The sequence below is a fragment of the Cryptotermes secundus genome, unplaced genomic scaffold, assembly GCF_002891405.2.
Source record: "Cryptotermes secundus unplaced genomic scaffold, Csec_1.0 scaffold306, whole genome shotgun sequence".
NCBI classification, from domain to species: Eukaryota; Metazoa; Arthropoda; class Insecta; order Blattodea; family Kalotermitidae; genus Cryptotermes; species Cryptotermes secundus.
The window spans coordinates 20,588-92,303 of record NW_019739216.1 but is presented as its reverse complement, the minus strand read 5'-3'; the positions used below and the strand labels follow the sequence as shown (position 1 = coordinate 92,303).

Sequence of the window (71,716 nt, the reverse complement as noted above, 5' to 3'; positions counted from 1 at the left end):
ATATATATATAGGCCGGTCACGGTAGCTTAGCGGTCTAAGGCATGCACTGTCTTCGATCGCTCGGAAGCCGGGATCGTGGGTTCGAATCCCACTCAGGGCATGGATGTTTGTGTGCGTTTTTCTGTGTTTGTCTACAGGTAGAGGCCTTGCGACGAGCTGATCACCCGCCCAAGGAGTCCTACCGTATGTGTAAGATTAGTAAACTGAAGTGAAACGGAGTGTTTCATGGAGATAGACCTAGGCCCAAATTGGGGCTGTAGCGTCACAGGAAAAAAAATATATATATATGATTTTCTGTATACGTCAGATACCGGGTAAAAAAATGGAAGTTTCATGAGAGAGCCAATCAGACTATAGTAACGCCTATGATTAAGTAAAAAGCGAAGTATTGTAGATTATTTTAACAGAGGTTCTTTTCACTGTGAAACTAGTTCGGCAAACGACAACCTGTTTCAATGAAACCTTTTTTAAAGTCCTTATGGAATGAAAAGTTTTGTGTCATAAATACCCGTTGCTAGGCAACGACAGCGAAACAAACAATGAGACAACGACCATTACTAGGAAGCAGCTTCGTAAATACGTACAGTACTGGAGCCGTTTCTAGGCATAGGCCCGCACGCAACAATAGAAGTACTGTTGTAGGCGGTATTTTCTATAGGTCCGTTCTAGGGCTCTGTCACTCTACCTACCGAGTTGAGTGTGGTTAGTACAGGGCAGTGTAGTGTACTGGAGCTAGTGAGATGGAGTGAAGTTGGTTGTTGAGCAACTTGGTTGAGAGTTCTGATGTTGGATGTCAGTTCAGCTCCGTAGCTGCAGAGACAACCAGCGATGTGATGAAGCCGTGAACACGTTGGAGCCGTTACCAGACAATGACCGGTGAGGTGACAGAATACTGAGAAGACTTAGTACGTGCTGTAGTGAACTGCTGAGTATTTGAATTTGCATTAGCGTTATAGTTATTTGACGTTATGAAATGTAAGTGTTCAATAAATCCAATTACCAATGAAAATCCTGTCTATATTCACTCTATCACGTGACAGTATCTTCGTTCCCTCCTGAGAATAGACGCTAGTCCACCATTGTTAAGACGCAGGAAAGCGAGGAGTGTTCGCAGTTGAATGGGAAGCATCAGTTTATGACCTGTTCTGCTGACGTTAAGGAGGAAACGTAAGTACCACAAAATAACACAGGATATACTACACGCTAATAATGAAGGGAAGGGCAAAGAAAACTAAGTATATGATGATGTCTCATCACCACATTGCAGCATGAAATCACAATATGAACATTTCTGATAGGCCTTTTGAAATTGCTACAAAGTTCGAATTTCTTTGAACGGCAATAACTGATCAAAACTGTATTTAAAGATAATGTTCAGAAACATCTGTCTTCGTATGTGCTGTATGCAGTAATGTAATTCAATAATACGGAACTACGCTACTCTTTCGGAACTTGGTGTCTCTCATCAAAGGGAGAATGGAGTCTGTGTTTGGAAACACGATGATAAACTTCATAATTTATACTCGTCAAATATTACTGGAAGGACACGATCAAGGAGAGCGAGGTATGAAGAGCATGTAGCACGCACGGGGGGAGGAATAGGAATTGGTACATAGTTCTGAGAAGTAAACCAGAAGGAAGGAGACCACTTTGAGGGCCTAGTCTTATGTGGAAGGATAACATTAAAATGGATCTTCACGATATACGATGGACGATGTGGAGTAAACAGCTGATTGGCAGCAGAGACCAGCGGCAGGCTGTTTTGAACATGACAGGCAATAATTTTGTTTCGCTAGCTGAGCAACCTTCAGCTTCTTAATGGGATGTACGCCAATTATTTATGGTTATTAATTATGGGAAATTGAGGTGGCTAGAGATCTTGTTCAGTAACGTTCTTCAGTGTTAGAGGTGAACTAGTTAGTTAATTAGTTAACTAGGACGCTCCTCTGAAACTACCAACTCATCCTGAACAAATGCTCTTATATCTATCCAGATTTCATAAATAAGATTTGAAAATTTGTGACGATGGTATATTAATACAGTTATTGTGTTTCTGGACATTTTGCAAATTTAGCTTCACACGTAATTTTCTGCTTCGAAGGGATTAGGAACATAGGTGAAGATGCCAGACAGGGTCATGAAGTGGAACTCTCGCGAATCTACCAATCGCGTGGTATTGCTTCACAAACTCTCTTCAGAATCGCAGAGTTGGAGTGGATGCTGTGCAGTGTGTGGAATAATGCACAGGAGTAGCTGTAATCCCGTGTTGTGTTAAAGCGCAAGTCGGATTACGATTAGATTGTGAAGTGCACTAAAGGCATCAGTGACGCTGTTTCCGTAAGGTCTGCCAGAAGCTTTTTTTTTCTCTAATCTTGTTTCTTTCGAATTTACTTTTAATCACTGTAAGCCAGTATATTTACCCAGGCAACAGATGTCCTAATTAAATTGGACAGTAATATACACAAGTCCATTGTAACCATGGCCCATCGGTGTTACAGAGTCCATGCCAGCACATTGCGTTACGGAAGAGGTTGTGAGGGTCACCCAACCCCTCTGTTGGCTGACATTATCACAACATTCCAACAGATTTCTTCTAACATAAGTTTCTCTTTTTCCTCTCTTTTACTGACAATCAGACTGTACAATCTGTAAGTCAATGAGCTGACTGGTGTACAATTTAGTAACTATTTATTGTACACTCTTCATGGTGTGTGCGGAATAAACATCCACTGATGTTTTCCTCAGTTCGTTAGATCTGATGGCCAACTTCTTTTGAGTCTTCGATTTTCATGAGGTTGAACTACTGGGTTGAAGTGACTTTCTAGTTTGTTGAAGTAGTTGGTGCTGTTTTCCCGGATGACTTCTGTTACGTATTTTTTTTTTTCATATTTTGGTAGTTCATAATGTTCGATTTTTTCTTTGATTAGGATTGCAGTGCCTCCGTGGGCTGTGTCGTCGGGGTGGTTTGTGTGGTAAAGCTTGTATCTCGGGGTATTGAAGTAGCTTCTGCTGGTGAAGCGCGCGTCTAACATAAATAAACAAGAATTACGTTTTGGCCAGTAGTGTTTCGCTTGCACCAAACTTCTCTTCGAGTAAACTCTTTGGATTTATTCCTACGGAAAACAGCATAAAATCACTGAAGAAGCAATATCAGCATCGCAGTATGGCGCACTATCAGCTACTCCTAATCCTCGTGCGTAATTTCTTCTTTCCGAGTTTATCTGCGTCGTGTACTGAAATTCTTCCGTCTTTTCGTCGTACATTGCAGTCGGCATATTCATGGTCAGAGGGTACAGATTCCAGGCACCAGGCGACATATCGCTTTACAAACAAGCGGTAATGAGGCGAAAAGGAAGGGATTAAACTATGTGTATATCCATTGTGTTCAAGGAACGACAGACCTCATTGTCGGGCTATTGAAGGCAGAAATTGATCCACACCATTCATAGAAATTGAACAAAATGGAGACTGGTCTCAGACTGACAAAGGACAAGCAACTTCTGACACAAATCCCGAGTGCTTAGAGGAGAGTATATCGACAAAACCAGCAGCCACAACTGCACTTAAGCATCGGAACACAGACACAGCAGGCTAGGAAATCAACGGTCTGCATTACTCGAACTCTCCACCGAGGCCAACTATAAAATCGATTGTGATAAAATGGAAGCACTAGCAAACATCAACACCTGCCGTTTCCGCATCATCAGGAATTCAATTGAAACAGTCAGACGCCCCCAAAATTTCGACCGTGACACGGAGTAATTTCTGGTCTCACCTCCTCCTTCCCCCCAAACTCCTTAGCAGGAGCATCACTTTCCGTTAGATAGCACAACTAACCACACCTTCGCCCTTAAACGTCCCTGCGAGCCTATTGCAGCGGGCCATGGTCTCTACCCTGTAGACAGCACCAAATTCCGCTTCTACACATCCGTTAATATCAGTCCGCATATTCTTTCCGCCTCTCTCACATCGAAGATGGCGATGAGAATGTGTACCGAAACACTGGAACGACTTCAACACACGATGAAGCTAAATGATGAAAGCACAAGTTAATATTAAATACAGGCCAGCATCCTGTTTCCTTCACCAAAGTGTGAAGGCGTTCTAGCCTCAAGTCTCCACAGCAGGAAGTTCCTGCACTCTAAAACAAGTCATCGTATTAAAGCAGTCGAAAATTTGCTACATTTCAACTTCTAAGAAGAGTGATTTATAGAATAAGTGCATCTGAACTGCGGTAGAAGCCGTGCCGAATTTCTCCATATGTTCTCATGGCTGAGTGCCTGATGGACTTAATCGTCTGGCTACAAAACAAGAGATTACCCACTTCTACTGACCATGTGTGATGCAGCAATAGTACAGTATCAGGACCAAACTTCTAAATATCTCCGGCTAACATTCTGAATTACTAGCAGAGATCTTAGAGATCCGTCTCTACTCATATTGAAAAATTATGAATAGGAATTACACCAGCCGCAGAAAATATAAACAGGATCTGCACCGGACTGTAGCTCGCTCGTCACAATTACAATGGTAGTTAAAAATGGACCGCTCTAAACTCTGTCTCAGATGTCATTAAATTGGAACATAACTGCAGTTCCTCTGTTGTAATTTTCAGTGAGAATAACTCAAGATTTAATTTAGTGTTTTAAACACAGGCGGGGTGAAAATTTTAGTTAATTTAGAAGAATTTATCCAGTGGCCTGTCATTAATTACTAAGGAGATAAAAGAGTTCACAGTGATCCTTATGTAACTTCTGCTAAAATTTCTCTTGATAAAGTAAGTTCAGATTTTGCGTCATGCTTAATACCTTTACTACTGTTTAAGCTTTCCTTTATTACCTTATGTAAAGAGGTCCTCAAAGTAAATTAAAGTAATTAAAATTTGCACGTCATAGTGACCATAGTAAAAGAGAAGTGTTGTTTATCGAGTTACATCGAGATCAAAGCGGCCACGGTAGTCTAGGAGTAACGTTCCCACCTTATGACTCAAGGTACGCGGGTTCAAACCCGGCGGAGGTCGTCGAATTTTTAAGGGCGGAAAAATTCAGGCAACAAGTCCTCCGGGAGGGACTTTAAGCCGTGGGTCCCGTGTCGTAAAAGATCCTCATGTCTCTAGGAGAACTCTGAGCAAAATTAGGCAACACATTTCCCGCCCAAGTAGTTTCCAATGCCTCTGATAGATGGGGGAACGGGGCTGATAGCACGCACCAGTACCGGTAGGGTATGGCGACAGTATAAATTAAAGGGGGACGCACAGTGGACCAATAACTGGTCTAAGTGCATGGGGAAACCCACTCCCTCTAATAATAATAATAATAATAATAATAATAATACATCGAGATCGTTAATATTGTAATGAATTTGATCAACGATTTGCCAAGCAACATCTTTGTAAACACGGTCCAACAAGCAACAATAGATGATGCTGTGTTTTCTGTGCCGTTCTCGCCACACCCAGCGCTGCTAACGGACAAATGAACAAGCAGTCCGGCATGTTACACGTGTTGTCTGTGTGGTCTGCTCCATGCAATAACGGAAGGATTGTGTTTTCTGTTCATGGTCCGTGCCGAGAGGATGTAAGAGAATACGGGAATGAATACAACTCCCGTTGTAGCGGAAGCTACTAGAAATAGGGAAAAATCTGCTGTACTGAGCCTGGGCTGACAGAGGCTCTGTATATATTGCATATACATTTTTAACACGTTTAACCTGTAAAATGTAAACATCTTTTACTTGTACATTATGACAAATTACTCACTACTGTAGACAATGACTCACAAAATCAGACCAACACCAAGATTGACTGACTGACCGTCAGTCGCAATGTGACTTTGGCTTTGGAATTGATTGGACTTGAGTTCCGAGGTTCAAAGAGAACATCAGTGTGGTCAGAAAAAGGACTAGAAGACTCAGTGTGTGAAGTTATATGTGCTGTAGTGTATCGATACTGGAAGTGTGTAATTTAGTTAGTCTTTCACAGTTTCTGTGCTATAACCCCGTTGCCGTTAAACCTACTGGAAATAGACTGAGAATATTAGTGTGGAGTGATTTGGAATGTGTAAATCAACGATAATTTAATAATTATTTGTAGTTACGACCTGTAGGTGGTTAATAAATCCAGTTACCAATCAGAGTCCCGTCTTGAGTCACTGTGACATGTGACAGTATGAACCAAATTTTAAAACAGTTTGAAAAAATGCGTTGTAATGCCGGGTTAGATCTAAGTCTGTGAAGCAGTTTAGTCCTATTACTTGCTAACCCACGGACTGTGTTCACTGAAAGTTGGTGACGGTAGGCCACTGGTTATCCTTGTTATGTCTTGCGTTATCCAGTGTCTGAGATATACTTAATACAACGGATGATATGCCATGTAATATACAGCGAAACTTCTCTAAAACGTCATTCCTTTAAAAAGACTGTACAGCACGAATTGCGAATTAGGCCATTTTTGTGAAATCATCCCTTATTCATTGAACGCCCCTACCTACCCCCAGCCCGTCGCAGTGCTTGGTCAATACCAAACTCCCTTAAAAATGCTTCAACCGATTTGTTAAGTAACGTTTTTTAATGACTTGCGGGATAAGATGAGAACATAATTGTACAAAATTATATTTTTGAAACCGTAACTCAAATTGCGTTAATATTATTTTAAAGCCAATAGACCAGCAAAATAATGTTTGTACTATATGTTTACTTATGTACATATCCATATATGATTTGATCTATTTACTTGACTAATGTACCTATTGAATTTGTTATTCATGTAAAGTAATATTAAGAAAAATAAATTCGTACAATACAGTCGTTACGTAATACATGCATGTATATGGTGCTTACTGTACTATACCACCCGAATTCAAACCCACCCCCTCTATTTAGAGAGCGCCCCTCAAAGGACTACTTATGGGCTGAACGCTCGGTGGTCCTCTTGAAGAAGTTTCATTGCAGCTACAATGAAACTAAAAATGCCGCTAGAATTTTTTTACAGTGATACGAAATATAATTTTATGCTCTTCATGACATGTTTACTTTAGTAGCTTGATCCATGCGCCATGCATATTTCCCCATTTCACGACAGTTCCAGTATTGAGACCACGAGTAAACAGCGTCGGCGCCGGACATTGGCCTAGTTGTAGTTATAATATCAGTTGTCTCATGCAACGTCCGCTCTGATAAGTCTGCACATTCATTCTCCTTCCTCAGTTGTGCACTGGAACCCAACTGTGAGGCGGGGGGGGGAGGTTATTGCATTGCAAACAGGGGCCTGTCTGCTGACTGTAAAGTAATGACGTGTGTGAACCACATCGCAGGGGTGCCTCTCGGAGGTCCTCCAATATCCACTTCATATCGCTTTGAAGGGCAGAACTCAATTCAGTTTAGTTGCATTAGTGCTCTACACAATCTCGTATTCTCTCCCTCTGACTTAACTGAATCTGGTGTTCTGAGTTCAAACCAAAAGTAATTTTAGTGCAAATTGGATTGCCACTTCTCGTGAGAATGTTTCCCATCTCTACGTAAACGCTAATATTGCCTATGGCATACAGATGTATGAGGGAGTGGAGGTAAATCTAGGCATTAAATGGTAGTGAACGATCAGCTTCACTCTTCACTCGCTTTATCCCAAGAGAAAGAACCACCAGCACGCATGGTGTAGGAAGCCGGGAGGACCCAGATCCCGTATGCGCAAGGTGGGGAAGAGAGGGAAAGAGGTAGAAAGGATAATAGAAGAAAATGTGAAAACGAAAAGTTCCGGGAAAAGTGAGAGACGACTTATTGTGGGGAGAGAGAAGGAGCATTCCAGATACCCAGAATTCTCCCGCTCGTCTCTCTGATAAGAATAGAGCGAAAGTTAGCGACAGTGACCACGGCGTTTTGATTTTCTGAGTTAATGAAAAACAATTTTAGTGGTTTTGGGAAAAATAGACCTTCATAATCATGAATTTAAGTGAAAGGGCTTAGCATAGGATGTACGCAGTAGCAAATCTGAACTCGGAATTTGAGTAAAGACAGAGGAAAACCAGTAAAACCTGTGTCGAAAGGCTGGTCGCAGGATCGCCCGATGCAGCCGGACTTCTAGCCAGCAGCCCGGCAAACACAAAACCACGGAATATTCCCTAACATTTCATTAACATACGTGCTCTTGACTTACGGATAACATGAATTACAAGTCATGTACAGAAACATACTGAAGGAGGCGAAGCGGTTGCTTCCTCAGATATGTTGCACAAATTCAGATTGCATCGAAAACCATATAGGACGTCACTAATGGGCATGATACCACACCATGTCACGTCTGTCCCTGTGATTAAGTGGGCATATGGGCTATTCAACGATACTGTATCAAATTGAGGTACAGTTGAATAGGCTCTCAGTTCTTTGCAGGATTCCGGAATTACGTATATCCTGAAAAGTCTTTGGAAAGCTCGAGGAATCTTCACTTGGTACCCCGACCGACATTCAAAGCAGGTGGTTTCCGAATACCCGTACATGCTTCGAGCGTTGCCACTACACGGGCCTGCTGAGTCAAGTTGATTATGTTGGTAAGAGTAACAGATGAATATGGCTAGAAACAGCACTGTCATGATCATGTTTATTGCAGATTGAGACAGGAGATGAAATAGGCAATAGCAGAGCTATAGGATATATGCTATATACAACAAAATAGGCAATAACGCGTCAACATTTTTTTTAGGATTAGTGTCTATTTTGTTGTTCTTTCAGAAATAATGTTATGTATACTGTCCTTACTCTGTATATCATATATCCTATATATGACATACAACAGGATGCATCTTGATGGAAAAGATGTGGGTAGAGTCTCATTTGTTCAACAAATTTTAATACGCATATGTGCCAAATTTCGTCAAATTTCAAATCGCAGTTGTTTCTTGCGGACAGACAGATAGATATGCTGAATATAAGTGGTTCCACACATTTTAGAAAAGGATTCTACAAATGCACGCACAAATTAATGCAAAATAAGTATTTTTTTCCTTGGCACTACAGCCCCAGTGGGCCTAGGCCTACCTCCATGAACTTCTCCGTTCACTTCGGTTTTTCTAGATCTTACACATTCGGTAGGACTCCTTGGGCGGGTGATCAGTTCGTCGCAAGGCCTCTACCTGTACACAAACACAGAAAAACGCACACACACAAACTAAACATCCATGCCCTCAGTGGGATTCGAACCCACGATCCCGGTTTCCAAGCGAGCGAAGACAGTACATGCCTTAGACCGCTCGGCTACCTTGACCTAAGTATTGAGCTACCGATATTCATTTTTTCGATGATCGTGAAACACTAAACTGGAGATCATGAGAGAACGAACACGAGCTGAGCTGATACACCTTTATTTGCTAGGGCTACATCACGGAACGTAGGATAGGGACGGTTCCATCGGTACATGATGGGTTTTCTTTTTCAGGTTAGGTTTGGAGTTTTACAGAAGGTTTATGCGCAGTTTCACAGCAGTGGACATGCTTCTACCATACCGGTAGGGGAAAATAATGATTTAAGTGCTGTCAGGTTGACTTGACTCCCCTCCGCATGAAGCTTCCCTTTCCGGAACACATTCTTTTTATTACATCCACTTTGCATGGCGCCCGTGATGGCGTCTCGTTGCTCAAGAAGCCGGCAATTGTATCCGTTTTTGACGATCTCTTCGCAGGGGCATTCATTTACAGCCACATTTTCGTCTGTTCATACCACACGTTCAATATATCCTTGTTTTGTATGGAATTTTGTGTGCTGTGATTACGTAATACGGAACACAGTGGCCGCTAGGCCTAAGGCATGAACCGTTTTCTCCCGCTCGAACACTAGGGTCGAGGATTCGAACCCAACTCGAGGTACGGATGTCTGTGTGCATGTATTCTGTGTTTGTGTTGTCCTCTGTGTAGGTAGCGGCCTTTCGGCGGGCTGATCCCCGTCCAAGGAGTTCTGCCGACTGTGTGTAGGATTAAGAAACAGCGGCCATTGTGTGAAGTGCTGTACAGCTATAGTGGTGATCATTTGAGATTCTAGTTTCCAGCAGCTGTCACTATGAAGAGCATATTTTGGAATTTGACATTTGTGATCAGGTAAATATTAAGTAAATATTTACCACACTACAGAGCATCGCGTCCTAGAGAACACTTATTATTTGTTATTATTTATTATAATTTATATTTTGGTGTATTCGCCGCGGATAAAGGTAAATATATCCCTGTAACATGCCGTGGAGGCTCGTAGGGTTGTGAGAAGTCGAGGATCCAACATTTTCTCTTGAAGATTGGCTCATAGATGGCGGTAAGGTTGTTTGCCTTACGCGCCGGCCGCCCTTTATCCCACAGGAAGATTCCTGGTACTCATTTCTGTTAGAGGCTGAGTCGACCTCAGGGCCATAGTGCGGCTTGAAGGGTTATGTAAATCGAAAAAAAAAATCCACTGACCTCATCAGGAACAAAACCCGCACCTTCCGGCTTGTAGCGTAGTGCCTCAACCAGCTGCGCTACTGAGTGCCCCACCTTCGCCGCGGTTAACTTTGCTATAATACTTCGTAGATTGATAGATTACATTTTCGGGGCGGGGGGTTGATGACCTGGATTTTAAGAAAACTAAAAGGTTTGCTCTCAGAATAACGATCTCATGTTAAATGCTTGTGCTTTCCATCCCTGATTTTAGCAGTATAAGTGCAATTTCATGAGAAAACACTTAGTAAATTGATGTCGCTGTAAAACTAGGCTTTTGTTCCTGTAGTATTCGAATCTCTGTCCGTATACCGGCTATATTCAGTTATATTTTCCGCAGTCACTCCAATAAAATGACAAAATATCCCTCGAAATAGACAAGTCATTACCCACTTAGAGTTCGTGAAGTGGTCATTCTGTTCATCTCGCTGACAGCCTTTGTGTAGTCCTGTGGATTTGGCAATACGATGTCGCCTGTATTAAAAGGTCGGTGTCGAGTGAACTTTCAAATTTTGATCACAAATCCATCATAAAATTCGAATTCTTTAATGTTCAGTTGTTGAACTTGGCACAAGTTGAAGTATCCAAGTTATTTGTGGATATACACACAAGGTGTCAGCACCAACCAGTGCGTCCCGCCGCCCGTCTGCCGCCAGTCTCGTAAGTTTCGCTGTTCGCAGTGGTTCAAGACAAGGATGGAGCCACATAAAGAGGCAGCTAATTGCTCACCGTGGTTTACAGGTACTGATGAATCATGGATATTAATTGCGGTTTCTCAACGAGTGACGTGACTCTTTAAACTGCTAGTTAAGAAGTAGGTACAACAAGGCATTTAGCGCTGTTTAATCGAAGGTAAATTCAAGGGAATTTGATTCCCTAGACTTAACTAATTAGGCACTACGCCATGAGGGTGTAGGGGAGTGGATGTATAGATTTATATTTTCTTGAACTCGGCACTAGCTGGAGGTGAGTGGCAAGCTTCACGTCTCGGCCGCTTTACCTCGGGAAAAAGAGACCCTGGTACCCATTAGATAGAAGGCTGGGTGGACCCCAGAACCGGTCTGGACGACGTGGAAAACAGAAAATTCTTGATCCTACCGGGACTGGAACGCCGACCCCTCTGTCCTCCAGCCCGTAACTAGTTGGTATCCCGGCTCCTACTATCAATACTAAAATCTGTTTATTTTAATCACAATCATTGGAGTCGTTTTGGGGGCATAATATCTTGTGATTGATCTCCGTTCACGGACCCGTTTCTGGAATCCCATTGTGTTGCGGATGCTTGCTTCAGTTCATCATCTCTGTAGATGATTAAAGTGTAATCAGATTGTTGTAGAATATTGAAGTCTCGCGTTTGGGCCGCTAGAGGTGACAACTATGAAGCTCTATTTAGTGAGATCAGCTACGGGAAATTTAAACAAAATTGTAACAGCTCTTTGCGTTAGAATGGCAATTATGCCTCTAAAAGCCCATGCGGAGGGACCCTATTGGATCTAGAATATTCATATTCACTAATTACCGACCTACGACGAAGAAAGTCATGAATACCGAATGTGAATAAGACCCGTCCAACCACACATACATACTTACATACACACTTTCATACATGCATATGTATATATACACATACAAACATACATGCATATATACTGTAACGTGTTTTGCTACTGAAGACGCCGTTCAGATTGTTAATTGGTTTGTTTAACAACCTACAAGTCGTAGCTACAATTGATTATAACACAGTTGCGGGTTTACACAATTTATAAACCCTGCACAATAATCTGTTCACTCTATTTTCAATAGTCTTCACTTATTCAGAGTACAACACGGGAGCTATACAAGTGTCACTGTATTACACACTCCCAATATACGTGTATGTTATTTTTCATAAACTGGAAAACACAGGTCTGTTGTAGTGAACACTGTGTACAGAAGTTGGACGCTCCCATCCCTGGGCACACGTCTTGAAGTTCTTATCATATTTCTTACCGTGGTTGTCACCGGAGTAGCGCTGTAATTACAGTGATGCCAATCAACATGAGAAGCGACAGGGGTGTCAGCTGGATAGCAGTGTCCTCATGTTGGGGTGATATTTCCTGAAAGCTGTATGCTGCATGCCATGGAATGTCGTGATAATTAACTGCAAGAGGTGAACTTGTTATCTCTTTCCGTCCTGAAACATGAAGCTACTTTGAAGGTCATGAGTAACTCCTTTCAACTTGAACAGGTTATCAGCGTGTTCCAAAATCCCCATCTTGGAAAACCAGGGGTTTTATTTTGGGTTACCTTCACAAGGCAGCAGGGGCATCAAGCTGACCACTTACCTACAACCAGTGCCGAGATCAAGAAAATTTGGATCTACACAACCACTCCTCCATACGCCTTCATGGGGTAGCGTTTAATTAATTAAGCACAGGGACACTTTTACCTTCACTTAGATTACCTATCGTGACTAAGGAGTCGTGTCTGCTACCCACGTAACCCTGGGAGGGAACCCCTACTAGGGGACATTGGGACCTGGAGCTCGCGCAAGGCAGGGTCGCCGCCGCCTATAGTTGGGCTGTTCTGTTACGAGATTTCCAACTTACTGCATTTCTTGTGGAAAATAAGGATCATAATGTTCATTGTTTTATAAAATGACACTTGTAGCACTACATTCTCAAACAGAATTCCTTTCTTTCACTGTGCTTCCTTTTGTTATAGGTTCCTTTCTTTCCTTGTGTTTAGGGTGCTCGCTTGCCTGAGTTCAGGCGTAACTTTTCATAAACCCACTACGTGATTCACAAATTATTACCTGAACAAGTGAGGTTCCTGTCGTGGCATTTAATATATTCCATTTTTTCTTCTTCTTTAAGCACAATGGATAGCTGTCTGTCGCAGTATGCTGGAATTAATTCCTTTCCCCACAGTTTACAAATATCGTGTTTAAGTGTCACATGAAAGCATATAAATCACTTGTTTTGTAAACCAATGCTGTCATTTCCCGTTAAAGGTGGAGTGATATATATAAATATAGTATGTACACTTGTAGAACCGAACATCGTTACAAATATAAATAAAAGAAAAGTGTGCTCTACGATATGTCTTATTAGTTATTATTATTATTATTATTATTATTAAGAAACAAAATCCTTAGCCTGTAGTCCGCCAGCGAACTATATCGATCGAGCAACCGCCGTTTATCGGTGAAGTTACGGATAGAGGGTGCCACGTGATAAGCGCAACGGATCCCCACGGGCGTTAACCTCGGTTTTCTAGACCGAAATTATTTTTTTTATTGTTTTTATTAATATTGATTTTTTCTTGCCGATCCTGTGTGACGCAAATTTTACATAGAACTCAAATCCAACTTAGCAGTTTAAAAAAACATCTAATCGTCCAGAATTAATAGGCAAAGGGAGCACATTTACAAATTTATGTAAAATATTGTTCGCTGCAAAATATAATTGAGGGGATATAAAAATTGTAAGTTTACATTTTCGTTCGAATTACTGGGTTTTATACTTTGTCTATCGTCAAGGGGGTTTAAAATGTCCGAAGTAAAAATACTAAGTAATTCCGAATGCCGTCTGCTTATAAAAAACAAACTCCGTGTCTTTAATCCGCACGCGAACTATACCGACCGGGTGACCGCCGCTTGTCAGCGAAGTTAATGCCAGCTTTAGCGGGTAGAGGGTGTCGCGTGGTCAGCGCAACGGATCCCCACGGCCATTAATTTCGATTTTATAGACCGGAACCGCTGCTTTTCTATTCAAGTAGCTCCTCAATCATTCTCACGAGAATGAGTGGACCCCGTTCCAGACTGACTGCTTCTCAGAAAATCTGATAGCGTCTGAAATCGAACCCGGAACCTCTGGATCTGTAGCCAGGAACTCTGACCGCTAGACCACAAAGACAGTCCTGCCAGATACTTACTCATTTTCATATTAGACCCTACTGCTATGCACTGTCATTGCAACTATCGACTTTATCTGAAATAAATGAAGACGAAGTCCAATTAGGTCCACACATATTTGAGCGAAATATTTATTTCCTTGGGTATACTTTTAGTCTCTTGCTTATCGGTAGACACGCGGGTATCGCACTTCGTCAATTTACAGAACCCTTCTTTGAGAAATCGAAAAAAATTACTCACATTTAAAGCTGTGTATTTCCCTAGAGAATGTCTCTACTAAGTTTGCTTTTTACTCATTCCATAAAGGCCTATTCAAATCACCTGTGTCGCCACCAAGAGGATAAATATTTCTGCAGTTTTCAGTAAGTAAGCTATTGCAAGAAATCGTCTCACATATGTGCAGTTGCGAACAGAAAACGACTTTGTATATAAAACCATATATCTAGTTGTATGTACTATTACTGACTTTCGTGAACTAACCTTAAAATAATATTGATGAAGAGAAAGTCCTTCATTACGCGTTCTTCTCCAGTGACTCTTCTAAAACGAATAAATATTCTCAGGGAAATCGGAAAATGCAGTTCGCATTTACTGCAGTAGTATGCCGTGACAGGGAAATGTATTTCCAGGCGGCATGTAGTTACGTCTTCAGGTTCGAAACAACATAACAACTATTGAGTTGGGCCATCGTGCAAAATGTGCGTAGGTAACTGTGCTTCTTTGTTGTTGTTCTATTTTTGTTTTGTTCTCAATTCACGTCACAGGTTGTCACATTACAGTAGCATAAATCATATCTGTGAACGAGATTTCAGAAAGATGTTTGCATATATTAATCACTTTTCTATTCGTTATTTCCCAAAATTATATGTATGTGTGTGTTAGTGAATGAAGTTGTACCATTTTTGCACCAAATCCTTCTTTACTTTACAACATGGAAGATTAATGGGGTTGCTGAAATTACAGCATTCGATAACGGATTTAAGTAACAGCCACTTTGTGTCAGTCAGCTGCAACGACGTACGGGGAGATTAATGACTCAAAATTGCACAAATTGCTTTTAATACATAACTCTCTATTTACTGACAAACATGAAAGAGGTATTGATTTGTACCAGGTGCAACAACTCTTAAGGTCTTAAACTTTGGCAACACTGGTACATTGTTTCCTTAGCAACAAAGGACATCATCAGCTCCAGGATAACTTGTAGTGAGGATGCAGATTGGATTCAGCTCTCTTGCACAGGCTAAACTTTCGGTGTTGAGTCTTCGGTTTCCATGATTTTTAGGCTTTACCTTGTTCTTGCCTATGCAATATATAAAATGAGGTACTAAGCGTAGTGGTTAGTGGACCAATATTGCTTCCTTCTGGGTAGTATTCGGTTCAAATCTCAGCCATACCACCTATTTTCTTGTAGTTTTGAAATTTCTCTCAAATTTGTGAGGAAAGTTCCGGGATATCTTTAAACTTTTCCACGAGAAGAGCATAAGGAAAGATGAAGTCAAGTGCTCATTTTCCCAGTTCAGATTCATCTAGTCTAACTTTTATCTAATTATTCATATACTTAAGTCAAATTAGGCCTTTTGGTCGGCTTGAATTCAGAATCCACTCTGAGGCAGTATTTTGTTTAGACACTGCAGGACTCCATCAACTATGAATCTGCCACTTGAAAAATTACACCAAGAAACATCCTTAAACCTAAGGAAATCTGAATCCACGAACCCAGTGTTTGGACAATCCATAAACGTGTCACGCTGCTATCCGGTTCGTTCCGCGGTCTATTGTTCAACTAGTCTTATGCCCAGACTTTCAGTTCTTCTCTTTAGCAATGTGATGCGCACCACATGGAGGCTATCAGTAACAACAAATTTAGTTTATGACAATTTTTTCTTTGTTCTCTTCATATTTCTTATAATAAATGCAAATAAAAACTAACTCTTCGTGAAGAATGCCGTCTTCTGTGATGTGGCGCTGTGAAAACCTCAAATCTTACATAACTTTTCGTGATTTTATAGAGTCAGATGTCTCAGTAAACCTTGTGAGTTTTATTATGCCTCGTAGAGGCCCCTGGGGACCGTCCTAGTTTCTATCCCTCAAATCCGACTCTGAGCTATTGCAATATTCCGCACAGTGTGTGTGTGTGCGTGCGTATGTATAGCAGCCTTCGCTAATGACCCGCTGCCCACTTGAATACACAGCAAATACGAGTCTATCTGTAATATGCTTGCGTGGTTCAATATTTTGTTATCACCCTGTACTGAAATTGAAATGTCATGAGGTTACAAGCCCAGGGGTTCGACATGTGGTCGAGGACATGCCTCCGGCTTCTCAGGCCAGTTGCAATATTGGTATGGGTATATAGCGTGTTTGATATTCTGCTTCAGCTGCACGAATATACATATACATATATTTCAAAGTAACGGAGCAATTCTCTTGCCTTGAAATTTCTGAAGTAACATTTCAATTTGCAATTCAAATTGATATTCACACAGATTTACATGAATATCGAAAAATATATTACCGAGATGTGGTTAGGCAGTCAATTTAAATCGTAAAATCAAATTAATTCCTCATTCTTTTGGATGTTGATTTAAATTTATTATTGATTAGATCTCAGTTTATTTAATTTATGTGTGTTCACTCGTCGAGACCGCCTCTGTGGTCTAATAGTCAAGAGTTCCTGGCTACAGATCCAAAAGTTCCGGTTTCGATTCCCGGCGCTACCAGATTTTCTGAATAGTTGGTCTGGTACGGAGTACACTCAGCCTCGTGGGGATAATTGAGGAGCTATTTGAAGGAAACGGGGGCTCCGGTCTAGAAAACTTAGATTAACGGCCGTAGGGATTCGTTGGGCTGACCACTCGACGCCCTCTATCCACTACAATTGGCACTAACTTCGACGACAAGCGGCGGTCGTTCGGTCGGTATAGTTCGCTTGCGGACTACAGGCCACGGAGGGTTTTTTGTGTGTGTCCACTCGCCGGGGACGGGTCAGGTTGCCGTAATTTGATAATTCAGACAATTGGAGATATTAACACTCTAACCGTCTAGTGCGTTAAGGCCCTTTGCGATGGGTGCCACTCCTTCTTACCGTCCTTCTCCGGCAGTCCTCTGAAGAGCCCTTTTGTTGCTGGTTGCATCTGCTCCTCTAGCCGTTCCCTCTCACCTGTGGTTACTTCGAGTTGGCAGGTTGCTGCTGCGTCCTTCCTATCCAGTTCTGTTTCCCTTTTTGTTGTTCTGGTGGATAATAGTTTGCGGGGTATGGGTTATCGGAGTGCTGGGCGCCAGTAAGCTTACTGTAACGGCTTACATTTCGGGGAAAAGGGGGGGTGAACTGGAAACTACAGGTGCTAGGTACCGCGTTCTCACTGGAGCGATGAGATTCGGTCTCAGGGTGAATACGGGCCTCGCGTCAGCGGGAAAGAGAAGAGTGTTTTAGGTAGGCACTAACACACACTGTTTAATTAGCCAATCTTGCTATACACGTACATGTAACAGCACTTGTGGCACTTCCTTAAAACACCTGGAAATCTCTCCAACGTTGGCGACCGGATCCCTGGCTAGTTAGTTAGCGGCTGTTTCTTTTAGCACAAACCCTAGAATTGCACTTTCACTTATACTTTTAGCACAAAGAAAATTTCACGTTAAATTTAGAAGAGTTATCCAGAGATTGTTCCTGCAAACACTTAAACATAATTTCGGCTGTACACTTGGAGGGTTGTTCAGAGACTCCTCTCGCAGACTGACCCTGCTTCGAAGCAAGAAATCTTCGCGGCTTCAGCTCCGCCTCCAAGTTACTACCCTAATTTCTGCTGATTGGAACAATTCGAATTTAGGGAGTTCACCACAATTCTCACTGCTCCAATCACATAACTTTAATTTGGGACTTTGGACCTTAAAGTCCTAACGTCGTTTTAGACAGCTGCCTGAAAAATTATACCAGTAGCGTGGGTTGCTGGCCTTCCCACTTTTGACTTATGGGGTTCAAAACTTGTCAAGTATAACTTTACCAAAGGATCCCGCCGGTCAACTTTCTAACTGAATTTCCAGGGAAACTCTGCGGGGTGCTTCCTGTCTGGTCTTTGTAGCAGTGAAGCAGGCCCTATTCTTGAAACCAAGAATCGGGCTAAGTCACCCTTGAGTGTTCCTTGCTACCCCTTGTGTATAATTACTCTAAAAAGAAATATTGATTACAAATAAAGATGGCGGTGTCAGTGGTACGGCTACAACACGTCAAGGAGCCACCAGATTGAGCTTCATGTTACTTGTCTCATGCCGTAACGAATTTACATGTCACCGCATCTGCATTTCCGAACTATAAATAAGGGCCAGTGCCCTGGTCCCAAGAACGCACATAGAATGAGCGTGGCAGGGAGGTGGAACTTACATTTCTCTGATCTTTGTCGCCTCTTCGGTTCCGGTCTAACCGCAAATTCGTAGAATCCAACTTGCAGCCTTTCCTGCGCCTACTGAGGTTAACAGAAACACAAAGTGCGAAGTCTGTGAACTACACTGACCACATGGAGTCAAGGAAGACGAGGCTTCTTGTGACACTGGCCGAACAAGAAGAGATAAAAAGAGATTTTAGTAGCAAGTGGTGTCAATTCAGTTCTTGGGTGTTGGCAGTACTTTCCATAGGTATATAATTTTCATATTGACACAAAAAGAGGTTTTAAAATTAAAATTCATTTCTGAACACTATATGAATAATGAAACCAATTAATATTTTAGCAGAAGTGCAAGCAGTGTTAACGTAAAGCGCAGTTTCATCAATGCAATTTCTGCATTCACCACGTCTCAAAGTTTAAAAATACGTAGTCATGTCAGTCCTGTCCCAAGACCTAGGCACTTTGCTACGTAACGTCGAAGGAGTACGATTTTCTTCAGATGAGAGATAATACGCCCATGGCCCGTAATACACGTAGATCTGTTATGTTGCCGTTCTTCTGGAAGTGCCGTAGAATGCGTGTGGAACGTCATCCAGTTCAGCCACTTCGCCGTCACTTTAAAAGATTATCATGCAAATGACGGGATACTGAACTTTTTACGCAGCCTGTAGTGTCTCTTATGAATTCAGAATGTCAGACATGCTGGACATTGATCTTGTCTGTAATCGGAGCCTCACTTGAAGCTTCCAGAGCGAAAATGAAATTCCAGTCATATAGCATCCTCGGAGAGACAGATGAAAGCAGTTGGTATGAGCAAAGTTATTGGCACTGTGCAGGAAATTAAAAGCCGATCTTTTCTTCCCACCTTCGCTGATCGCTCTTCTAGTCGTCTTAGTTTTCAGTTTCTCTGTATCTACCCTGAACAGTTGAGACGCTTCTAATACTCGTATACAGAATGATACATATATCGGGCAAAGGTTCAGATATGCAGGTATAACACTGTTTCTTTAATTAGTTATTTAAAGGCGCGTCAATATCGGGACCATAGAGCGTAGGGACATAGAAGTACAATATAGATATTCATAAAATATCCTAGTATTTATTTCATATTTCCTAGCAGCACAAACATACTCCGTACCGCGTCCATCCGTCTGTAACTTCTGACGGCATAGAAAAATCGAATAGCCTGCAAACTCCTATGTGTAAGGTCAGTGTTGAGCAGTAACCACGAGGGCTTGCCCCTGACTCACATTGCTGGTGGCAAGCCCAGGATCATGCGATTATCATTTTCCATGCTAGAATTTTCAGTTTTCCATATCTGTAAATACATTGTCACGTATCCGGGGCTTGCATGAGTAATAAGACGGGATTTGGTTTTGATGGTCGGATTTGTTGGACCTTTGCACAACTGGTTACAACAGTTCACAGATCACTGACCCACTGTCATCTTCTTCCGACTGGACACTCCACTGGAACTGTTCTGACTTCCAACTGAACTCCGTTGTGCTCCTTTAATTCTGATCTGAAATACGCCTGACTTTGCCCTCTTATAACTCCTCGGCACAGACCACACGCAAAACATATCTTCTGTTGTCAAGAATGCCTGTTTATCGATCCGTTGCCTTCTATTTTTGTGAGCGTATGCTTCGAGAATATGTTTAGCGAGCCGTTACCTAGCTATGTGCATATGAGTCACAATGTACTTTGTCTTCACTGCGCCTTGTTCTTCGGCAGTTTTATGCTCGCTCAGTGTTAGGAATGAGAGACAGTAGTCTTAAGACTATTGCGTGTTTTACCTACAAGTGGAGACATGTCTTGGCTCCAAAATTTGGGGGGGAGGTTATGCCGAAGATTATGAAGAACAAGTCAAGCATATAATCTGTAGGGGAGTTTCGCGCAAGCCGTCATTAGAACCGTTTTGCGTGAATCATTCTGTATTTTTAGACTCTCTTTTATAAGGAAATACATGATATGCCTGTCTCCATACGGTACATGAACATCACGTTAGTGGGGGTAATGTCGCCATTGTGGCTTCACATTTCTCATAAAACGTCTGTCATGTGAAGTTCTGAGGCGGTAGCGACTACAGCAAATAGGAGTTCAAATGTTGTGTGATAATGCACATAAAAATGTGTTTGTTTTTAAAATCAAATTTTGCGTAATATAAAAGGAATTGCCTTGAGCATGGTAAAATCATCCCAAAGTATGCGGTTGTGTGGATTACGTGATTTTTCAATCATCCTGTACATTGAAACGGACCGATCTGTGTAATTCGTCTCACGTCAGTTACTGCAACCAGCCATTCTTGAATAAACAGTCCGCTTCCATTACTTGAGCAGAACCCAGAACTTCTTCTTTGCCTTGCCATTAGGACTGCAGGATTATAGCTCTTTCAGTTCTTCGCTCTGTTTTCCTTTGTTGAATCATTGATCAGTTGGTAGGAACCTTTATTTAACTCCCAGCGTCAGTTCTCTGCATCCCTTCGTTACTTCTTGAAAAGGACGGGCCTAAAGCAGGCCGCTTATCGCAGCGGTGCACGTGTAATGCCGCCATATCAATGCTACAACAGTGAAGTGTGAGTTGGCGAGTGGGTGACAGGATTCCTGTGTTGAGCTTAGCCCCTTCTACGAAGATATCCTCTTGCCTTGTCTTCGTTGCAATTTCAGATAACATTTTTGTTGTTCCTGGCGGCTACTTGCATTTCATTTTGTAGGTACTTGGGCTCCCACAATATCATCTGTGTGGACTTCAGAACATAATTCTTGTGGGGCAGCCTGCATTAAGAAAAGTGTTTACTCTCATTGGGGCACTATGCTACAAGCCGGAAGGTCGCGGATTGGAGTCCCGATGAGGTAGATTTATTCAATTGACCTCATCCTTCCAGCCACACTATGGCCTTGGGGGCGTAAAGGACGGCCGGCGGGTAAGGTTGACCTTACCGCCACCTGTGAGCCGATTGTCTATAGAGAATGTGGGAGCCTCGACGTCTCACAGCCCTATGGGCCTTCACGGCCTGTTACAGAGGTAGCTTTACCTTTTTCTCGCACTAAGGCAGCAGAAATCTTGTTGGCATTTAGTACACATAAATTTGTAGCACACTGTTTATACTAACAGGACATGCAATTGAGCTATCCTAAAACAGATAAAATTGAAATGTGTTCTTTGCAATAAAATATACAGAATTGCCAACGATTTGCTTTTAAGTTTATGATACACAGATAATAAAATACAAATCATTGTAAGTCTGTCTAATTGAATTTCAACATCCGTGGGAGGGTTCATGGGATACATGGAAAATTAAAATTATAGCCTTATGTAAACTAGGCTTTGCTACGGATAAATATGGCTGCAAATCAGAAATGACCCAAGCCTTTTGATGGACAACTCCCGTTACGAATGTTAACAAAACATGAGAAATGATTTATGAGATACGTGGAAAATCACATTTATGACCTTAAATAAAACAGGATTTGTCGTAGATCGATATGGCTGCAAATTGGAATTTCCTGACAACTTTAAATTAAAGTCTCTCACATCGCTTTTCCACAGAATTGCTGAAACGGTATAAAGTATACATGGAAAATTCCATTTGTGGCCATACGCAAATTATGCTTCATTATGAATTAGTGTGGATGAAAATAGGAGTTACAGAACAGAAGTTAGAAAAGTGTCCCAAGTCGGATTTCAACGAGATCTGTCAAACGAATTATTAAGTACCCAGAAAATACTATTTATAAGTTCACATAAACCGGGCTTAACTGACAGTCATTATGGTTCACAGTTTGAATTTACCAGCAACGTTTGATGGCAATCTCTCATATCGAATTTCAGCTAAGTCTGTAAAACTACTTATAGAATACTCAGAAAATTCCATTTATGATTTTTTATTTTAACTATGTTTAATTATGGATCTCTATGACATGGATGGAATCACGCAGTAACTTTTGGTGAATGGCTCTCATATTGAAATACAACAGCATCTGCGAAATTGTTTATTGAATACATAGAGATATCCATTTATTGTTTTACGTAATCAGGTTCATATGTGTCGGTACGGCCGGAAAACCGATTTGTTCTGCAACTTTTCGTGAATGTTTAATACAGAGAATTTTCAGCAAATCTGCGCGTTGGTTTAGCCTCTGATATTAGAGACAGGCAGAAGCAAGTCTTCCTTTTCTATGTGTATGTAAAGCACACGTAAAACAGCAATGCACCAAGCATTAATCGTGTGTGTCTCGTTGCCATGCCTACTACGGGCTATGTGACTGTTACGTATTTTTTGTCCTCATGATCCCAGAGATTCCCTTACATATGACAAGACGGGGAAAGCAACTGACTTGAATTTGAACCTATGCATGTGAGACTATTAAACTACACATATCCTCGAATCGTCTCTCCAAGAGGAACAGTTGGTCGTTCGGCCGCTGTATGTGTGTGTTTGTGTGTGTGTGTGTGTGTGTGTGTGGAACTACCTTTGGGAGAAACAGTGTGAAATGGACGGACGTTTCGCTGTGCCAAGTAATGCTGTAACTTCTTTTTATGCTTGCGTCGTAAATTAAAATTGCTGTTGTTAAAAAGCCAAAATAATTTATTTTAAAATTCATAAACTGGCGTGTAATTGTGCACTGTCACACAAATACGAGTACTTATACTTGTATTATCCCTAGCACACAAAGTCTGTAACCATGATATTATTTTTTATCGTGCAAAATGTTACGAGTATGTGCAGTCTGTTATCTGTGCCCTAGTCTTCCGTGTCCGAACAACGCAGTCCGTATTTCGTAACTCATGCCAGGTAGACGGAATTTTGTTTGTGACTGCCAAATTAACGCACTGTTAGTGCGTAGCCGCTACGCAGCAATAGAAGCGTTCGTTGTGTCGTGCCAAGCGTCATATAATGACCTTAAAATCTCCTCTCTACCAAAATTATCAGGATCGCTACCGTAGCAATCTAATGTACATATTCTCTGACGCCATTACATAAAGCTTGAGACTCCGTAAATAGATTAATGACCTCTTGGTGTCCACTTCGGAGCTCTCGAGCCTGCAAGGCCGTGCACTGATCCAGTAGTGTCCATGAGGCCTCGCCTGTCCTGGTGCTTATCTGTTTGCATGCTTTCTGTCTCCGTCTCTACGTAGTCACGCAGCCACCCCTCTGTATTCCTGGCCTGCTTCGTTTCGTCCTTATGTCTCGCGGTTTCTCCCTACCCTCTGGCAGTCCTGTGTGCTGCGTAAATCATCTTGGTCTCTCAGGGTACGGAGTTCAGTACGTGACTGAGCTTGTCATCACTGTTCCCCTGCCCGCTTTCCTAGCATCTGGGGGTTACCAGGAACTGTTCACAATCTTCCCGCTTAATCAATTGTACGAAAATACGCGGCAATCTAATGCTACACGGATGTGTCCACGATCTAATTCTTGAGCCTTAAAATTTCATAATTTGTAGGTACTTTTATTAGGGTGTTCAAATCAAGGTTGATGAGATAATATAGTCATAGTAAAAGACAAAAGTAAAGTTGTCCGTGTGCTTAACAAATTAAGCACTGCGCCATGAAGGCGTATGGGGGAGTGGATGTATAGATCCATATTTTCTTGACCTCGCGCACCAACTGGAGGAACTGAGTGGTCAGCTTCACTCTCCTGCCGCTTTACCCCCGGGGAAAGACACCCCGGTGCCCATTGGATAGGAGGTTGGGTGGGCTCCGGAGCCGATCTGGACGACATGGCGAAAAGAAAGTTCTTGACCCTATTGGGACTCGAACTCTGACCCCTCGCTAGCTAGTAGCTGGTCATTATACCGACTGAGCTATCCCGGCTCCTAATCTAGTAATAACATGCATGAAGGACATGAGACATGTATTTGAAGTATCTGGGGAAAAGTACTGAGGAGGATCATAAAGAAATAGAATTGAAAGATTATGGAGTGGATTATTCTGGCACAGGAAATAATTCCTTGGAAGTCTCTTGTAAACATGTCAATCACCTTCAGGTTCCAAAAGAGGGTCAGAATTTCGTGGCTCACTGAATGACTGTTTTTCTAGCCCACAAGTTTATATTAATACGACGACGGAAGTGTGGACATTGTCGAAATGAGACCGCGTAAATCTGCAGGGAGCCATCGCTCGTTTTCGAGTCCGGGATCGCTTGATGCTGTACTTCTACTTCATACAATTAACAACACTTGGCGATGCTCCCTGAGGCTTGGCGGAAGCATCACTTTATGCCCGCCATGCTTCGAAGACAACTTTTTCAGGTCTGTACTACGTCTTGTCAGAAGTCAACATTGCAGGCGCAATGAAAATAATTCATTGTTTTAGTTTGCTCGTAGCGGAATGTTTTGACTATTCCCCTTGTTGCAGAAGGACAGGTGAGATTAAGTTAGGTGCATTTGCGCTTGACATAGCGCGATTTTGTTGCTAGGGTAACGGTTGCTCATAGACTGAGAATTGCTGTGTTAGCACGTTTCATTCTTCTGCTATGCAACATTATCTGCAGTGTGTAACCGTCCCACTGCTATTCAACCTATTTAAAGGTAATTAATTTTATTAGTTTGAAATTTTTAATTGTTCACAACGATATGCAATGAACAAGTGTAGTGAGACATAGGTCCATTCTTGTATGTAAGAGTTAGCGTCTTCCCACGCTTAGAGCAGGAACAGGAAGACACCCCGTCGAGGGTTTCTTAGAAAAGTTACGTAAAAGAGTAACTAAGGAGTCTTTTGTGAATTCAGTATTTGGCAGCTAGTGCATGCCACAACTTAAAAAGAGTGAAGTTGTTATATCCCAAGCCAGCTTCACATATGTCAAAATTCTGACAGAAGTTCGTTGGAACTCAGAATGCCAAAATCCCTTTTATTGAGTAAAAAGATTGAAGGAATAGATAATTAAGATACTCCTATATTTTCAATTGACCAATCACTACAATTTAAGAGTGTGAAAGAGCAGAGACGCTGGTGGAAACAAGGACTTGATGGTTAGAAGAGAAATCAGTTGTCGAAGGGAGTGACACACCGGCACTCGTAAGAACCAGACGTAAAAGTCTCACACTCCGGTCCTTGAGGAAATCAGATTTAAAAGTTACACGCCGGATCTCGGTTAAAAAGTGGTGTGAATCCTGTAGAAACAAGAGGTAAATTATACTGGTGTTAGTTGTACGGTGTTAAGCAGCGACTAAACAAGTGTCTGATAATAATAATACATCTGAACTTGAAATGTACTTTTGTAGTTGCGTTTAGTTCCTCGCTTCTTTAAGTTGTGGCCCGTTTAAGGCTCTGAGATAAGAGAACTCAGCTCTACCGAATCAACCACCTCACCTCTTCACAAACCAATTAACCCTGAGATAAATTTAGTACAAGAAAGAAATAAATAAACGAAGTCAACGAGAAGGTAGGAAGGTGAGAGTCCAGATACAATTAGGCAGAACTTGTCGAAAATTGTATACAATCTATAGGAAAACTTACTGGGCACATGCATATTGTGACGCACATGTCCATTGCTAGGCAACAGCTCGGTAAACACATTCCCGAAGTTACTTTCTCAACAATAGAATAACTTCCTTTCCTGGATAACGGATCAATAAACATAAATTCTTGAATATAGAAGACGGTGTTTTCAGTGGGTCCGTGCTGAGGAATTATATGAGGACACAGTCAGAAGGACTGAAAAGTACAACCGAGTAGAAAGCATTATGAAGGAGTACAAAGGAGTACAACGTAGTAGTTCAGTTCAGTTTAGTTGGAAGTCAGAATAGTTCCAATGGAGTGTCCAGTCGGAAGAAGATGACCGCGTCAGATAGCGATTTGTGAACTGTTGTAACAAGTTGCATAAAGGTCAAATTAATTCGATCATCAAATCCAAAAATACGTCTTTTAGTCACGCAAATCCCGGTACGTGACACTATCAAAATGGAAACATATGCATGTAGGTCCATCACAATTAAAATGTCGCCTATTTTGAACTCTTGAAACATTTGCACCATTCTGGTGAAATTCAATGTAAATAAAGTTTACTGGATTTCAGAGTGAATTCTTCTCGGGCAATCAGCCGAGACCATGTGGAGCTGGTGTTCGACGTTCCAGAGTCAGTCTCCACTCCATCATTAGGGTTTGATTTGAAGAGTGTTAGACGCCAAAGTCACGTTATGACTGACGGTCAGTCAGTCCGTCTGTCCGTCCTGGTATGGAGCCCCATCTGGGTCTGATGACCTCTCAACAAAATGGCGGTTTTATCGCTCTGGGGTGAAGCACCCTCTCTGCGAGGGGATGGGTATGAATTGTCAGGTTCATGGTCACTGTATTTACAGTTTTACATGTATACTGCATGGCAAATGTTCGTTATATCGTATACAGTACAAAAAAGGCCTATGTGAGTCTGGGCTTCGTAAGCAGATTATGCCTTATCTACTGTAGCTCGCGTTACAACGGCAGATTAGTCATTTGAATGGCCGTTAGCTGGATCTCCACCAAGTTTAAACCTGTGATGAGCTTCGGCTTGCGAAGAGTTATAAACACTTGCATTTTAATTAGTATTTAGAACTTCAGTTTGCTGCCTGAATAATTTTGTTGTATAATCATAAATATAATCGGTCACGGTAGCCGAGCGGTCTAAGGCATGCACTGTCTTCGCTCACTCGGAAGCCGGTATCGTGGGTTCGATTTCCACTCAAGGCATGGATGTTTAGCGTGTGTGTGTGTGTGTGTGTGTGCGTGCGCGCGCGCGTTTTTCTGTGTTTATGTACAGGTAGAGGCCTTGCGAAGAGCTGATCACCCGCCCAAGGAGTCTTACCGAATATCTAAGATCTAGTAAACTGAAGTGAAACGGAGATTTTCATGCAGGTAGGCCAAGGCCCAAATCGTAAATATATGACACTGAAAGCCTTATGAACTTCACAAGCCGGTGTGAACCTTGAAAAATTACCAGTGATATGGAAAACGTTGGATTTCTGGCGCAGCGATTTCGGGAGATGTGCAGACACTATTTGTTGCAGGCGTCCAGGTGGTAGACTTAGTAGACATTGTAGACTTAGTGAGCGCCTTATGGAGGGTTAATTTAATGCTAGCGCTAATCTCTTACTTTCAAGGTAGGGAATAGACTCTAATAAAATTTCTAAGGTATTGATTTAATAAATACACGTGCAGACTTCATGCAATTTTCTATTGAAGATATTTTTCTTGTTTTACCAAGGGATGTTGGTCCGTTCAGTCGGTCTAATTGTCTAATTCTGTGAGGAAAATAGATGGTTTGAATCATATCTTCACCGATGTTTATGTTCCAGCTCTCACATCACGTCTTCATTGAATTAGCCCTCTGACATATTTCTGAGAACATTTATTTATTTACTGTTTGCTACATACACACATGAGACATCAGCAAATAGGACTAGATAAACAGGTGAGGTGAAGGAGGTATTGTTTTTTAATATATTTTACATTGTAAAAATCTGTGGCAGCCTTACGTAAGTTTTCTTGGCGTAGATATTTCACCTTCTATTAAGATCTTGCATTTTCTCTCGCATAGAGAGGAGCCGACTTCCTCTGTGGTCTAGTGGTTAGAGTTCCTGGCTACAAATCCAGAAGCCCGGGTTCGATTCCCAGCGTTACCAGAGAAGTAGTGAGTCTGGAACGGGTTCCACTCAGCCTCGTGAGGATAACTGAGGAGGTACTTGAATGAAAAAGTAGCGGCTCCGGTCTAGAAAACCGAAATTAACAGCCGTGGGGATTCGTTGTGCTGACCACCGACACCCTCTATCCGCTAAACTTGGCACTAACTTCGCCGACAAGCGGCTGTTGCTCGGGCGGTATAGTTCGCTTGCAGACTAAAGCCACGGAGTTTGTTTTGTTTGTTTCGTTGGTTGTTTATAGAAAGGAACTAATAAGCCTGATTATACCAGTCGCAAATTTTAATTTCTATAATCTATATAACAAGTCATGGTGTCATGTTTTGTCATTTCTGTATACAGGAACACCTCTGCATGAAATATGTTAGTGTTGAAATGTAAGGCCACGTCGTCCGTAAGCTAATATATTTCAGTGTCCTCCTACGGCATGGCAAGGAAGCCAGGTTAACTTACATTGTCCAGTTCTGTCTTTCAGCGTGCCTTTAGACGTTTTAGAAAAGCTTTCTCGAGTACTTTGACCGTCGAATACGAGAGGCTTATCGGACGTATATTTTGATGAAATTTGAGTACTGACGATTCGACGATATTTTAGCGTGGGTGGCCAGAGTGTTGCTAGGTAACGGACCGGTAAACACCCCGAGACCGAATACACAGCAGCAATGGAAGATGTATCTCAGTGGAGGAATTGTCTTGGGCGTTGCTAAGCAACAGCGTACTAATGACGGCCATGGCTATGAATCACGTGACTTGTGTTCTGTGTGGTCTTCCTTATGCAACAATATAAATGGCTTTTCTGTGCATGGTCCGTGCGGAGGCGATATAACGAGAGTAACACCAGCAGTTCAGTTGAGAAGTCAAAAACCCATGTGGAGTTGGGGTCGAATACCTCCACCGTGACACTTGACGCCTCAACAAGCGAATCGGTCTTGTCCAATCACTAAGACTGAAAAGTCGGAGATCAAGGAATTCCACTAAAAATTGAAGATCCGAATGGTATGCTTCAAAGCTCTGGTTAAGAACGACGTGGTTTATATTTTTCCACACGACTAGGCCTAGAAAACTTTTCGAAAACGTTCACAAACTCCATTTTGGACCTAACGCAATCAGCATCACTCACGGCCCATGAGTGAGCGCACGAGGTTTGAAAACCCGGAACACTGTTTTGTGAACGCCGCTGCTTTTAGAGCGCATCAGCAGTTGCTTCCTATGCGGTTAAGCAAAAGCCAGACTCTTTCACTTGGCGTTAACAATAAAGCGCCCTTGTTTCGCTTTGAAGCGGTTCGCTCTTTGTGAAAGCATTTAGTGGGCGGTTTAAGTGCTCCTGGTCGCGGTTTCAAATCCTATTCGAGGTATCTGTTGCAGCAGAAACAACATAGGTTTGATGCTGTGTCCTTCCCTGAGAGTTATGGTTTACATATTCTCAGAGTCGCGTTCTCATCGTATTTATCTTAAGTTCGCGATAGCTACAGAGTGTTACAGACACGTGTACGCACTCGGAACCGACGACTGAACAGTCGAGTTTTCAATGAACTGGAAGTGTAACACCCATATATTTTAATTAAGAACCAGTCTCCGCCATATTTGCCTTAATCCCATAAATCTGTACGCGTACCTCTTATATTATTTTATTCATGTAAACTGCTAGTTTATTCTGCGGTAACAAACAGACAAATAGACAACGCGAATAGCACTGAGGGGAATTTCGCCGATGTTGTATCGGGTACCTTCACGAAGATAAGTTAAAAATAAAAGTGAAGCTATCCCTCAAAGAGTCCCTGGAGGCGCATAGAGTGGTGAGACGTCGAGGCTCCCACATTTTCTAGACAATCGGCTCACAGCGGTGAGATTGTCAGCTTTATACACTGGCCGCCCTTTACCCCCAGGAAGATTCTTGGCACTCATTTCTGTTAGAGACTGAGTCGACCCCAAATCCATAGCGCGACTGCAAGGATTATGACAATTTAAAAATCCAATAGCCTCATCTGGTATCGAACCTGGTACTTTCCGGCTTGTAGCGCAGTGTCTCAATCAACTACGTTACCGTGTACCCCGCATGAACCGAGTGTACACTCACAAATTTATGTCAGTAGCTCATTTTGCATAGTGTCTAGGGGTAGGATGATTAGTAAATGGTCAGTTTAAAAGAATGTGCAAGAAAGCTGAGCGACCTATTTCGAGGCATTATCCCAGGATTCGCCTGGAGCAGCTAGGGAAAATCAAGAAACACCTCATTCACAATAATCAGTGTCATGAGATTCGAACAGGGAACCTCCCGAATATATCTGAAGCTTTATGGCCTAAGAAAACTTCCTGTATGCATAGTTGTGTTTGAACCCCTGGCACTCCTGTTTCGACTACTGCAGGTCCTAAGCTGGAATTTCGAACAGGCGACGTGCTATTCTGACTCAAGTTGTTAGTAGAGCCCTTCAGCTGCATCAGACTGAGATTATGCGTCCTATTTAAATAGGCTGCAAACCCGGGTAGATCCTGTGTGAACCGACGTTTCGGAAGTAATTATCGTAGAGAGTCTGCGGCCACCTGCTTACTCTGGCCCCTCGCTCGTTGATTTTTCAACCCTGAAGGTGGAGGTGATACGTTCTTCCGAAACGTCGGTTCACACAATATCTACACGGCGCCACATCCCAGAAGACGGCATTCTTCACAGTTACCGCCGTGAAACGTCATCTCTTACGAAGAAGAATCTAGCAATGACTCTATAAACTTTGTGTAGCCATCTCTGTCACTTTGAGTAGAGGTCACACAGGAATTTGGGCAGTCAGATGACACTCCTGTGTTTCCATCATCACATACTGATTACGGTACTTCAGTTTAGGCCACCGATATGCTGGGATCACGGGTTCCAATTCAACTCAGGTCAGAGAGACGCTTCCGCCCCTTGCCATTTTCTTCTTACGGCAGGAGCCTCTCCGCCACGAAATGTTCATGTTATGAGTGGAAGAAAATCGTGTCCATCCAGTGTCATGGAGGCTGCAAATGAAATGTGACAACATCCTGTCGTTTGTTTCTTTCAGCTGCATATCCAGCAACACTCTGTTTTGATTAAAGGTCTAAGTTTACACTGTATGAACCCGGAAATCATTTTTTTAAATCGAGGGGTCGACTTCTCTTCGTCCTTTTGAAGTCATCCGCCCATGAGCCGTTTTCGTGGATGGGTGCAGATCCGTCAGGCTTCGCTAACGTCGTGATGTGAAGAGCTGTTTAGTGCCTACACATTAGCAGCAAAAGTGGCACAAGTGATCTCGTAATATTTTCTAGCATTTCTATCACAGTGTACTTTGGTAAGGTAGTGTGAACTCTTTCTCAGTCTGCTTTGATACGCAGTAATGCAACATTTTATAAATACAAATTACTTATAGTCTTTGTTTCATCTTTTAAACATTAACCGACAGGCAATCGTAACAGAGCTGTGGTGTGTTTCTTCGCATGTAAGAATTCAGCTTTTAAGCATAATTTTACAGGAGCGTTTTAAGATTCAAAGTTAACAGTTTTTGAATCCTTACGTGAATTAAAATCTTCTAGGGCGATAAGCCGCATCACTGGTGGGCTAAACACCAATTTTCGAAAAACTTATATCGCGGTAGCGTAGTTGGTTGAGGCACTATGCTACAAACAGGAAGGTGGCGGGTTCAAGTCGCGATGAGGTCATTGGATTGCTTTCAATTGAACTGATCCTTCCAGTCACACTATGACCCTGGGGTTGACTCAGCCTCTAACAGAAATGAGTGCCAGGAATATTATTGGAATATTCTTTGTGGTAAAGGGCGGCCGGCGCGTAAGGCTGAGAATCCTGCCGCCATCTATGAGTCGACTGTCTAGATAATGTGAGAACCTCAACTTCTCACAACCCTATGGGCCTCCACGGCCTGTTACAGGGATAGCTTTGCTTTTTACTTTTACTTTATTCTTTCAATTGGCTGAACTCTCTCTCCTGTATATACTTTTCCACATTTTCGTGTATGTTGTACATCCCTGAGTTCCTAAGCCGTAAGACACCACTCACTGATCTCAGCGTATGCGAGTTCTTCTTAGCCGACATTTAGACCTTCTTTATGTAAAACTGTTCTACCTCCTGCAGATCTTGCATGACATATTTCGTTGAAAGCTAGAATAACCATCCAAGTCGTTCTACACTTGTTTGTTGTTCTCTTCCGTTTCTCGCGGACAACTGCGTTGGAATCTGCGGCCTTGTACCAGTTCGGTCTGTATGTTCTACTGATGTAGGATTTCTTCATTCAGACCTCTGTACCACGTGCAGTTTGGCACGAACGCTCAAATTCTTTCATACTTATTCGAAATGTAATCCGTATTAGTGTCTATTTGTCTACATTAATGTGCCACATATTTTGAGCAAGACTGTCAGGTGTTGTAAAGGCCAAAACGAAGTTCGTCATTACGTGGGCACCTGCGGTCGCCGCGCGTCACGAAGAAAGTGATATCAAAACGTCGGCTTTTCAGAATATGACGGACTCTAATGGCTATAACTTTGTAAGGAAGGTATAGCTCGCAGTAAGGAGACAGCTGTGTATCTTCGACATATGGTGTTGCCCACTGGACCGGTTAAGGCTCATCTTACACTGAAAGAATGGAAATCCAGTTCTGCAAATAATGTAAGATATCGCGGTGTAATTTCTGATAAACGGATTATATGGAGATTGCACATAGAGCTGATCAAAGCGGAAGCCACCATAACATTTAAGTGAGCGATTAGGTGCTCGTATGAATTTAACCCGCGTTAAGGACCAATTAGACAGATGAGTTATTCTTGCCCTGTCTGAGAATTTGCTGCGGAGATCTATGTATTGAAATTTTAACGCCTGTAGTGCAAGGCTCGACGTACCACTTACAGTTGTCTAAGCTCCACACTAGTTCGCCATTTACATGTCACTGTCAGAGCACCGTAACATTATGTTTACATAAATATTATTCAGGCAACAATTAGAAGCCATTCGAAATCACAAATGTGTAAATGTTCGCAATATGGCAGAAGGCGAGGCTCGACATGGAAAACACAAAAGGCTTAAACTTGACGACGGGTAAGCTTACAGATTTTCAAGGGACTGGGCTCCAGTTAAGAGGCATTATATGCTGTACAAGGCCTGGACTCCCAGAGCCCTGATACATGCCACGTATATTGTAATATACACATGCATTTAAATAATATGGTACATGTATGTACACTCTATGCATGACAAAGGCGAAGAACGAAGAGCCATAGCCATATCTTGTGGGATATAACGCCAGGTAACCCACTGAAAGTGAACCGATATTCCGGAAAAACGCGACACTTCCATCTTCGGGGTCGAAGAATAAACCAAGCAGGAATCCAGCCCACTGTGTTATTACGACTGTCACCGCGACTAGCCAGTCATGTGGAATTCAACGTACAGTTTTGTATCTGTGTTTTTTTATTTTCCCTCTAAATTTTTAATAATGTCATCGATAATTGCAGAGTATGTGTTATGGTAGACGTTCTGCAACTAGCATTTCATAATTAAAGCATTATAGTTCTGCAATTTTTATAAATTTTAAGTGAAATGCATTTAGCCTATACACGTAATGGATATTTGTGTATTCTTGTTAAAGCAGCTTTAATATTTACGGGTTTTGATGGACATACAGTTTATCAGAAGATATTTCAAAAGCCGAATTAATGATTATAGGTTTTTTTCACATTTTGGTTAATCCATATATGACTGATTATAAATTAACATTAATTTTCGAACTTTTTCCATGTGTGATAATGTAAATATACTCTTCTTTTTTAGAAGCCTCATGAATGTCAGCTGAAGTGCACCCAGAAATCCTTTTACTCGAACATGTCAGAGAGAGTGGAATTTTTATAGAAATACAAAGCAGGGATGGACAGAAATTGATATAACATTTTCAAGTTTTGGTATGAAAATTGTAAAATCCCAAGGCAGTTATTGTCATAAGAATCAAGTACAGAATCTGAACAAACAAACAAACTCCGTGGCCTCTAGTCCGCAAGCTGATTATACCGACCGAGGGACTCCCGCTTGTCAGCGAAGTTAGTGCGAACTTTAGCGGATAGCGCGTGGTCAGCGCAACGGATCCCCACGGCCTTTAATCTAGGTTTTCTAGACCGGATGGAATCTTAATAAGGAGAAAAAATATGTGGTTCACATTATCCAAATTTTCTCTAATATAGCTTATCATCTCCGTTTGAAATGAGAAAATTTACATACTTCTGATATGCGACGTAATGTAGTGAGGCGTGGTAATCATGACGTAACAGATAGGAAAGGAAAGGGAACGTGAAAAAGACATAGCAAGAGTAGAAAACAGTACTAGATTATAGAGAGAGTGAAGAGGGGCACTTGTTGTTATCACTACGCCCGATGTGAAAGAGGGGACATGGAGAATATCCACATAAATATTGTTTCCATTTTATGAATAAGGGCATATTAGAATCTCTCCCGTAAAACAACCACAAGTTCCAAAGCAACTAATTTCAGAGTCCACTACTGCACCCAATCCTGAAGTAGTTTCATCCATTTCCTGTCCTTACAACTTATGTCCAGAAGTCCTTAATGAAACCGATCTTTCTTCGTGGCCTTTTGCCTAAATTTATCGAAAGAATTTCTACAGAATATTCTGTCATTTTGTTACTTCACCACTTCAAAGTGCACACGGCAGCTTTCTCGATCCCAGCACTGTAGCAATGTTCTGTAATTTCCTTCCGCTTTACATCTTCCATTGCCATGTTCTTCAGGAACCAATATTTTCTTTAACATTTTGTTTAATATTTTCAAATGTATGCTATGAATTTACAGTTTATATTGATAAAAGCAACTTTACCACAAGAAAGAAACCCTGTGGCTGTTGGCTACAAAACGAGGCTTATATTTCTGTCTCTCTTAACAGGTTTGTAGCTGTCGATATTTTCTTCCAGGTTTTTTGGGCTGCCCCCAGCGGTCAACAGCAACACCACTGAAACTTAGATGAGCTGAGCTTCCTAGCAGCCTCTCAGCCTGTTGCTAGTGCAGAATGTTCGCATAATTATTTTGCAGGTACGTAACTTTCTTTCGGTTCCTATTATAAAGGCCTGCGCTATATATTATTCTTGCATTAAAATGCAAGTTTCTGCAAAATTCACGAGATCCCGTTTTATGAATTACAGAGCCAATAATACAATAAGCGTTGCAAAAAGCCATACGCTCGTCACAATTTCTACGTGAACCGAAAGAGGATAACTCACAGGGCTTGTAGTCTGGAAAAGAGATAAAAAAACTGGACCCAGACTCAGTCCGTTGATGGATGGTGAAATGATGCGCTGACGTGTACCTGGAGAGGAACTTGTCCGCTACATCTCCAGTGTCGGAGAGAGAGCCGAGCCGGCTGAATTAGTCAGCAAACTGCGACAAGCTGAGCTCACCTTCCTGCTTGCTTCTGCTTAGTTTCTGACTTGGTTTACTCTTAGACATTGAAGCTGGGGGCGGTGTGTTTCTCTGGAACGTCGCGTTTTCTCCCCACTACACGGAATTACAACCCAGAAAACCATACTCTTCACAGGCATCACCATGAGAACCTCAAATCCAGCCTCGTGAGTGCCTGCTGAAATTTCGTAGTAATGCATTTTTATCCGATTAGTATTATCTGTATAATAATGGACTAAATATTGTCGTATATCATGCCAATTTTTGTATTCTTCTGAACTCCTTTGAAGAGTACAGACCAATTGGTGCAGATAGCTTTTGAGTAAAATAGACTAGTACGGAAGTAGCTTCACTCTCGCGAAAACAAGAGGCTTCTCATACAGTGATTTCACCAAGATATGTCAGGTCAGGTCATGTGACATCTGTGGACGAAATGCCTCTGTAACGAGTTTTATCTGGGTGCTTCGGTTTCCCCTACCAATTCTCTTTCCACCGACTCCTCCACTATCATTAATCATTCTATCATCGACATTTTGTGGTTAGGGACAGGCAGCATCGTTAAAACGAATTGAAATGATTAAAAGAGGAGGGCAGATACACACAACAGTCGCCACTATTCAACTTCACTGGAACCCCAGGTCTAGCAACATCTTCTGCTCTGTGCCGTTGTGGTAAATGTGAAAGCAGGCAATTCCTTGCAGATGTCTTGGAAGGCGCTGTCGTCTCTTCTGTTCGCTCCGTTACAGCAATGCTACCGGCATGTGAAGTGACCACTCCCTTCCTTCTAATGCCGAGGTTAAGAATGTGTGGAACTGTACCTCTATGCCACAAGTCTTCGTGGCATGGTGCATAATTAAATATAGGGACAACTTTGCCTCCTTACGCTAACAACATTAGATGACCTCTATAAGTAACAAAGTTCCTAATTATGTAGTTTTATGTATTATCCTAGTTCTGCTGATTTAGCCCCTCTTGTGGGTTGTGTTTTTAAACGTACGAGCATAAGCTTGCCTAATTGTTTTCTCCTTTATTTCTCGTATCCACTCACCGTAAGGTTGTAAGCCCTGCTTGAGATCCCATTTTGATGGACACTGTCTGTAGTCCAACAGGTTGATTTTCAGTTGGCTGAACATGTCACTACACTCGGTGATGAGGTTCACACAAATTACGCTACGCAACACACTGAGCACAAATTTCATGCTCAGGAGATTTTAGGAGTCCTGTTCTGTGTCGTTGCTATCTTCCCGTTGAATTTGTATGCCACTTAACGACGTACAAGTTCCATATGTTATGTATATTCAAACAAGGCATGAGGAAGATACGGATTGTCAAGAAGGCAAAAAGAAATACCGCAAGGAACTCTTGGTCTACATCAAACCATTAACATTTAGTAATTGAAGGAAACCACAAAAAGTACATGCATATTCCAAATAGATTAGTTGCTAATTTGTATAGTTCTCTGGCCTTGGTTTTTATTAATTTCAGATTGAAACGTATTATTACAAAGGTAACCACACTTAATATATAGCACTGCAAAGAGACAAACAATATAGTATTAGATAGTAAGCAGATCATTTTGTGTCCCTGAATGATCTCCAGGGGTAGTGGTACGTCATTTTAATGTTCGTAAAAAAATAAAATAAAATAATTGAAGCTAAGATGGAGGTAAAGAAAGAGCTACATGAAAGATTAATTCCTGGAGATGGGAGCTTGATAACTTAAGAGTATTCTGGTAAAGAAATGCTGTATACTTGCATCTGGAGCCTTCTAGGCCCAACTTCATCTTAAACTTTGGTTGATTAATCCTTCCATTTTCCTAACCTTTCATATATTTATACTGATATAATTTAAGAACCACTTATCCAATGTGTATGAAATTTTTACTCGCTTCACTGAAGATCTTCAAAGAGAGAAGTTGCAATTTAGGCCATACGCGATCACAGCAAATAAATAGAATTAAATTAAGATAAATAAATCAAATTATTGAACTAATTTGTAGGCGACATGTTACATATGAACAATTTCTTTTTGGAGAAAATTATTTTTTCCTTTAGGAGTATTTTGATAAAAAATAATTTGTCTTGCTGTACGACTGTCCAAGGCATATAACAGTATTTGAAATATTATATCTTGGGTCAGTAGGCCCAAAAATGATCCCTTTAAAATATTTCATGAGATGAATTTGATTTGTTTCATTCAGGTCCGTCACACTAACAATATTATAAAAGTGTGAGTGGTGAAGTTTTTCTTATTTCAATTCTTCATGCCCTTACATGTTTCGGTCCTTAGAGACCATCATCAGAGGGACATCGATACAGTTTGGAAACCAATATTACAGTGGGTGTTCTGAATGTTAAAATATATACATATACAATGCTGACAATACACAAAAAGATACAAAATCCAAAGTTTTCACAACTACAGTGACTGTCTTGATATATTAACACTTTTTAAACTTTTATTATTTAAGTTAGAATTTATAAACCAAGTGGGTTCGTGTCCTTTCTCTTATCACCTCTTCTGGCGGGGGCCGAACTTGTGCTGCCTGTCTTTCTTGAGAAGGAGGTTCTTTGATGTCCTGTGGTTTTTCGTGGCGCGCTGTGTGTCCCTCTGATGATGGTCTCTAAGGACCGAAACACATAAGGGCATGAAGAATTGAAATAAGGAAAACTTCACCAGTCGCACTGGACGGAATTGTTTTATCTTTTATAATTTCATGATATACTTACAAACATCATGCTCTCCTATAATGTCAATAAAATTGCAGAAGGTTTCTCACAGGTGAGAAGAACGGACTAGTTTTGTTGTTTTTTCTGTCATTCCCAAGTTCATTATCCTCGTTTCTTAAACATACACCGTACGAAGAATAATTTAAAAAAGAGCTGTGTACCTTAATCAGATCTATGTTTTATCCAAAATGTATATTATTATTATTATTATTTTGGCTGCAAATGTGTTTTTGACCGGTGGTAGATACTACAATAAGACTCAACACACAAATAACACACACCACACTCAAACAGAACACAGCACACAAAACTATACAAACAACAAAGGACACGCTAGCACACAGTAAATACAATGAAAATACAATTACAACAACAAATACAATTACAGCTACAATTATATAAATTAATATTAATAAAAAAATAAGTATACTGTACACTAAACAGTAATACCATGTAGTACTGGAATGTGTATTGTCATGTTCTGATGCACCCACATTTCACCATGACTTTCCCATTATCCAATTTCCCTTAACTACATGAGCTGTTTTCGTTAAAATTATATTCTATTGAACCTATAGAGAACTCGCTGACCGCAGTTAACATAGCATGGACTCCGGGTCCATGGATCCTATATATCGAAGTTCTCTAACTGAAACACGCTAACGGACGAGGGAGCAGACATCCCTGGGAATGTATGTGAAAGGCGCAGGCGTGAACTGAATATGTACGTAACCGTGCTGATAAACAATTATAGGTGAAGCATGATATTTGTTATGCTGAAAAATATTTAATAATTTCTAGACTTTTAGTTACCGAGATTAACGGCCGCGAGGATGTTAAATAACATTGAAACCACATTGAAGATTTGTGGGCTGATATAAACTGGAATGTGCTACTTCAGAGTTCTAGCAGAGTAGCAAATAAAATCTCGGTGCTATGCCAAGATTCTCCCAGACGGACTCTGGGAAATTTGGAGACAAATAGAACCTATGATCGACTTGTAGTGCGAACCGCCTAGCGAGAAGTACAGGATGACACGTTTTGATCAGGTCTCACCACGAGGTGACACAACTTTATGGTCTGCTGGTTCAACGAACAGTATCACGTCTCGAAATTCGCAATTCCTCATCACCGCAGAGGGTTAGTTGTTGGAGCGATTGCGTGTGGCAGACTTTCGACACAGGACAGGTCTTGTGATGTTAGTTATTCGGTCGACTGGTTATTTGAGTCTTGCTTCGCACGAAGGGATCGCAATAAGCGTTGAATTTGTCAGTGGCGTTTCCTTCACATCGCTCTGAATGTGTATTCTGAAACGGTTCTGTTGCCTGATTCTCATTTGCGAAAATGTCAGAAACTTTTGGGAGGGTGACTTTGGTGATAGTGTAGGACATTCTTGCATTTTCCTGCCGCTTCAGTACTTCTATTTTATATTTAAAATGAAAGTTTACTTCGGTTCTGGTTCTGTCACAAACAACTTCCAGACTGTGTAAGTTTTGAGGTTTTCACGGCGATGACTATGAAGAAAGTCGTCTTCTGGGTTTTGCCGCCGTGTATTCTTCGTTTTGGCTGACGTTTCGCAGGAANCTGCTCTCTGCATTCACAAGCCATTCACCTGCTCTGAAGATGGAGGCGATACGTTCCTGCGAAACGTCAGCCAAAACGAAGAATACACGGCGGCAAAACCCAGAAGACGACTTTCTTCAACTTCCAGACTGTCTGTATGTCTGTCCTGTGAAGTAGCCACCAACGTGATATGTACGTGTAATTATAGTAAAATAGCCTTTATATTAACGGAATAGAACAGTGCATACGGTAACTGGAATTGTTTGGTTTTAGTGTGTGATAGTGAAAGTGGTTTAATTGTTGCAGACACTTTTCCATAAAGAACAAAGGTACACGTCCGCTTTTCCATTGTAATATTATAAACTATACACTTGACACAGTGTTGTCAAACAAGCCATCAGTCAGCCGGTTGGTTTCGAAACTAACTGTCTTTGTAAACACGTGACTTCGCTTCGTGTGTTTCATGTCGTTCCGGCCTGATTGATGTCGTTGAGAACAATGCAAACACTTAGTGGACAGTGTCAACAGCTGCACTTCACCAAGTGTGAAAATTATACAGAAGGTTCCACTGAATCCAGGAGCGCCAGGATTTACTCTGTGTTGCAAATTTATTTATATTCTCTGTGTGCTAAATGTACCGGAAACTGTAGGATTCGGTTTTCGTTTGTTGTCAGGGGCGAGCTCCTAAACTACTTACCAAAGGTTTTGCCTCTTTTCTTTTATTAAAAAATTCCTCTCTCTTCGTATATCGGCGAGACTGCGTAGTTCAGTAGCTCAGTAGTATAGCGACCTACAATGCGCTGAACGGTCGGGGTTATATTCCCGGCAGCGAGAAGAGATTTTTCTGTTCTCCATAGCCTCCAGACCGGCCCTGGGGCCCATGCAGACTCTTATCTGGGGGAGGGTAAAGCGGCCGGAGGGTGAAGTTGACAACTTACCTCCATCTAGTGCTGAGGTCGAGATCGGTGGAGTTGTACCTCCAGTCCCCTTTACGTTTCCATGACGTGGTGCGTAATTAATTAAGCATAGGAACAACTTTACCGTTACCTCTTTACCTACCGGTCCTCGTGTTCACTCGTAATCTCGGACAGTATTCAAAAAGGTTTCTATGGCATTTGCTGTTTTGGGGTTTTGCAATGAACGATATTATGCGAATTTAATTCGTGTCTGACCATTAGCAACACATCCCCTTTTTGACATGAGCTCGCTGAAGTATTTCTCAACATTTTATTTCCATGCATCGTTGTATAAACGCAGTATTTGCCGAATTATAAGGAACGTAACTGGTGTCTCTCAACAGAGTAAAATGTGTGCTAATATCGTTTTAATTTAGCTCTGTTAAGAGCACATTTTTGTCACTTTCGTTCTATCATAACAGAAACCAATCCTCTTTTATATCCTGTCGTCCGGACACAATACTCCTGTTTGCCTTTGTTTGTAGTTGATGGCGAATCTCATTATAATTTCAATGTTATCTGCGAAGTTTTTGTTTATAATTGCCATTCTACTATTTTAAAAAACTCCTGTAAGCCTACTGTTTTTTTTCTGATTTATACAGCAACGACTGTTGTCTTGCCTCGAAATTGTAGGCTGTTCTGCTAGCTAATTGCTGTGCTTTAAGGCTGCTGTCCTGTTCACATGCACAATGGTTCAAATGTTACCACCCCTTCGACCATTTTATTCTTGTCTAGAGGGCATTTATATGAGGGCATTATTCCAAATGTAACCCGCTCTTCATATTTTCATCGGGCACAACAGTAGCCTTGTTCTTGTTCCCGACTTGACTGTGTGATACGCGAGGCTTGCGGCTCCGTGTCCCTACTTCCGTCAGTCTGCTGCAACAGCGAAAGTGGAATCTGATATTTCCGTTTAAAATTCCGATGACAGGTTCATGCAGGCGATTATTGAAATGCATTTGTATAGTCAGTTGTAGCCGGGATAGCTCAGTCGATGTAGCGACAAGGTTATGGTGCCTATCGATGACCCTTTTCCCGGAGTAAATTGGCAGGGACGTGAAGATGACCACTCGTCTCCATCTAGTAGAGAGATCAAGAATGATGGAGCTATAACTCCACTCCTCAATTAATCTTCGTGGCGTGGTGTTTTTAATTGAGCCCAAGAATTGCTTTGTTTGCTTACTTATATAATAAAATCCTTAAAAAGTAAATACAGAACATAATTTTAATGATTGACGCCTCTTGTATTCTGGAGATCCCGGGTTCAGACCCCGAATGTTCTGACTGAGATTCCCTGTAACTCTCATCAGCTCCTTGAAGTAATCATGTCACAGCAGATTTTACTATGACCGCTGCCTTCTAGTTCAGCATTCCCACCCATCTATCAAGCAATGAAATATAACGCATGTAGCAGAAAAGCATCACTAAATATCTGAAAGATCAAAAGGACTTTCTTGTTCCCTTTCTCGTCTTGCTCCCACTCTACTTTCCCTTCTCCATCATAGTCTCTCCTTCCTCTTTATCCTTTTCCTTGTTGTTCGAATCATGGTCCTGCCTACTTGTTCGTAGCTTCGAGACAAAAGCAGTTACTACCCACACATATTGCTGTCCTTATATTACATTATTACTTGCCAGTGGGTATTCTTTTCGTCAGACTTGCTTCAAAGGAACTGTAGAGTGTACAGAGATATAATTTTGTCATCCTGTTGACTAAAATATTTGAACTAATGTCAGGATAATGCCAAAAAGAAAAATTATTGCAAAGCGAGCTGAATCCCAAAGTGATTGTCATAGAGACATCCTCAATACCAATAGCAGTGAATCCGTAAATATAGTGATATATTAGGCAATCAGTTTGCGTATATTTTTGATATAAATGGAAGGCAAATTGAATCGGAATTCTCACGGAAGTAACAGGACTGTCTTCGAGATATTTTTCTGCTTTCGATGCAGAAACATAAATACCAACATGCACTGTCTTATATTTCCTGCTAGGCCTCACACGTATGGATTGTTTTAGTATTTCAATGTTTTAACTCTCTCAGATGATTTGTGCTGTGCTTGGTTTCTGTACCCTGTCTTGTGTTGGTGCAGGTGTCCGAGAATAGGGACTAGCTCTAGCGATTGGGCCCAATTGAATAGGTTTTACCTGAAGATGGAGAGACAATCCAGTCTCTGAAATGTTGTTTTAAATAAAAACACGACGATGGATAATGTCCAGAAACATAATATTTGTATATTTTGCCTCTTTGAAGTTTTATATATTAGAACGTATAGTACCGTTGCTATGCAATGATCACGAAAACGAGAATGCGTTGCTTGGTAACGGCTTGGTAAACACTTTCCCGTGGAAATGATATCCGAACCAAAGCTAGGCAAGCGTCAATGACAACAATAGAAGAAATGTCGGAGGTTGAAAGCTGTAAAATTTATATATATGAAGTATAAAAACGTGAATATGTTGAAAGGTAATCTGGTGTGGGCTTTATGTATGCTTAAATTTAACTACTATTACTGTAAGTGCAGTTTCAGTATCTTCGCGTTGTCTTCCGCGTGTTCACCTAAACCTTGTATGGAAGCGCGGCGGGATACGTTGATACTTGTATATAGTAACAGGAAGTCACATAGTACTGTACTTCAGTATGACTGTTGGACAACAGTACGTTCAGACTAATACATTTCTGTGAATATGGATATTTAGTATACTGGATGTATGTTGCGCTGAGGTTGAGTTTTGTGAACCGAATTTTTCTGTTTGTGGCGTGTTTCTCACTGTAACCTGTTTGGGTAATGGTGAGTGACTTGGAAGGGAGGTACATTGAGTTAGAATATGTCCCTTATTTCCTTCCACAACGTTTGTTCGAAGCATCTTTCTGTCCGATAAACCTTTAGCAATATTCGCGAAGAAACGCACGTCAGCCTTCATATAAAATGGTTAAATATGTCCGATCAAATTGAAAGTTGAAAATATTGTACAATGCTTTTGGAAAATTTTCCAGTATCAATGCGAATTCTTCCAAGGGTTCTATAGTTGTTTCATGCATCTGGAGAGACAGGCTGACAGACAGCTGAACGGATGGACTGAGAGAACCTAATAGGCGCTCCGCGGGGTTTTGAACGCGCCTTAAATCCTCCTGCAATCAGCAAGTGGCAGGTGGGATATAAAGTCTCAAACCTAAAGTCCGAAGATGTGATAATGTGCTCCCTAGTCAAGTCTGTCGCACGCCACAGAGGCGGTTATTTATTGGTACGGAACAGTGGTGGAGTGATGATTATCGGGGTAAACTCGAAGAACTGTGAAGATTTAAATCAATACCACTTTGTCCACCATGAATCTCACACAAAGTCAACTGGGACTCAACTCGGCACTCCGCAATGGGAAATCAGCCTGAGCTGTGGCTTGGCCATTATTTTAATATCCTCAAATAAATGCCTCAGTCTACAGTAGACCGCGACGTTGTAAAACTTCACACGCAGATTTTATATGCATTCCGTTCATTTTATTCTCTGTTTAATTGGTTTACTAACAATAAGCACAAATAAGTTCCTCATAAATCGATCAACTTGTCTGTTATTTTATCTCCCTTGGACTCTAATGCTGTATTTCTTCAGCACTTGGCTTCCAAATACTTTGAATGTCTGTGCCTTCATCAAAGACTGAACAGTTGTTGACATTCAGTTTACGAGTATTTTCCTCTGCTCCTTTGATGCTTGAGTGAGAACTGGCGGTGAGCTGCTGTGCCAGCCCAATTCCCGCAGTAATAAGCAGTTAGAGGAATACTTGGGAAACTGGATCACGTGAAGAGCGATGCAAGTCCGTACGCACGTACTCACTGCTGCTTCCTCTGAACTTCCGACTACTGGAATAAAGAAGCCCGGGGATAGTTGTTACACGGGGCTAGAAGCTAAATTTCAATTGAAAACCAACCGCTATGGTGGCTCGGCCAGTTACCACATTGAAGACATACTTGGCCTCTCTTTGTCCCCACTCGATAGTCGTTCTGCAGGTGGCAGTCCTGTGTGAATGGAAGGAAACGTGTTTCATCTTTCAGTAACTCTTCAATTATTTGTCTTCGTTTTAAACAGCGATTTCATTTAGTTTTGTCGAACGCGCTTCGTGGCATATGCTCAATTTAAATTCAAGTCTTTTACTGTAATATTTTCAACTTTCTGTAGCATGTTTTTTCTTGTAATTCATTATGAAACAAAATGGGTAAGTTGGTAAGGCTAGCGAGCGGTTAATTGTTCCAATGTTATAGCTTGCTCTGCTGTCATATTACCGTCTGATTTTGTGCAGGTCGCAAGTATGAGAAACAGGCGGTGAAATGTTACGTTGTAAGATCCACAAACTAATAAATTCTGTTTAGAATAATGAAGAATTGCTTGATCAGTGGAAGGAGTCTATTATTGTACCAGTTCACAAGAAGCATGGTAAAACTGACTGTAGTAATTATAATGGGATATCACTCCTATCAACTTCATACAAAATTGTGTCCAAAATTCTTCTCTCAAGCTTAACTCCATACATAGATGAAATTATTGGGGATCATCAGTGTGGGTTTCGACGTAACAGATTAACTACTGATCAGATTTTTTTTAATCGTCAGATACTGGAGAAAAATGGGAGTACAATGAGACAGTACATCAGCCATTTGTAGAGTTCAGGAAAGCCTGTGATTCAGTTATGAGGGAAGTATTGTACAATATTCTGATAGAGTTTGGGATATCCATGAAACTAGTCAGGCTGATTAAAATGTGTTTAAACGAAACGTATAGTAAAGTCTGTATAAGTAAATATTTGTCTGATAGTTTTCATACCCAGAATGGTCTAAAACAAGGAGATGCTTTACCGCCACTGCTTTTCAAATTTGCTTTAGAATACGCCATTAGAAAGGTCCAAGAAAACCAGGTGGCACTGAAATTAAACAGGACACATCAACTCTTGGTCTAAGTTGATGATGTGCACCTACCAGGTAATAATATAGATAATATAGTGTAACGTGTCTGGAATCCAGAAGAGTCACTTCTATGGAAAAGCTAGAATAGACCGTTGCATAGGAAACAACAATTGCTCTACTGTAGTTCTAACAGGAATCTCCACGGTTACGACGAATCCGCGAAGCTTTCCCACAGAGACAACGCAATAACAATGGGTCATTGCGTAGGAAACGCGGAACCGACAAAGCAACGTTTCCACTGCTATAACAGAGGATTCATTTGCCTAGCAGCGGCCAAGGTTATAAAAGCCCAGTTTCGACGAGAAGTCTTCAGTCTTGGAATATCCGTCTAACGAGCCAGTCGTCATCAAGCCTTCGGAGAAGTTAGCCTTTATCCAGCCTTCGAAGTAGAGTGTCGTGGAACATCCGCCGCAGAAGACAGTTGAGGTGTCACAGTGAATAGTAGTTGTACTCGTGATTGTGTAAGCGGAAGAACAATAAAGGTCCTACTTAATTTGAGGCCTACGTGAATCTATTTGTAGCGTGACCCACAAAACACGCTACATTGGTGTCAGAAGTGTTACGAACTTAAACAGGCCACAAACAGATTGTTGTGCATCAAGTACTTTACTGCTACAAAATGGAGATGCAGCAAATAATCGCCATGCTAGCGAAATTAGACGCCAAATTAGAGGCCGACCAAGAAAAGGCGTCGGCCGATAGGAAGGCCGACAAGGAAGAAATGGAGGCCAATAGAAAAGCGGAGAAGAATGAATTGCTGGCCTTAATGGAGGCAAACCAGGCCAAGGCGGAAGCCAGACACGAAGAAATATTGGGCATAAGAGAAGAGATTAGAACCAACCAGGTCATAACAGATACCAAGCTCGAAGAACTTGCGGAGAGAATAGAAAAGACACAAATCGAGCTAAATACAGCAGAAATGCACCACGACGCGACGGCAAAAAAAAGTCCGGGAAGATCTCACAAAAACCCATAACGAAACCTGCAGAGGAATTGAGGAGGCCAAACGCGAGTTCCAAGCCCGGTTGGACGAGACAAGGCAGATGAGGGTCGAGGGGAAAAACACGTCAGTAATCATCACGGGCATGGCTCAGCCACAGACATTTGACGGGATTACGACGTGGAGCGTGTTCCGCCGACAATTCGAGGTCGTAGCGGAACACAACAAATGGACCGGGACAAGGCTACCTACCTAATCACCGCCCTGAAAGGCCGGGCGGCAGACGTACTACCCGGCATCCTGACGAACACGGCCTACGAGGACACGCTCCAGGCGCTAGAGGACCGCTTCGGGGACCAACACTTTGCAGCCGCCTATCGCTGCCAACTGACAACGAGGATACAGAACCCCGGAGAGTCCCTACAAGACTTCGCCACAGCCATCGAAATGCTCGCCCGCCGTGCCTACCCCAACCTACCGGCAGACTACGTAGCAAGGGAAGCGGGGAAAGCATTCACATATGGGATAGGCGACCCCGACATCAAGATCCAGCTGCTGCTGGGAGGGGAGAAGACAGTGAACGAGGCCCTCCGACAAGCCCTAGATTTGCAGGCCGTGCTGGTAGCAGCCAGACCCCACGAAAATAACAAAACGTACTGGAGGTACCGATCCTTCCCCACCCAACGAAAAGACGCTTCGCGTATTCGTCGTAACCGTGGAGATTCCTGTTAGAACTACAGTAGAGCAATTGTTGTTTCCTATGCAACGGTCTATTCTAGCGTTTCCATAGAAGTGACTCTTCTGGATTCCAGACACGTTACAATAGATAACATGTAGCAAAAACACACAAACTTTGAGTTAGCTAGTAAGGATGTTGATCTAGAAGAAAACAGAGAAAGCTAATATTATATTTCAGCATCCCGTAGCATTGAGGCATTATCCTTATTATTAAAGCACGCGTCAATAATGTAACAATATTCTTTAAAATATAAAAGGCATCCAAAATATGTTTCTCACTGAAAGTGTAACTTTAATACTTTACGATATTATGAAGATAATAAAATGTCATTAAGACACTGAAAGTATAACTTATACACTAACAGTGATTATCAGACAATTAAAGTGTCTCTAGTTTTACATGTTTATTCTCAAATTACAACATGTTTCGGCCGCATGTGGGCCATCATCAAGCAATTTTTCTTTTGTTTTCGGGGAGGCCCCTGCACTCTTCACTTGTTTATCGTCATTGTTTAGTTTTATCTCACCACTAGAACGCAATGCATTGCAGTTCAATGGCCGCAACAGAGCACAATGACAGTTCTAGTCGTGAGATAAAACTAAACAATGACGATAGACAAGTGAACAGTGCAGTGGTCTCCCCGAACACAAAAGAAAAATTGCCTGATGATGGCCCACATGCGGCCGAAACATGTTGTAAATTGAGAAGAAACATGTAAAACTAGAGACATTTTAATTGTGTTGATAATCACTGTTAGTGTATAAGTTATACTTTTAGTGTCTTAATGACATTGAGAAGCCTCGAGGTGTGCAACTATTCAAGAATTTTTAGAACCGAAAGGTTCATTACTGTGTTCACAACAGCCTTCCACTAGTCTCTATCCTGAGCCAGATCAGTCCAGTCAACACCACCCTAACCTATTTCGCTAAGATCCATTTTAAAATTATCTACCCACTTACGTCATGGGCTTCCTAGCGGTATATTTCGTTCTGGCTCTCCCACCAATATCCTATATGCATTCCTGTACTGCCCCTTTCGTGATACATGCCCTGCCCATCTCATTCATTTGACTTGATTATTCTAATTATACTCGGAGAAGAGTACAAGTTATGAAGCCGTCGTTATGCAAGTTTCTAAAGGCTCCCATCATTTTATCTCTCCTTCATCCAGATGTTCCCTCAGCGCCCTGTTCCCAGACACCCTTAGTCTGTGTTCCTCCCTTAATGTCAGAGAACAAACTTCATACTCCTACAGAGCCACAGGCAAAATTATACTTTTGTATAATCTAATTTTTATGTTTTTGAACAGCAGACGGGAAGACAAAGTCCTGGACTGATTGGTAGCAAGCATTACCCGAATTCGGTCTCCTCACACTTTCTTCCTGTATCAAATTTTGATTTGTTATAGTCGTTCCCAAAATTTTTAACCACACCACATTTTCAAAACACCTGTTAGCTTTATTTATGTCATGACTTTGCTTGCATTCTGGGGACGAGACAGAAACATGTACTTACTTCTCTCCGCATTTACTCCTAGACCAACCTCTTTACTTGCGTCAATTAAAATTTGTGTGTTTCTCTTTATTGTATCTATATTATCTCCCAACAGAGTCACGTCATCAGCATAGACCAACAGCTGACGTGTCCCATTTTATTTCTGGCCCAATTGGTTTTCCTGGACCTTCCTAAGGGCATATTCTAAAGCAAAGTTGAAAAGCGGTTTCGATAAAGCATCTCTCTTTTTTTTTTTTTACCATTCTGAATGGGAACATGTCAGACAATTTTTACCTATACGGGCTTTACTATACGTTATATTGAAACACATTTTAATTAGCCTAACTAGTTTCATGGGTATCCCAAACTCTATCAGAATATTGTACAATACTTCCCTCCTAGCTGAATCGTAGGCTTTCTTGAAGTCTATGAATAGCTGATGCACTGTCTCATTGTCCTCTCATTGAAACCTTCAAAATTTTGGACTTTGAGATTCTCACACCGAATTTGGATGTTAGCAGTCAGCTTTCAACATCAAGCTTAAACACAGGCCGATCATCTTCAGAAAGCAATCTGTCCCATCTATTCTGTTGAAATGGCGCCCCTTCCAAAACAAGAGAGAATCGGAGGCAGAAACAACAATGGACTTTTGGCTGATACTCCAGTAAAGATGTATTACGAGCTGAAGTAGAGGCAGGAGCTAAGCCAGTCAAGTGATAGCCAGGAGAAGCCACAATAACCGAAACTACTATAAATTGATATTTGAAGAGTTGGCTCGTCCAGAGAGGGAAACGAATCATTCTCTATTGACTGTGCTTTATACTCAATGTCTAAAGCCCCTAGAAAGTGGTTCCAATACTTTACATATAATAAATTGGCCCATGATCGTTGCACCGAAGTCGGAGTCTTTCACGTATTGTGACGTGTAAATTCATTGCTAGGCAGCGGCTTGTTTAAACACTTCCGGGACAACAAGCTGGAACAGTCGGTTGCTGAGCAACGCTAGGTAAACACAACGGTTTGGTCACCACGGTGTTACAAATGTATTCATCACAACGGATTTGTGACAGAGGAATTTCCATGAATACGAACTAAATTCTAAACAAGGAGCAGTGGACACTCCTAATTGAGTCTGCCCTGCCTGAGAGTTTGCAGCAGACGACCATCTATTGCAATTGCAGCGCCTGCAGAACAGAGTTCTCCGCACCATTGGAAATTTGCCAAGGCGCACGTCGGTTCGCGACTTGCAGAAAGCTTTCAAATTTCAGTACATGTATGATTATACACGTATAACAGAATTATGCAGGCAAGAAGCAGAAGTCAAACAAAATTATGAAAATGCAGTTGTTCGCAACATTGGACAAGGCGAGCCCCGAGACAGGAAATGCGATGTATATGAGGCTTAAACTTGGCGGCGGTCAAGCATACGACCCTTCAAGTGATAAGACTGCTGTTGTAGCAGGAGCTACTAATAATGGGGCATGATCTGCTGTACTGAGCCTGGACTGACAGAGGCCTTTTGTGTGCTGCATATACATACATTTAATAACATGTAAAATTTAAGTTGTTCGTACTGACAACAGACATATTACTGCTGACTGTGACTCTGGCAAACGGCAGACCCGTCCTCTAAGTAGAGAGAGCGCCCCACATCAAGAAGCCGCCTGCGACTGTCTGACATTAATAAAAATTTGGTCTAAAGCCCCAGGTGGGTGCTTTATTCCAAGAAAGACAGGCCAACTGACCGTCGGTCGTAACATAACTTTGACTTTGACTAATTGATTCATTCAGTCGAAGAGAATTGTGCCTGCAGCTCAACAGTTGAATTTTTAACAGACATTGAAAACTTTATTTTGTGTGCCATAGTTACAGTAATCATGAGAGCGTTATAATTATTTGTAGTTTCGTGGGTAGCGAATAAATCGATTCGCCTATACCAATCCCGTCTACAAATCACTAAAACACGTGAAAATATGTTCGTAGCGGCTGCAAATCTAACGCCCACACTGACAATTTCAGGTCTGTAGACTGATATGATGAGCTAGTTCTAATCGCTTTGTATAATATTACATATACTTAATAAGTAATCATAAATCAAAAGTCTGTATTTTTACTTTCTACCCAACTCAAATTGATGCAGCATATATTATTAATTTAAATGTGGTAACTGTAATCACATTACGGACGCTGATACTTACCGAATAAATATGATGAAATTTATATGTGCATTTTCATTGCTATAAGACAGTAATGTAACAATCCCATGCAGATTAACAATGCACACCGTACTGAGGCATATTGTTACATTATCCGTAGTCATAATGGAATACTAATACTGACAAATGATAACACAATATTGTCCATCAGTATTATTTCCGTACATACAATACTCGCATCACAAAAATCTGTAACATCTAGCCCCTGTATGCCTTATTCATGACAGCAATGACAACTACCGGCACACCGTTGATTAGATAGAGCCTCAAGTCTTATAAGGACTAAAGACATTCAAATTAGCCGACATGTTGCTGCTTATCGACACATAACAAAAATCCTGGGAATTATATTTCATTACATGTATTTTAGAAGAGAGCTCTTTGCTCTTCTGAAGAGAGCGTGTGACCCATTCATTTATTCTATGTAGACATGAATGTTGCATAGCTCACAAACAGCACAGATATTCACAGCACAGAAATATAAATTAATCTTCTTTTGGACCCATTTACCTAAATATTCTTAACGTATATATTTCTCAAGTAAAATACATAAGCACTTAATACTGAATAAAAGATGCAGGTCTTTATGACATCTCTACCGTCCTGAGAAGTCGATATATGGGTGAAATTATTGGGGATCATCACTGTGGGTTTCGACGTAACAGATCAGATCTTTTGCATTCGTCAGATATTGGAGAAAAAATGGGAGTACGATGAGACAGTACATCAGCTACTCATAGACTTCAAGAAAGCCTATGATTCAGTTAGGAGGGAAGTATTGTACAGTATTCTGATAGAGTTTGGGATACCCATGAAACTAGTTAGTTTAATTAAAATGTGATTAAACGAAACGTATAGTAAAGTCCATATATGGAAACATTTGTCTGATAAATTTCCTATCCAAAATGGTCTAAAAGAAGGAAATGCTTTATCGCGACTCCTTTTCAACTTTGCTTTAGAATATGCCATTAGGAAGGTCCAGGGAAACCAGGTGGGACTGAAATTAAACGGGACACATCAGCTGTTGGTCTATGCCGATGATGAGAATCTACTGGGTGATAATGTAGATACCATAAAGAGAAACACACAAACTTCAATTGACGCAAGTAAAGAGGTTGGTCTAGAAGTAAACACAGAGAAAACTAAGTATATGTTACTGTCTCGTCACCAAAATGCAGGGCAAAATCATGACATAAAGATAGAAACAGATGTTTTGAAAATGTGGCACAGTTCAGATATTTGGGGACAACGATAACAGATCGAAACCTGATTGAGGAGGAAATTAAGAGGAGATTGAAGGTTCAGTCCAGAACCTTTTGTCTTCTGTCAAAAGACATAACAATTAGAATATACAAAACTATAATTTTGCTGTGGTTCTGTATGTGTATGAAACTTGGTCTCTGGCATTAAAGGAGGAACATAGACTGAGGGTGTTTGAGAACAGGGTGTTGAGGAGAATATTTGGACCCAAGAGAGATGAAGTGACAGGAGGTCGGAGAAAACTGCATAATGAGGAGCTTCATAACTTGTACTCTTCTCCAAGTATAATTAGAATGATCAAGTCAAGGAGGATGAGGTGGGCAGGGCATGTAGCCGAATGGGGGAGACGAGGAATGCATGTAGGATATTGGTGGGAAAGCCAGAAGTAAAGAGATCACTGGGAAAACCAAGGCGTATGTTGGTGGACGATATTAGAATGGATCTTAGAGAGATAGGATGGGATGGCATGGATTGTATTGATCTGCCTCAGGAAAGGGAACAGTGGAGGGCTCTTGTGAACACGGTAATGAACCTTCGGGTTCCATAAAATGCTGGGAAATTCTTGAGTAGCTGCAGAATTGGCGGCTCCTCCACAAAGGCTCAGCTCCATGAGTAAGTAAGTAAGTAAGTAAGTACCATCCTGCGAACATTCGAAAAGCATAATGCACATGTTCATTGGAGCGATATCCCTTGTTCTATATGGGTGTGGCTCTGGGTCTCTCATCCTATGAGAACATTGGAGCGATATCCCTGGTTCTATATGGGTGTGGGACTGGGTCTGTCATCTTAAGAAATGACCATTGGAGCGATATCCCTGGTTCTATATGGGTGTGGGACTGGGTCTGTCATCTTAAGAAATGACCATTGGAGCGATATCCCTGGTTCTATATGGGTGTGGGACTGGGTCTGTCATCTTAAGAAATGACCATTGGAGCGATATCCCTGGTTCTATATGGGTGTGGGACTGGGTCTGTCATCTTAAGAGATGAACATTGGAGCTATATCACTGATTCTCTATAGGTGCAGCATGAATTTGAAATTAGTAATTACAGTATGACGGTATTTGGTGCAATAATATGGCCCACGATACGGTGAGCTTGCAAGTTCCATAAAATAATATAATCTTTATCACCTTTACTCCTTGCTCAAATGTATGGAAAAAATATTTTATTATGATAATAATTCTACGAGACAGAAAGCTTGTACGGATGTGAATACTCGTATACAGAGAATGTGGATGAGTGTTGATGATGGTCATTCATAACATTCATCGGCAGTTGAAACGTGTAGAGACAAGGAGCAGGTAGATTAACATATTGGGACAACCGAATAATCAGCAGTAGTTCAATTGACCCTGCTGGAAATTCTCTGCAGATGTTGAATTATACAATTCAATTATACAATTAGAAATGAGCTAATATTCTAAAGCAAATATTTTATTCTTACAGAATCAGCAAACTTGTGAATCATCAGTCCCAATTTGTTTATTGCCAAAGCGAAGTAAGTTGCATCATAGTAATGTTTGATTGTTTTTCAGAATGTACAATAAAATTCCCTTTCTAATTTATTCAGCTGCCTTCACTGCTGAGAACAGATAAGCCATGCCAGAATCAGGTCAAATGATTCCCCTGTTTCTTTAGGACAGCCGTGACTCATGCGTCTTGTTAATTCAGGCTGCGGCAAGCGTGATACCTTAATTTGCGCATTCCTCACTGCTCTCCTTGATGTTATAATTTCACATTGGACGTTTCGCTTTCTTTCTGTGTTCCTTCATATCGCCTCTCAAAATAAAATCGGGAAATACATGAATGCACCTGAATGTTTCCATTTTTATAAGAGGCTTTAATGTTTGTCGTTATTATGTTCTGAGATTTGGCCGCAATATGTTGTCGTCATATGCAAACTTTTCACCATAAGGTATTATAAACAATAGGGAATTAATAACTAGAATTGAAGAAGGCTGAGAGCTGTAGAAGGACTAGGAAAGAGTAATAAGTTGTATAACAGACACAAAGTGGACGAAGAGAATGAAGCATCGTGGGTAGTTGAAACAAACAATGCATTTAGTACTCAAGACAGATAGTGCTGGCATGGGAGGGACTTCCGGCGTGTAAGTAAGAGAAGTTTTAAAACTGATGCTGTATGATGCTTTCTGCTTATCTTACAATTTAGATTGACTTGGAATATGAGAGCAAACGAACCATTAAGCATTCATGTATATTACGAGACGTACCGGTTCATCTACTGAAACATGAAACAGCCTACAACATTTCTTAGATAGCCATGGTATTTTGAAGAAAATATCCGAGACTTGATCGGCTTTGAATTCACAAGTTCTCGTCATAGAGCACATCACGTACTTCAGTAAAACCACCTGATTTATTTCCATTAAATCTATAAATAAATACTGTGGTGTGTAGGCCGATTTGTAAGCAACTACAGCAAAACAAGCAACTGTACAAAAGCTCACAAACAAGCATGTTTCCACCACAAGAGAATACAGCAAAAATGGAAGAGATGTTTTCTGCGCGGTCAGTGCCGAGATGTTATAAGCAGGTCCTGTTAGCACTTGCAGTTAGTTAGAAAACGGCTGGGGTTCAGCCTCTGTGAGCTGATGCTGCTAGAAACTGGTAGCTGAAGACGGGGACAGTTCGGGAACCAAGAGGAAGGGGAACGTGCACCTTTGGAAGCCGCTACCAAGCAGTGACAGTGAAGATGTGACTGTGGACACTAGTGTGTGTAATAGTGAACCGTAAAATGTAATAACAAGTTGTTTCGGAGATCAATAAATCTGGTTAATAATGCAAACCCCGTCTATAGGCATACTTATCACGTGAAAATATATTATCAAGGACGCCATTGTGGACATTGAAATGCATTATTATGCACCTTTAAATCTCGGTTTATGAAGGTATAATAGTTGAGCGACGCCTGGTGGCACTGCCTTCATAACAGGAATCGTGTAGCTTGAACCCCTCGTTCGTAAATTATAAAAGTGTAAGACTTCTTTGTGGGCACAATTTACTTGGGTAGGCAAGCTTGTCCTTTCTTCAACGAGATCCCCGGTGTGACGTGCTAGTTCACGTCCTTTGTTGAAAGTAAAATAAGGCCTACGTAAGGATCTACGTCACTACCTGATGATTGCGCAATATGTGAATGCTGTTTACTTTAAGGGATTGAAACTGGATGAGACAAGAAGAAGAAATGCTACTTATTGTTAAGAATGAGGGGACGAAGAAGGGTGGGGAGGAAAGGAAGGAATGTATCAAAATTTTATTTTTAAACTATGCAACTTCTCTTTGTTTTCTTCTACATACTCGTGTCGTCACAAAGCAGTCTTCCCACGGTCGCCTCCAACCATCACTACAAAACTGATCATACGTAATGAGAGTTTGAAGGTCCCAGCAATAAAGCCGTTAGAAGTCACCTCTTGCCAACAGAATGTGCCTTTGTTCTGCCTTTGTATGACACTATATAAATGTCAGCGCCAGTTTGGAATTTATAGATTGGAGCACATCGACGCAAATCTGTGGCAAGTTGTACATACCTACGTGGTAAGCACAACCAGCCAGTATTTTGAATATTATTATATAATTAAAACTTTTATACCATTATATATGTTTCATATCCCCTATATCATAACACCCGGTCTATAAAACCGAGATTAACGGCCGTGGGGATCCGTTGCGCTGACCACGCGACACCCTCCATCCCCTAAAGTTGGCACTAACTTCACCGACAAGCGGCGGTCGCTCAGTCGGTATAGTTCGCTTGCGGAGTTAAGCCACGGTGTTTGTTATCTCATAACGAATTTATTTTAATATTAAATTGCCCAACTATGCTCACTATGTAAATATACATTCGCTTGCAACACAGGAATCAATTGCAGGAATACGCATCCGTATTATGACCATAAATTTTAATCACTTTAATTACGTTCATAGGTGCCTGATGATGACATAAACTGTATGGTCGAAACATGGATCACAAGTTACGTTTACATTAAACAACTAAAATATACCAACATCTGTTTTCTTCAATGCAAGTATCCCCACTTTCTTTGTTGTGTCGACGGTTATAATACAAGAAACTAAATATCAGTTTAAACGCCGCGGGAAGAGGGTCTAAATCTCTTGTAAAGTTAAACTGTTTCAACTGTGGAAAAGATATCCATTAAACTAAAGCGAATTGGTGAGTGAGTGAGTGAGTGCGGGAATTAGCAATTGCTGACCCGCTGGGCGGATGGATTAGTGACTGAGTTGCAGAGTAACTAGCAGTGCGTGGCAGCGAATGATCGATTTATCGTTCAGTTCTGATCCTTGGCTTATGATCGTTTAAGAACGTTGTCCCCTTTTGCGACAGATGCGCATGCGTCTCTCATATCTGCCGCCTGCCTCCGTTTGCTCATTTTCATCTCCCGTAAATCACGATTAACGTCTTCTGCATCTCACTTTTTCCTTCTTTTGGATTATCTTCAAAGTTCCCTTAGCCCGAGTTCTTTGATCCATTCTAGTCGCATGCGCCAAGGTCTCTAATCTTTGTTTAATATCAAATTTTACAAAATTGAAATTTGCCTGAGGGGAACGGGAAGTGATGATCACCATTCAGGAGTTCCGAAGTAGGATCCTGCAGTGGACTTTTATGTGTACAGCCATGAGAATTCTGGTTGTACAAAGACGTTGGAATTCCCGACCAATTAAATAACTGTCAACCACGAGGCTAGAGAGCTTGAAAAATAAACATCCCTGACCTATTCACCGCATTTTTCAGTCTAAATACTGTGCAGCGCTAGAGCCATCCAACACTGGCTGTGGCCGCCTGCCTTCAGAACGTTATCTCAAGACAGTAACTTCAGTCGTTAATATTCATCAGGTTGTGCAGTTTCTTAATTGCAATCGCCCGTAAGCATGCTGTAGATCTGTTTGTTCAACAGCCCGCAGCTTGGAGGGCTGAAGTAACACATTTACGTGCGAATTAGTAGAATTTCCATCTCCAGCACATAATAATTTTAAGGGTAGCTGCACAGAATTACATTCTACGTAGTGCGGTTAGAACAAGTTGGCAGTAACATCAACAGACTGCAGCGCTACCTGATTAATGAGAAAATCTGAAAAGGTTTCACGGCATACACAAGACTTGATGATGTAGCATTATCTCTTTAAGCACGCCTATATCCCCTCAGTAATTCATCCTCTCCAAAAGGAGCAATCGCTCATGTTTCTTGAAGGGTTGCACGCTGAAAGTGTGTTTGAACTGCAAACACGTTAACACGTCACAAAATTTCAAGAGAGTCTTGTCATTCTTACACTTACGGCTCGTGGCTTACTCTTCTTATAACGATCGACAGAAATTTATNGACCGATATGTCGCCCCCCCCCCCAGGGACTTATAAATATTACCTGCGGAATCATTTCAAGAATGGAAGCCTAAATTGATAATATTTATAAATGAATATTATGAGAAGATAGCGGCAACGACAAAGCGCCAAGCTTCATGTTGCATAACATTGTATTTTGGAGTCCTCTTGCTTGTCACTTATACTTCAACAAATATCACTGCTTCACCGCCTTACGTTCAACGCGTCCTTCTGAAACTTATTTACATATTCCACAATTTGTCTTTTAAACCTTATTTTAAAGCTTCTGTACATTGCACTACACGTTTCGATTGGCATTGATCATCATCAGGTGTTTAAAAATTCTTAGTGGAAATTGCTGAGCTTCCGTTTTGTGATTCTAATATTCGGTGTGTAGTGTTCTCTAATACTCGTTGTCTGTAAACACACCACAACAGGAAGAGACACCCAGCGCCACAGAATACTCGAGCGTGCAGACGGGACTATACATCGAATGTTCGAATCACAAAACGGAAGCACAGCAGTTTGCACTAACATTTTCAAACACCTGATCATGTCCAGTGTTGGTTGAAACGTATAGCGCAATGTACAGAAGGTTTTAAATAAGGTTCAAAAGACACATTGTGTGTGTATGTGTAAGAAACTATATTAAGTAAGTTTCAGAGGACACATTTCATGTAAGACTGTGAACCAGTGACATCTGTTGACGAATTTGTGTTGATATTCTTTCATCAGTACTAGTGGCATAAGATTATTCATGACCACAGCCTTCGTTACATGAATTCTGTTATTTTCATTAATTTCAGATAACACATAAATATTATTGCTTTCGACTGGCTTACGGCTTGGATAAAGATCTGGAGTTGTAAAAATGACCCTCTTGCGTTACAGATTGATTGCCACTGGTTATAATATTATCCTTTCTTCTCTGCCCGAAGTAGTTCAGTTGAAAGCGGCTGCACATATAAATTCCTGTATGTCCTTTATTCTCCATGCGTGCTACATACCTAACCAACCTAAAGTCTTTCAACAAATTACGTATCGCAGCAGAAGTTATGAAGTTAGTTCCTGCTTGTTTCATTTTCAGTTTTCTCTCTTCGTCAGTTGAACAACCGGTCCCAATGCAAATTTGCTGATAATCCTACACGGTTCATGAATTTTCTTCAGTGCATAGCGCAGTTTCTGAGCTATATTTCATCTCGCTCTTCTGCACTCTTACAGGTCTGAGGACTCTGAGTGAGTAGGTTTTTGTATTCACTACCACTTGACATTAAATGGCAATCACTGACATAATATTTAAAAGCCCGAGTCCTACCTGCAAGAAAACACACCGTGCTACTCTTGTAAATTCAAGCATTTTAATGAAGTTTACAAAAAATATTTTATTGCTGATTCTTTTGAAAAGCAATGAAAACCGTTTGAAGCAATGGTTAGCTACTGGAGCGTTTAAGCAGATGGACTACACAGTTACCACTGACTTATAAAGGCTTAAAGTGAATGTTCCCGCTGCCTACTCAAGGAACCCAGGGGTGAAGGTACCTGCTTGACAGCATTTCCCACTACCCACTGTTATCGACAGTCCCACCTGCGGAATTGCGCCCGAGTCCTGATGTTCTACAGCAAATTTCACGTTTTTTACCGAAAGATCCGTAATTATCTGTCAGTGGAATAATCCGTCTGCAATCCTCCAATTTGAATCGTAACCCCGGCCCCTTGTCTTGACTGCGGTTATTTTAGGTTATTCCTTGCAGATCAGTTCCGGGATGATGCCACATCAGCCAGCGTTTCTCTCCAGCAACATCTCTCTCTCTCTCTCTGCCTGTTTGTCTACTTCTTCACAAAGTGTTACGGTCGGCGCTGCTTCGTTCAGATTCAAGGTTCGAACCCAGTTTGCCGAGATCAACTACAACTACTCTGAGATGCATTATGCTTTATCTCAGTGTTTTCCATGGAGATATTATGGCAGTGCTTCAAAACAGGCTATAACTTCTTTGTGCCCACTTTTTCCCAAGTCACTTTTCAGCTGACGCATGGACCTGTGTTGTTAGCTTCGTTATAGAACTCAAGAAGCAGTCCGACTGTATGCCCAGTTCCTGTCTTTGTACGCGTCTGCGTATCTTCCGGTCCCTGCTGTGAGTTTGTACAGACATATATGCCTCCTCAGTTCATAGGGTACACGACGTGTCACAAAAAGCAGTTAGAACTAAAACAAAGTATGCCTTGGAGTTCGTTACCATGACAGGGGTTCGCTAATTTACCGTACTGATGGAATTATCTTGTGAATAATGACGTCATCCAGCGACCCCTGCAGGGTCTCCGTGTAACGTAAAGCAATTCACAGAGCAGTATGTCATTTAATGAACTTGCGTCAACATGTGATGTTATGTCTCGTCATTCTGGTAGAGTAGTATGACTTCAGTGGGGAGACTCTGGTCTTGTGACCCGAAATTTGATTACAAGGACTAAAATATACCGCGTAATGAAGTTTGCTCGACGTTTCGGAAAGGGACTTTGCTTAATACGAAACACCAATGTATTGTAGTACTGTTTACTAGTCTGTGGGCAGTTTATAATATTGTAACGTGTTTCGTTACTGAAGACGCCGTAGAGATGGTTAATTGGTTTATTTAACAATCTACAAGTAACGGCTACAATTACTTATCACACAGTTGCGGGGTTTCACACTTTATAACCCTAATCGCATTAATCTGTTAACACTGTTGCGGGGTTTCACGATTTATAACCCTATGCACAAATCAGTTCATTCTGTCTTCAGTAGTCTACACGTTTACAGTAGGGGAGCTATGTATCACTGTATCACACACTCCCAATTACACAATCACACACACGTCCGGTTCTTCTTTCCGCGACGGCTGCTATACTCCAACTGTAGTCGGCTGACTGGAGAACTGTTGATAACACTCGCTCGGAGGCTTGCTCGGAACTATCTTCGGCGATGGACACGTTACAACTCTACTCGGCGACTGTTACTTTACAACTCGTCGTGGCTGCTGTGCAGTTCCCTTATATAGCCGCAGTGGTGCCTGTTGCGTGACACGTCACAGGAGTTGTTGGCTGCTGCCTGGCAACCGCGATATCCCTTGGTGACGTCACCGCTGTTGACTCGCGTTGCATAGTTACCAGGTTGCGGGAGCTCGGCTAACTCCGGCTCCGCTCGTGACGTCACCGCGGGGAGAGTGGCGGGGTGATGACTTGCCTATTACGCGAGCGTTACGTTACCGCTACGTGCCGCTGGGGAGGTAGGGGTCAACATGTCACAATATTATGTAAGGAAGAACTTTGTGGATTGCACGGGCCACCTAGTTTTGCGGGGATTGTGAAATCAGGAGGACACGGTGTATGGCATATAGCTTGGGCATCTACGTGAAAATATTATAAAATGTTGATAGAGAAGTCACTAGGAGGTCGAGAAGGAAGGAAGAAAATATTTTTCATAGGGAAACAGGTTGTGAGGTTATTGGTGTGGATTGAATTTTCCAGTGGCCAGCTTGTGTATAAGCGATGTTGGACTTCAAAATTACACTGATAGAGAGTCAGCTGGTTAGCCAATAACTAGTCTAATTTCTGTAGAACCGCTTGCTATTAACAAATACGAATAGATATGCTTGTCTTCTGCAGGGTGTGTAGAGAACTTTGTGTAGTTCTGTACGCGCTCTTCTCTCGGCGAATTCGATCTTTACGCTTCAGTATTGAGTTTATCTTGAACTGTGACGATAGGTACACAAAACTGCCTCTAGGCGTCGCCTTGCTCAGATAGATGCCTGCGAGGCAATTGAATTTTAAGACGACGGTCAGACTCTCAGAGAAGGAACAGGCTCTTTCATCTTGCACTTTCTTCTTTCCCACCTACTTTGCATAAATTTCCGACCTCCCGCTATAATGACGTTGAGAAGGTTCTAAAAGGCGTGACTCTGATCAAATCACTGCTTTGACAAAAGGGGCGACTGTGGTCTTTATAGAAAAGTGTTATGCAGCTATTAGACAAGGAAGCACACTTCTACCGTTCTTCTCTGTGTGGACTCAAATCTCTCTAAACAGAAGCGTCCAATTCAGCTGAAAGCTCCTGGGATTTCATAACTTATATGTGAAAGTAAACTTCTCTCCGTGCTTCAACAGTTCATATTAACAGTTTATGGCTCTGAAATGTAAATTTCAATTCGCCGTGGAAATACGAACAAAGGGTCGTATTTTCTAAATTAAATTCATCATGGAAATATTTTATATTACTGTGTGTTTGTGTGATCTTTCATTATAAAAAATCCCTTAATCTCCCCAAGTGGTCGTAATAATTTCTCCGCGGTCATTTCATTATAACCCAGTCATCAGTAACAGTTCGTATATTTTACTTCAACTTTCCATAGTCTTGTGAATCACATACCAATTTCGAAAGGCCTGTAACTTGTACACGTAAGTGAGAGAAATGCCAACTTTTGATTGAGCTACAGCAAAATAATAATATTATGATTCCATTATCTATCAGTAAATTTAAGTCATCCATATTGTGACGGAATATGTTGCTCTGCTAGGCAACGGACCGCTAGACATATTCTCGGGGCAACGAATGCCCAGGCAACAATAGAAGAATGCCGTTTCTATGCAACAGCCGGGAAGCACCTTTCCCCTTAAGTGCGTGACAACAACAATAATATGCGCCGAGACTGTTTTTAGGCGTTTGCATGGTAACACATCTCTACAAAAACACAAGATGATACTCTCGCTATGGAACCCAAACATTCCTTAATAACTTTCTTAATTTTGTTATAGTTCCCTATGAAAATTGGCATGTACTTATCTTGTATGCTGAAAATGGCCCCCTACAGCAGTGCTTCTCAACCGCCGGGCCGCGGCCCAGTAGTGGGCCCTGGCATCAATTATACTGGGCCGCGAGGGGCTCTTCTGGAATTTGTCATTTTCATTTTCTAAGCATTTTGCATGAATAAATATTTTATAGTGGAAATATTCTGAGGAGAATAATATTTGTGTCGAGAAGCTCAGACACAGAACACCTAAATCTGTGTAGCAAATGTCAGTGACCAAGCCGCATATTTTTAAACATGGAAGTACTCATGAATGATCGGGAATTTTCAGACATCCAAGTCTTTCAACATTCGGGAAAGGCAATACCGATGTTTATGACCAGTCATAAAAATTGCCTGCAAGCCTATTACAACAATGGGCGGCATATCCTCTGTTCTCAGAACTGAGCGAAATAACATCTGTGTTGCAAATGTCGGTGACCAATCAGCAAGGAAGTATAAAGAAAATGTTTCCACTGAAGATCAAGGCAGTCTGTATCCGGGTCTCAGATCTAGTAATACTGAATACTGTTTCTTCGCAAGTTCGCATTGCAGTGTGTAAGTGCTTGTTTCGAAACCTGAGTGATTTAAATTTTAATATGAATAAGAGACAGGGGACTTTGTTTAATTTTGGTGTTAAGAAATCTCATACTGAAAGTGTTTGTGACGCAACAAGTAGTAATTCATCCACCTTAAGCCTACATAGCGATCTCCAGGATGTACAAAATGAAGGGAAAACCACCAGCACAGAAGAAAAAGTCTGCATCCATTCGTAAGTACATGGACAGCTACTTAAAATTTGGTTTCATACAATGCCCTAACACTGACTAATTTCCACGACCTCAATGTGTCATTTGTGCTACTGTTCTGAGAAATGAAGCTATGAAGCCATCGCGACTTACCCGACATCTCAACACAAGACATTCCGATCTAGGCAACAAACCCACTGAATTCTTTATGCGTAAAAGAGATGCTCTTAAAGTAGAAAAAAATTATTTACCAAGCTTCAATCACTGACACTTCACTTCTGACGGCATCCTATTTAATATCACTACCGATAGCTAAATGTAGAGAACCATATTCCACTGGGGAAGAACTCATTAAGCCTTCTTTGCTTGCTGTTTGTAATGAAGTATTAGGCCAGTCTGCGGCAAGTAAAATGAAAGACATCCCATCGTCGAATGATACAGTTGGTAGGCGGATATCTGATATGGCAGAAGATACAGAAACGCATGTCATTGAAAAAATTAAAAAATCGAAATTCTTTGCATTACAACGGGACGAATCTACAGATATTCAGAACAGCAGCATTTTACTTACATATGTACGATATATTGACCATGATGAGAATGACATGAGGGAGACATTTTAAGTGATTCTGAATTACCTACGCACACTACCAGCAGTGAAATTTTCAAAGTTTTAAATGGTTTCATTGAAGAGAGAAGTCTCGAATGGAAAAAATGCGTTGGAGTGTGCACTGATGGCGCTGCCTGTCTTACAGGTAGAAATTCAGGTTTGGTCACTAAAATTAAGGATATGGCGGGCAATAACTTAGTGTCAACGCATTGCTACATTCATAGGCAAAATCTGGCCTCCAAAAAAATGGCACCTGAGCTTAATGAAGTCCTGTCTCAATCTGTTAAGATTATTAATTATATAAAAACAGTTCTTTAAATACAAGACTTAAAAGCATTGTGCGATTAAATGGGCTCTGATCATCAAAATCTTTTCCATTCGGAAGTTCGTTGGTTGTCCCGCGGTAAATTTCTCAAGAGGTTATATGAACTCCGAAAGGAAGTCGAGCTCTTTCTAATTGATAAGAAAAGTAACCTGTCCCATTATTTCCAGGATAAGAAATGGGTAGCCAGGCTGGCGTATCCCAGCGACATATTTTCTTAAATGAACGAGTTGAATTTAAACTTCAAGGTCCAGATACAACAATATATAATGCGTGGAACAAGATCGAATCATTCAGAAAGAAACTCACACTCTGGCTTATTATGACTGCAGAAGGAAACAATGAAATGTTTCAGTCGTACTCAGATTATATTATGGAAGCAGATGATCTCTATTCACAGAATTCAGTTTCAGATATTATTGCAGCCCACTTGAAAATATTGTTGTCGTTTGAAAAATATTATCCCGAACATGAGGATCCCCGGAGGCAAAATATGTGGATTGTGAACCCTTTTGTTGAACAAAAAAGAGACAACACTTTCCCATGAATAAACCCTTCAACTTATTGAATTATCGTGGGACAAAGGACTGGAAAGTACTTTTAATACTACGAGTAATTCGAAATTCTGGATAAGAATGAAAAATGAATATCCAAATTTACATGAAATAGCAGTGAGGTTTCTTCTTTGTTTTTCCACCACATATACACGTATTTGTGAAACTGCATTTTCTGCCATTACTGTGCTTAAAACGAAACAGAGGAACTGCCTGCAACTTTCTGACTGTCTCCGTTTGGCTCTCACTTCAATTCATCCCAGAATTAATAAGCTAACGGACATAAAACAGAAAGAGAAGTCTCACTAGCCTAACTGAAACCTTCCAAATTCAGTTGTGGTAAAAGGAACTAAGTTTAACTTTCCAATAACTTATAATTGCTGTGTTAAAATGCTGCGGCTTTAAAATCAAAATATTAATTAGTGTTGAAAGTAGTGTTTAGAATTGAGAGGTTCATACATTTTTAATTATCAAATTACATACTTTACATATATAATTATTTGGCGTGTGTATGTGACAAGAAGTGTTTCGCCGGCAAGTTGACATCCTTCTGCTTCTTCCCCTACTCAGATGACTTCTATGGTGAGTTACAATGCATAAATGTTTTTTCACTGCCTTTTTTCTTCAAACCAACATCATTAAAATCAATTTAGTAATACAATAATTAATTATACGCTGAATAACATAAGTTTTTGGTGATCAGCATGGGATATATCAATGAAAATTAGCACAAATTCATTTAATGATGTTGGTCTGAGGAAACTACAAAATGGTACAAGATTTCATTAGTCCAGTGATTGATAACTAATTTAAATGTAATTTTATGTTTGTCAACATGCCACACCGTATACGTAAGTGTACTAATACTCTTTATGATTATGCTATAATTAATTACGAATATTACCTTAGCTTAATGCATGAACTTTAACAAAACTGAAAAGGTATTTACAAGTAAATTTGTTGAGACTGGGCCCTCGTCTTATAAAAAAGAACTTACTGGGCCGCGGTCTCATAAAGTTTGAGAACCACTGCCCTTCAGCATTCAAGCACTTTGTATTCGAGTCTGCAAATTGACGAAGACATCTGGTAATGTGACATCGGCAAGGGCAGCAACCTCCTGCCGTGTTGCTTATTTGAGGGCGTCAATTGTTCCCGGCGTATTGCTGTATACACGGCCCTTCAGTAAACCCCGCAAGAATAAATCAGGTGGCGTCAGCTCTGGTTATCTTGGCGGCCATTAATTTTTCGAAATGAATCGGTCACCGAAATAACTTTAAATTTCACTCATGCATTAGATGAGTGGCATGTTGCGCCATCTTGTTGAAAGTAATCTTTCGTTAATTCGTCATCGTTTAAGTGATTCGCAAATTCACTGAATATGTTCCAATACATCTCCGTGGTAATAATTTGATCGAAGAATATAGGATCGATAATTCGTCTACTGGACAGGGCACACTACACCCCAATTTTCTCCGAATGTAAGGGCTCCGTATGGATTTCATGTGGTCTTTCTTCTGCCCATACACGCGTGTTTTACGAGCTTATGTAGCCACTCAGATGAAACTAGGCTTCATCCCTAAATCTTATTGTGTCCAAAATCCGCGGATTTCCCCTAACTAAACGCTGGAAACATAAGCAATATCGTACACGTTTCTCCAAATCCGTTGGAAGCCACTCCTGGGCTTGCGGACACATGATAAGGATGCAGTTTCTCTTTGACACGTGGAGTGAGGAATGCGTTTCTTGCGAAAACCTTCTTAAGGATTTCCTTGGCGATGCCAGTAACCGAACCTCCACATCCCACACTTTGCGAACACATATCTCCCAGCCCTTGCGTTACGAGTCGAAACATTCCCGGTTGTCTCTTAATTTTTTCACCAATTTGTGAATAAATGATTTTGTCACTACACTTCCTACACTATATTTATTCACAAATACTCATTGACATTGTTTAAATGAACCCGTTCGCCAGTATTCATGAACAATAAACACACGCTTTTCAGCTGAGTACATGCGACGTATTTGCGGCACACGCAATCAATCTACCCTGTGTCAAACGCCTGTTCGGCGATCGCGTCTCGACGTCACGGGTGTTGAGGGGTGTTATAGTACCGCTTCGATAGGCGTAAGCTTCGTACGTGTTAATTTTCATAAGGAACCATACAAAAATTTAAAAGGTATTGAGGAATGTTTGGGTTTCCCAGCGAGATAATTACATCGTAGAAGAGGTTTTGCATGGGGTCCGTGACTCGGCTATATAACGGGCGCTGTGAGCTGTAGAGTTAGAGAGAATGGGAATACAGCGGTATGCAACGAGGTTCCCAGAACAAGTGGGAGTACAATGGACAGTACAAGAACAGGAGGGTATAGAAGAATACAAGACCGAAGTGGGTAGATTAGCGATAGCGCTATAATTGAGTATGATTAAGAGAAATTGCAAACGAAGGTGTGAATAAGTCCAGTCATCAAATCCACACGCCAACCCCGTGTAAGCGAGAGTATGCTTAATTATAATCAAGAAAATTTTCATTACGACGTATGGAGAGTGGAAGTATAGCTCCGTTCATTCTTAAAGTGGACACCAGTTGGAGGTGAAGGTCAGCTTCATACACCGGTCACTTAAGTCCCACGGAAACAACCCCGGGCGCCTACTGGATAGGAGGTTGTGTGGACCAAAGAGTCGGGCGGAACTTACGAAGAATAGAGAAGTCTGCAACTGAAGGGAATCGAAGACGATTTCCTATACGTCCAACCCCATCCTACTCACTATAGCGACTGAGCTGTTGTGGCTCGTATATCTCCTATTAAAAGGTAAAGAAATAAATACTGCATATAATTCATCAAAGTCACATCACATCAGGTATTTTGAGGCGAGAAGTCTTAGTTTCTTCAATATAGTTCGAGGTGCTGTTTTGCGTTCATAAGAGTGTGATGGAATGTGACCGTTTGGCAGGCAACGCTCCGGTAAACACATTCTCGAGGTAACGCAGTCAACAGTAGGATTCCGTTGCTTGCTAGCAGGCTACTACGTTTCATAGCAACGGACAAAACAAATAACAAGAAAATGAACGAACCGTTTGAAATGGTGGCCTAGACTCGGTCCGCCTGGAAGTTATTTCAGTCCAGAAGATTTCAGTCACGAAGAACTCGTCACACAGACGCTGTTCAGTGAGCAGCGATTCGTCACAATGGAAGAGAAGACGCTCGTGGTCCAATAAGGAGTGGAGCGAGTCTGAGACAGTCATTGACTCTGAGCTGTCATAATTGATTGTAATTGTAAAGAATTACCAATAAATCCAGTCATCTAATCCAGAACTAAATGTTATTAGTCATGACAACCCCGGTACGTGACAAAAGATTGTATCGATTTGCAGCCGCTCAGTGATAGACACTTTCTTCACTTTCTGCAAACCATTTACATGAGCATTGCACGAACTGCAACTTTACATGTCGTTTTTTACATTACCATATACTTAGCAACCCACTGCACACTAACTTAAGCTTATTTAACGACGCTTTCATAACTACACAAGTTAATAACCCAGAATGAGATGATTTTCAGCTATGGATGGGAAGCAATGTAAAAGGAAGGAGTGAATGGCGTTATATTTGTCTGGAGGAACTGAGGAAACCCGTGGAAACTTATGCCAAGATGGCCCTTCTTCGGACCAAGGATCTTCCCCAGAACCTGCTCAATACCAAGGAGAACTGCTGACTTCTACACCGTGGCGATTGGTAAAATGGCCTTGGTAATTACGACTTTAAATATTTTTGCTTGTTGCATTAAAAGAGTTCATGCAAATTGGAGGGCATGTAATACTTTCCTGGTTTGTACCGATTATATAAATTTCATGTTGACGTTGGAGGGAGGGAGGTTAAATAACCGCTTAATCATGGAGAAGTTGATGGTTATTTCAGAACGCAATCAACTGAAAGTTCATTTGCTAGCAATGTTGCCATCATTGGAAAATTAAGCGTGAAGTACTGTACAGCCTGCTGCAAGTTCACCTCCCCCCCCACCCCCACCCATGTGTTCCCATTATAGATTTAAATATATTTCGACGTTCATAAAATTATCTGTAGGTCATTTAAGGGCGCAGTATCGATTATTCGGATCACGTGGTTTCGAATAACGTTGGTTCCTATGTTGTTCAAAGAATTCGCACCAGGTTACGTAGTTATTAACCTAGAACTAGGTTAGGGACTAAGTGTATATTCTGCTGGGTCTTTTAACATAAACCAACTGGAAATAACCAACGTACCAATTTATATCACGCTTGTTGTCTTTGTTGTTATTAACATCACGCAATTTGGTGGAACAGAGACTTCGTTGAAACGCTAACAGTCGCTCTGCTGATCAAGAGATCGTCGAACCTTTATGGAAACCGAAGATTTAGTATCTTATTAAAAAATCAGCCAATCGACCGGATCCTCGCCTAGATGAATATAAAGAAGATTGCCGTCTTCTGGGAAGCGGCGCCGTGCATATGTTGTGTTAACAGACGTTTCTCGCTCGCGGATTTCTCATGCCCTGAAGATGGAGGCGATACGTTCCTCCTAAACGTCTCTTAACACAATATATACAGGGCGCCAAATCCCAGAAAACGGCATTCTTCATAGTCACCGCCGTGAAAACCTCAAATCTTACATAGATGTATATAATTCGCACTTTCCTAACCAATCAACTCAAAGATCCTTTTCAAAATTGCTATCCCATTTACATCTGTATCTCCCAAGTGGTCTCTTACTTCCAGATATTTCAACTACAACTCTGTGTTTCCTCATCTCTGTCTAGCGCAATACATGCCTCTTGATATAGTAGTCCTGATAGGTACGAAACTGGGAGAAGAAGGCAAACAGTGAGCTTCCCCATTATCCACTTCCTCCAATCTCCCATTTCTTCGCGTGTCTTAGGTTGAACTTATTATTGCCATCTTATTTTAGCAAGTTTATTCTTTTGAGCACATTTCCCTTGAACTGGCAGTTAACCCCATCATACGGGCTTAAGATTGTAGCGTTCCTTGTTACGTACGATATCCCCGGTATAGCTGTTTCGGAAAATCTGTTGAATTCTTTCAGGCATATTTTAGGCCTTCAGTTTCAATTCCTGTGGCGCTAGTCACTACCGCCATGACAAAGTATTTCATATTACACATTTGCAAACTCCTGTACTTAAGTTTTATATTGTGACATGAGGACTCAAAGCCAGAATTATGGAGACAAGAGATGTCCCTTACTAAGCAACGACTCTGTAAACACGTTTTAACTGCAACCGAATCACGTGACCACCGAAATAGGCACGAACGCAACAATAGAGGAACTGTTGTGTTTTCTATGCGGTGTGCCTCGTGGCTCCGTACCGGGACCGAAACAGAAGTGCAGTCATTCAGTTTCTTCTCCCGTGTGGAGGCGGGGTCGAATACCTCCACCATAGCCCTGCGAGTGATAGAAGGCGACGAAAAGGAAAATTTCGAATTTGAGAATAAATTATGATCACGAGTACCACGGGACTCTGACCCGAAACTGACTGCGCTGGCGAGGGCCAGCAACAATAGTCAGAGAGAGCCTCCCACATCAACAAGCCGTTGTCAGGAGACGACCACTGAAGACAACAGAATGAGAAAATTTACGATGTAGTGCGTACTGTAGTGAATTTTAGAGTGTTCGGATTAGCGATAGCTCTATGATTGATTGTAGTTGAGAGTTATAAGAGTGCAATGAATTCCGTTACCAGTCCAAACCCAATGTCTCGTCAACACGTTACAGTATTTAATCTATTGTCGGCATCTTTTGTATTACATTACTTTGCAAGAGAATTGATAAGTCTGTCAATAAGCAAATCTTACTTTATCTTGTATATTCTAAAGTCCAAAAACCCAGTAATCCTGAGTCTTACATTATCCTGTTCTTAACTACGTGTATTATGTCTAGCCTATTCGTGAGAACCTGTTTTCTGCTTGTACCCCTTCACTCAACACTACTGCTGTGCCCGTAGTTCGTGTACATATGTAGACTTTGGTATGAGTGGGTACCACTCGTCTGTTGTTTCGATCTCTTGCACGTTGACTAATATAGACTTGTGCAAAACTGCTTATTAACACGCATATACATACTGTTTGCCAAAATGAGACATCCTTTCGTTAATTGTGGAATAATTTTTTTCATATTTCTTACATTTACTCTCATTTTCTTTAAAAATTTTTCTTAAAATAATTTGAACTGATTACTTGATCCTGATCAGCTTCTGTCATACTTTCTGTTTCTCCCTTCAGGCATCGGCGTGACTTCTCCTTATTCATTTTTTTTAACTCCGTGGAAATTGTTCATGCAACCTTTATTTTCTTCCCATCTTTGTATTGTATTCTGAACTATCGTGTATTTTATCTGCAGTTCTCTACCTTAAAGTGTTTCTTTAAGTTGTTAACTATTTGAAGTATTTTGTGTTTACTTTATTTTGCAGCGTCCTCACAATCTGCACCAGTGTACCTTCTTTGTTTTCTGCATGTCCATTATTATTATTAATATTATTATTATCATTATCATCATCATCATCATCATCATTAAGGCGTCAAGCTACAAGATAAAATATTCGCTCTTTTCATGTCGGCCGTGATGAGTTTGTGGAATGCCGTACCTCTTGCAAATCCAAATTCTTACTGAAGCCTTTTGTTATCATTCTGCCTAAAACGTGAC

The 71,716-nt window shown here is 41.2% G+C and overlaps 1 long non-coding RNA gene across 1 annotated transcript; it reads left to right on the top strand.

Annotated features, from left to right (window-relative positions):
* Positions 1–11,117: 11,117 nt before the first annotated feature.
* LOC117282887 lies at positions 11,118–36,550 on the top strand. Its single transcript, XR_004513800.1, has 3 exons — positions 11,118–11,190; positions 35,278–35,395; positions 35,506–36,550. It is a non-coding gene; the product is annotated as an uncharacterized LOC117282887 (long non-coding RNA).
* The last annotated feature ends 35,166 nt before the right edge of the window (positions 36,551–71,716 follow it).